Source organism: Mytilus californianus, unplaced genomic scaffold, assembly GCF_021869535.1.
Source record: "Mytilus californianus isolate M0D057914Y unplaced genomic scaffold, xbMytCali1.0.p SCAF_3, whole genome shotgun sequence".
NCBI classification, from domain to species: domain Eukaryota; kingdom Metazoa; phylum Mollusca; class Bivalvia; order Mytilida; family Mytilidae; genus Mytilus; species Mytilus californianus.
In genome coordinates this window covers 99,544,103-99,616,191 of record NW_026262679.1, presented here as the reverse complement: position 1 = coordinate 99,616,191, position 72,089 = coordinate 99,544,103, and the positions used below count along the sequence as shown (strand labels likewise).

The 72,089-nt window shown below is 32.2% G+C and overlaps 1 protein-coding gene and 1 long non-coding RNA gene across 2 annotated transcripts; both read left to right on the top strand.

Moving 5' to 3' along the window:
* Positions 1 to 13,033: 13,033 nt before the first annotated feature.
* Positions 13,034 to 25,864, top strand: LOC127735534 (putative uncharacterized protein DDB_G0286901). Its single transcript, XM_052245744.1, has 2 exons — positions 13,034 to 14,573; positions 25,821 to 25,864. Coding segments are annotated over exons 1-2 (1,338 nt in total). The 5' UTR covers positions 13,034 to 13,237; the 3' UTR covers positions 25,823 to 25,864.
* Positions 25,865 to 50,810: 24,946 nt separating this feature from the next.
* LOC127735543 (uncharacterized) lies at positions 50,811 to 71,636 on the top strand. The gene is made up of 3 exons (XR_007998444.1): positions 50,811 to 50,853; positions 68,761 to 68,943; positions 70,990 to 71,636. It is a non-coding gene; the product is annotated as an uncharacterized LOC127735543 (long non-coding RNA).
* The last annotated feature ends 453 nt before the right edge of the window (positions 71,637 to 72,089 follow it).

Below are 72,089 nucleotides of genomic sequence, written 5' to 3'. Positions count from 1 at the left end.
GACAACATCCACCACAAATAATTATGATCAGGGCCGCTCTAGATTTTAAATTTACTGTCATACAAGTGAGAGGTTTAGCTAGCTAAAAAACCAGGTTTGATCCACCATTTCCGACATCATGAATATGACAGTTTTATTTCCATTCGTTTAAGTTTTTGATTTTGCCATTTTATAAGGGACTTTCCGTTTTGAATTTTCAAGTGAGTTCGGTATTTCTGTTATTTAACTTTTTACGTCCTTTTAAAACGCAATAATGGGGTGATTTCAACAGTTTATAATGTAAAACTTGACTGACCAGAGTGCTTGACTTGAAAATTGTTTTGTTATAAAAAAAAAGAGACGGAAACGGGCTTACAAAACGCTGAATTCATATATTCTTGAAACTGATGGATATTTTACGAACCCAAATTTCTTCAATCTGAGTTTTTTCAGTGATAAACATTAAAATTACGTATGCAGAGAGCCTTGTCTTGATATGAAAACTGCTCTTTGAACAGTCAGAAGTGTTGACTTAAACATTGGTAATTCCATCGACCGCGAGTCTGGCATTGTCAATGCTTCTGTCAAGAATTTTATTCCTTTGGCACTTTATATATCCAAACTAATGCCCTTTTGATATGTAACTATAATTTTAACAATAATGAAAGTAATGAAAATAAATCAATAATTATTAAAAACAAGTATCATCATATATTGTTATCATAAACAAAAAAAAAAGTTCAGGAAAATAAAATAAAAAAGGTTGATGTCTTCTTTTGTTTTTATGTTACTCGGTAATGTGTACTGAGATCTCTGATAGTTGTCTCATTTGCAATCGTACCACATCTCCTTGTTTTTATATTTATGTTTTTACTGCCGACCAAACATAATTTTAAATTGTTATTTGTTTTACAAAAACGAAAAAAATATTGAAAATGTGGGAATAGATATAGGAAGATGTGGTATGAGTGCCAATGAGACAACTCTCCACAAGTTACAATTTATAAAAGTAAACCATTATAGGTCAAGGTACGGACTTCAACACGGAGCATTGGCTCACACCGAACAGCAAGCTATAAAGGGCCCCAAAAATTTACTGGTGTAAAACCATTCAAACGGAAAAACCAACGGTCCAATCTATATAATAAAGAGAAACGAGAATTACGTATGAACTATATAAACAGACGACAACTACTGTAATCAGATTCCTGACTTAGGACATGTGCAAACATTTGCAGCGGGATTAAACGTTTTAACGTTACCAAACCTTCTCCCTTTTCTGAAACAATAGTATAACATCACAACATAGAAAAACACACTATAAAATATCAATTGGAAGGCTTAACTCAATCAGAAAACGTAAATAAACACACATTGAACGAATAAATTTGACCTGTGACACCTGAATGCAAATACACAGTTAATAAAAAATTACAAGGGATAAATAATTAAAGTCAAAAGTAAATAAACAGGTTTAAACAAAGTTAAAGTATGATATAACTGTGAAATTTCAAACAACTTATAGAAAATCATCACTTTTGAAGAAACCTGCGTCATATTATACATAGGTAAATGAAAATAATGAAGTCCGATTGTCCTTGTGTGTTTAGTATTATCAATATTACTTTCTTTTGATTAGTATTGTGTATGATCTAAAAAAGGTTTTCTTTACGAAAAAAAAAACCCTTTACCTCAAACTTTCGTAATTTAAAGTCGTATATTTTATCAGATTCTGTATGCACTGAATGAGTGCCAATTCCTATGATAGTTAAAGAATACTCACTGACATTTTATAAATTCGTCCAATAATTAATTTGGAGAATGTGTTAAATTAGAAAGCTTACATATATAATACTTCATATTTAATAAATGACGGCAATTTTTTAAGAAAATAAAATAAATGATGAAATAGAGCATAAAACAGACTACAGAAAACAAAAAAAAAAACCATTTCATTGAGCTTCAGAAACACCGTGTAGAAATCTGGTAATTTATTTTTATCCTTTCTTGAAAAGTACGCATTGATTTCACAAAATATGTTTACAGAAATCATTTAGTTCACAAAAAAAAAAAAAAAAAATAAAAAAATAACTACATCCACAGTGAATACAAAATTAAATTAAGACAATGATTATCAATCAGTTTGCTTGTATGAATATTGATAAGGCATAGTTCAAACAGAAAAAAAAAACTTTTTTTAAGCTTTGAACGGATGTAAGTCATTAAGAAAAGGTAAGCAATCTTCAAAGATCTTAACATACAAAAAAATGAGCAACATATAAAAATTCAGAGGGGCTCAAGGCGCTCTTACTTCTTATTCATAGATAAATCTTATACCTAAATTTCTTAATTACAAAACGGTAATTTCATACTGTAATAGGCAAAATTCAATACGATTAAAATGCAGATCCCGTGTCTATGTGTAGATTTCAAATCACGTTGGACACACTTTGAACAAATAGTTTTTCCTCAGTTCTGCTTTATTTTTAATTTGTTTTTGTTTTGTTTTTAAATTTGTTTATACTGTCCAATATATACTTCGAATCAAACTACATCAGACAGTTAATATATGGATGATTTTAATATGTGTGATATACAGTGTATGATAAAAAATCGTTAAGGGTTCCGGGGAACCATGTGTCTCGTCTGTTATTGCTGCTTTCAGTGTAAAGGTGTAATGGTGATCGTCAAAACATTTTTCTATTTATACGTAAAATACAGGAAAAATTAATAAAAAGTTTAACTTTTTTCTTCAGATGCATTGATCTTGACAAAGCCTATTTCTAAGTTTCAAAACATTCTATTTCGGCTTAACAAAGGAGGAAGTTCAGTAAGGCCCATATTTGGTCCCTAATATGAAGTCCATTGTTTCAAGATAAATAGAAAAAAACATGAAAGATAGAAAAATTGAAGTACATTTAGCAAGCTTTTCTTATAAATCGATGACATTTATATACCAAATAGGCCAAAATTAGAGATTTTGGTAAAATTTCACGAGTTGATTTCAACCAAATTTAGGCATAGGAATCATATAGCGCAGGTTTCGAGAAACTAAATATTTAATTCATGTAAATAGCTATAACAAACATAACAACAAAAGATCTCTTTTGTCTATACATGCGCACTATGCTTCAAGCCCTACAAATAAATGGCAAAGTGGAAATTCAAAATCAAATTTTCTTATTTGTGACGTCATGGAAATAACTACATATGTAAATTTTCAACAGAAAAAGCTGGCTTCTATCTAGTCATTGTTTTAACTATAATTTATTGTGAAATTGGTCAATAAATCTTTATTTTAATTTTAATTTTTAGCTAGAAAAAGAAACCATATTAAAGCCTCATCAACCCTACTCCTTTATTGAAGTCTACGAACAACGAAAAAACCAAAATCCTTTTATTTTTTCAATGCTGAAAAAAAAGAATAAAAAAATAATAAAAAAAAATTCTGTCTCTTTTTGTGAGTTCGATTTCCAGATGTCTACCAACTCGAATAAGGATCATTAGAAGTAATAATCTTTAGAGAGTGACATTTCCAAGTTTCGTAATTCCATATGTAAATTTTCCAGGGTTTACACTTTGGTGTGTGCGATATCTGAATCATGCACTTTGGTGTGCGCGATTTGTAGGGTTTACCATTTGTTGGGATGTGAGACTTTCCGAAATTTTGCAATTCAGGTCGTGATATGTCAAGTATTACCTGTGGTGTACGAGTTGTCAAAGTCTTGCAGTCAGTGCGTGATATATCATGGTTTAAATGTGGTATGGGAAATATTTATGTCTTGCAATTTGGTGTATGAGATTTGTCAGACTGCAACTTTCAATACTTCTTTTTTCTGCCCAGTTATCTTACTTTCTAATACTGTATAATAGACAATTCTCACAATAATCTGCTGATTATAATCTTTAGGAATGGCGGTCCATTATTTTGTTGATTTGCCTCTAAAACAAATTCAAAGAGGATGAGGAATGATTCATTTGAATAACTAAGCATCAATGGATAATGGATCATCAATATTTACTTAAAGAGGATATATCGACAAATTGAAATACTAGTACACAATTTACATGAAATTCCCTGCATTGTATTCTGTAAGATAACATTTCAAAACTTCCCATATATCATCTTTGATGTTCAGAATTATAATATGAAAAGTTTACTCATATGCAATTAATAAAGAGACGTCAGATGAAACACCATAAATACAGATGCAACAACGAGAGTAAAATCGATCGGATTCGAAGCGGCACGCAAAACGGATTTCGACCATATGTGTCATCAGTATAAGAATCTTCTCTAAGAATCATCTGTCCCTGTTTTTTTGTAATTCATTTTTATTTTATCTGAAAAAACACCAAGCATTGTGATACATAGATACATAAATAATTGATAATACATGTATTAATATTAAATTTTTCAATAACAGTCTAAAGTTAGGTATGTTAATTTTATGTATATATATATGATAATTATCTACTAGATCATACTCATCACTCTGGAATAGATTACATGAATATGTTGATAAAGTTAATGATGGCATCATCCTTCCCCTCTTGCCACATGCATCACTGTCAATACTATGATGTCGAACATGAGAGGTACTAGGAGAGGCCACCATAGATCATTATCAGATAAGGGTCAGACAGGACATCTTGGACAGAATCACAAAATAAATAACAACAGTAAATAACAACCAAAGTCAAGGGGAGACATTTCAAATACAATCAAACAAAAACAAGTATATCAATATATATATATAACAATATCAATAAACATCATAGATAGCAATTTTATGATGCACACAAATCACTGTCCAGTTGTGATGTGCATCAACATATTATTAAATCTACATGAATTATTTATAGAGCCTTAAGTGAGTACAAAAAAGAAAGATCTCTCCTCACATGTAAACTAAGTTTTTAATCAAGTCCCATCTACTATCAAATTTCTCTTTTGCTTTAGGGGATCTGTTAAAGGAGGTAGATATATTTTCTATTTGGTAGGAATTTTTAATCATAGCTATTGCACCTGTAAGAGTCAGTAATGAAGTGTTAAAGCGACATGTATAAATGTAAATGTAACAGTGAATAAGTTTAGGGAAACATCCCAAGACTCTGACCCAAGACCAATATTTTTCGCATTAAATATTAAAGTTAAATTATATTTAAATTGAAAAAGTGCTGAAATTTCTAACCATAAATTTCTAACTAGAGTACATTCCCAGAAAAGGTGACTTATAGTTTCTTTAGTTTCATTACAGAAGTTAGTTTCTTTTAAACCCTATTTCTGCAATAATGCATTTGTAGCGAGAGTTCTATGCAAAATATTAAACTGGAACAAACTAAATTTGTTGTTTTTAGTACAACAAAAGGGTAAACTATAAATGAAATCCCAATTTTCTAAATGAGTGCTTAGTTCTTTACACATTTTGTCTTCTTGTTTTGTAGGACGTTCTGTATACTTTGACAAGAATTTTTTATAAAAGAATTGACATGATTTTTTATTGTTTTTAATAAATTCAAATTTTTCATTAGATATGTACATTATTTTCTTAGAAGCAGTGATTAGATCTTTACAAGATTTTGGTATCATACGAAGTATAGAATGGTATTCTAGGAAATTAATATTAAGATTATATTTTCTGCAGAATTCCTTTAAAGTAAAAAAAGCACTGTTCCCATCAAGTAAATCACCAACAAAGAAAACTCCTGATTCAACCCACCTCTGGTAAAAGACAGTTTTATTATTTATTATCAAACTCTTGTTTAGCCATATGGATTGTTTCATGATCCCTTCAGCAGTGTCATTAGTGACAGTGTTTAGAATATTCCAGTTTAGTAGAATGTCTTTCCAAAAATTATCAAAATTTGTAGAAATCTTTTGGATACCATCAGGGGTCATCAACCATATTTTGTCTGCTCCAAATCTGTTGTATTGATTTATTAACAGTGTTTTCCATGGGGATATATTCAAGGGGTCTAAAAATTTATTTATCCATGTCATCTTTAGTGAATAACAAAAAGATTTTATATCTGGCATTTTCAACCCCCCTTTTTCATATAACCCTATCATAACTTTTCTTTTAATCTTATCTGGTTTTCCTGACCACAAGAAACTAAAAAAAAATATTTTGAATTTCTCTTATTTGATCAACCGGTGGGTTAGGCAAAACTGTCAATGACTGAATTAGAATAGGTAGAGCTGATGATTTAATAACAGTGATCTTTCCCATATATGTTAAATCTCTATATACCCAGGAATTAAGTAAGCTCTGTATTTTTTTATTTTTTCCAAAAAATTTACAAGCGTTTTATTTTCACTGAACAGATCAAATTTTATTCCTAAAAGTTTAAATTTTCCAGAATAATTCCAGTTGTAATTTCTTGTAGTTGTTAGTTTATCTCTCGAGTGAATCTTTGAACCAATCCATATGGCTTCAGTTTTATCAAAATTAGCCCTAAGTTCAGCACACTCAGAGAATTTTTCTAAAGTATATAAACATTTTTCTACAGTTTGCCCATTCTCATCAAATAACAGACACGAGTCATCTGCATACTGGCTTAATAGATATTTTGAATCATTTATTTCCATACCATTTATCTCTGGGTTGTTTTAAAGTGCAGCGCTCATAAGTGCTAAAGATATTATAAAGAGATAAGGAGATAACGTATCACCTTTTCTAACACCCCGACCAATATTAAAAACTTGAGAGCAGTGTCCATTGTTTATAATACAGCTCTGAGATTCTGAATATAAGGTCTTGACCCATTTACAAAAAATAGGACCAAATCATAAAAAAGACAGAGCCAAGTCTATGAATGACATTCAAGAGTATCAAAAGCTTTCTCAAAGGCTAATAAAAGTAAAAGACCTGGAAGATTTTCATCTTCTGCTATTTCCATAATACCAAAATTAGCTATTCTCAAATATACCTTCCCTTTATGAAACCTTGCTGTGTTTCACTAATTATATCCCCAAGAAAAGGTTTTATTCTATTTGCTAAAGCAGCTGATGCAATTTTTGTATCAACATTTAATAAAGTGATTGGTCTCCAGTTTTTTAATAGAAATTTTGATTTACCCTCTTTTGGGATGCAGGTTATTACTCCTTGTATCTGACTAACAGAAAAATTTCCAGTTTCTAAGCTATAATTAAAAGATTTTATAATAAATTCATGGAGGTCTATCCAAAAGAATTTATAAAATTCAGTTGTAAATCCATCCATTCCTAGAGATTTACCATTTTTCATATTTTTCAATGTATTTAAGCATTCATTAGCATTCAAATTACCCTCTGCCTGTAACCTCTGTTCACCAGAAAGTTTGCGGATAAAATGATTATTCTCATCAAAAAATATATTTTTATGTTCTTGATGAAGAACAGGATTTGTTAAGGAGTACAATTTTTCATAAAATGATTTTTGATCTTCTAAAATTTCACTTTGATTAAGAATTTCCTCTCCATCATCCTTAATTAATTTTGGAATTATTTTCTCATTATAATTCTTTTTTCCAGATCACAAAAATAGTTAGTACATTTTTTTACCTTCTGCTACCCATCTTGCCTTTGCTCTTGCCATTATACCTGTTACTATTTTCTCTCTGTGTTGAACAAGTTCATCTTTTAAAATATTAATTTCTGTATTCATTAATTCTGAGGGATCTGTTTCATAATTTTCACGTAATTTAGCTAACTTAAGTTCTAAATCAATTTCTGTTTTTGTGTTTTTCTTTTTTATATAACTGGCATATGATATTGTTTTCCCTATTATCATACATTTTAAGAGTTCCCAAAACATGTGTGAGTTTACTGATAATTCTGTTTCTGGATCATTTCCAGGCAGAGAGTATTGATTTATTGTTTCCCTAATGCAATGTTTTGCTTCAGTTACATAGACCATATCATGTAGTAAGCTATTATTAAATTTCCATGTGTCTTTACCTTTAATTTGAATGTAAAACTGTAAGGCCAGGTACCCTGGAGAATGACCAGACCTATAACTTATATCCATGTCTACATTTTTTACACATGGTTCAAGGTCAGAAGAAATCAAAAAGTAATCCAAACGGCTTTGCTTAAGCCCAGGTCCACGCCATGTTAATCTTTTAGTATCCGGATTTAAAGCTCGCCATATATCAACAAGGTCCAGTGACTCTATCATATCTTAAATTTTATCATGTGCTCTTATATTGTTTTTAGCACTATAGTTTGAGGTGTCCTTATCAAAGCCTTGCACCACATTCCAGTCTCCAGCCATAATTATGGAGCTATTTTTTAAACCAGACACTAGACCTTTTATATTTTCAAAAAAAGTCCATATTGGGACTTTATTATGCCACAAGAGACAGTCGATAATCTTGAATGGTCATATTTAGAATGATAAAATTGCCTTGCTGATCCTTTTTTTCTTGATGAATAATAAATGTAAAACTATTTTTTATCAAGACTGCTACCCCTCTTGAGTGGCTGGAGCCAGAGCTAAAGAATGCCTTATACCCCCACTCATGTACCCAATGTTTTTCTTTTTCTTTAGTACAATGCGTATCTGTTAATATAATTATATCATATTTTTTCCTATATCTTGAAAAAAACTTTTCTTTTCATCACCTCTGACAGACCCCTTCAGTTAAGTTCACCTATTTTCAAACTAGTCATTTATTAAAAATGTTCAATAGATGTATTATGTAATTCTATCCAACAGTCAAATGTTTTCATTATACTATGATGGTATGTCATTCCTAATTTTTTTAACATACTTACAAATAAATAATATCATACCTTTAGACATCTGTAAAAAATATATAAAGTATATAAGATCACACTGGGCTTGTAAGCAATTCAGGATTTTCAAAACAATGTCTCCCCACCCATTTGAATTCCCCTTTTCCGGGCCATTTTAAGTAGTAACCAAATTTGCAAGACCATGAATAAGTTGTTCAAATTTGTTGAGCTGTTTCTTTCCTTGTTATTCAAGTCATACGAAACAAACGCATCCCCAGGTATTAATGTAAAGAAAAAGAAGTTAACGTCGACATTCGACGTTTTACGCCGATAATCGAGGATATTGTCTATTCGTTGGCAATTATTTTTCTTATCAATATGGATACTTCCAAATGATTGGTTGTAATGAATATGCATGAAATAAAAAGTGATCAGGAGTCTTTCGAGTTTGAAATACGCTCGTTGCGAGGTTTGCTCGACTTCGATCTTAATTGACATGCAATTATAGCATCCCGAATCGACAACGTTCTATTAAAGTAAGAAATTCGTTGAGTGGATCAACTTGCAAGATATTGGATTTGTTAAAAACCGAAGTCGTTTAGACTACGCAAATTATCAAAAAGGTATGTAACTGTTATGTATGGTTAACGTACAATTACTGAAAAGCACTATTTTGTGTGCAGCAAATTGAAATTTTTAATAAATAACGTCGCAAATGACAGTTTACTTGTAAAAAGCGGCGAAATTCGACATTGTACATTCTTGCAAGACATTTGCCAGAAGCCGTTGCGTTTTTATTTGTGATGCTAGTGCTGTAAAAATCCGGTTTTAAAATGGTCTATGTACTTTTGTGAGCATAATTTATGAAAACGAAATTAGCTAGCTTTAACACCAGGTTCAATCCACCATTTTCTACATAAGAAAATGCCTGTACCAAGTCAGGAATATGACAGTTGTTATCCATTCGTTTGATGTGTTTGAAATTTTGATTTTGCCATTTGATTGGGGACTTTCCTTTTGGAATTTTCCACGGAGTTCAGTATTTTTGTGATTTTACTTTATATTCTAAAAACCCATAAATTATAATAATTTACCATTTTCCGAAATCTGACATTTGTGAGGACTATTTATTATTGCAAAAAAATAAAACAGCTTTGGTCGTTGCATCAACGCAAATTCAATAATGACGCAATACTTTATATATGAAGCATATCATTCATGCGAATTTTATCTGATTTTTCACTGTTGCGAAGAGCACAAACACCACCGTAAAAGTTATTATGCGAATAATTTGTTACGTCTAACATGCATATTTTGACGTTTTGCCAACATGTTTGCCCTTATTTTAAACTATTGTAAACAGTTATAAAACAATTTAATATTTTTTTTGGGAACAGTAATACCTGCCTAGTCTATGGATATACATTTTATATAGTTTAACTGTTTTGAATAAATAGAAAAGCTGTTTATCAGTGTGAACTGGTTGATTTCATGGTATTGACGCGATAACGTGCGTTACGTCTGTCACGATTTGGTTGATCGTTATAAACTAAATGTGTCCCACTCAAACATTGTTATACGGGTTACAGTAATCCTTAATCCTTAATCTAAAGTTCACTAGGATAGCATTTACAGAAATGTGGGTTATTAAGTGACAGGACATTATCAATATACTGGAAAGTTATACTAAGATCCGTGCAAAAGGCATTTTCTTTTTTTGTCTTTGAGAAAATTCTGCGTGAATTCTATGCCACATTAGTACAGGTACAGACATGGCAGTAGGGGTGCATAATTAGTACCCATTGGAATACCGATTGACTTGCTGTTGAAACATCAATCCACCAAACTTGTCGATAAAAAAGTCCAGCATTTTAATGATATCATATTGGGTGTATTGGTTGTTGGAATCAGCGAAAAGCAAAGTTTGTCATAAGCTTAGACAAGAAATTATTATCTACGAATCTGATATTTGTAGAAAACGCTATGTTCAATGAGACGATGTAGCCGATATTTCTTTGAGAATATGAATAGTACCGCAAAGCATAGATAAATCAAAAGTTGGTGCAAAATTGTAAAGATTGCGATTAAAGATTTTGGAGTAGATCTTTAGAATTTAAAGAATCCACATACGATTGACACCGCTGGTTGAATTCACGGCATCTCAATATTTCTGAAGGCCATTTTATACTGCAGAAAAAATGGTGTAAGAACTTTAAAAAGATGCAAAGTAGAACATCTTGACGACCTGGCTATATACTAAGAAAATGAAAACAACAATTCATAATTTTTCTGCGTACGAAGCGCGTTTCTGGATAAAGCCAAATATGTAAAAACCAAGGATGCATTAGAACCGAAAGATGTGAAGAGCAATATGACCAACAGAAACCTAATTTAATAGTCAAATTCATCTCAGATCAACTTTGCCTGAGAGAGCTAGAACCTTAGTTTTTCTTAATAATTTCCAGATTTATAAACAGACAATTTAAGAAGAGTAGGGTCGATATAAATCCTGTCAGTGCCGATCTGTGACTACTGAGCTGATGATACTCTCGGGAACTAATAGTCCACCTGAAGCTGATTCGACTCGGTGCTATAAAAAATGAAAGCAATGTTTTATAATTTTTCTGCGTCCGAAGATTTACCTTCATACGGAACGCTCAAAACCAAATACTAGTATTGTTCGTTATAAGGATTTTTATGAATTTTAGGTATCCAGTACAAAGACAGAAGATTTTCATCATCCTTTCTATGTTGCCTAATATTTAGATAGGAATTATTACAGCCTCATTTATTTTTATATTTTTAACGTTTTTTGAATTTAACAGACTCCAATACTCATATAGCTATTGAAGAAAAATAATGACTTTTATTTGCACGGAAGCACTGTCTGTCATGCTTTGTTAACAAATGTCATGGTTATTCTAAATGCATGTGCTATCAAGTATCGTTTCTCGACGAAAATAGACGTAAAAAAGACATAAAATGTTTCCGCTCTAATATCGGCTTTTAAATAGTTTTATGTTTGATCTGTTGGAAATTTAACAGTGTGACATTTAGAAATTAGAAAAAAAAAAAACAACTAATTAAGAAGTCCTGATACTGCTCAGTTTTTAACGTAAATTTTTAGCGATTGTAAAGGTGTATTTAATTTCATCTGATTTTTTCATTCGTCACTGAATTTTGTATTCGTGATATTATTTGTAACGCTGACATTCTAAAAGTGTTTACTTAATAAAATACTTTATCTTTACTTTTAAAGAGTACTATGTATTTTGAATTTTTTCGTCTTTCTAGGAAAATAAGACAATCATGATGATAATAGATACTAAAAAACCCAACATTTTATTCATTGAAATGAAATTTTACGTTTCAGGAAAATGAAGGCCTTTATCATTTTGTTTGCTGTTGTAACTGTAACTGCTCTGAAAACACAAAAAGGTAAATATCGGTAAGGTTCTATTGTCTATAAATCGTTTTCTATGGCAGTCATCAGTGTAGATTTTGCGCTTTAATTTATTTTTCTTCCGATTTTTATTGCATAATCAAAATATCTTAGTACAATTGAATCCGCATTAGATTTTTTGACCTTTTTTTATTTTAGAATTTCGATTTTCACGACTTAAAAAAAAAAACACATTGATTTTTATTTCGATGTGCATTTTTCTTGATTTTTGTAGTCCTTTTTTTTATTTGATTCTCTACCTTTACACATTTGCCAGTCATGTTTGTGTTAAAATACTGACATGAAATTCGCGTATATTTTTTGAGTAGGTATTTCTGGAAATTCTGTTGATTTAAAGTTGTGATGAGGTCACAATTTCAGGAAAAGGATATTTTTCACTAAATGGATGAAAACGATGATTGATAGTCATCTGACCCTATATCTACCAAAACAGCAATCAAAGGTATATTCGACCTGTATATTTAGCATATCTTAGATCCATCAGTCCTATAGACGTCAAAATTGTAAAAAGTCAAAATCACGAAACATTATAAGAAAGGATTCTACAATTTTCTTTCGTGTAGACCACATACAAACTGTACTTATTTCTTTTATATACAGAAAGAACAACCATATTTTACAAAATACATTCACAGAACTGTATATCACTTAAGCACGTGGAAAATACAATAAAGGCATCCGATAGTAAACATGTTAAATATTTCAATCGTTTATTTGTTTTAAACATTCATTTCGTATAAACAGTGCTGTATTCTACTGGGCGCAGTATCAGAATAGTTAAAAAATATATAACACCGTTACACATTAATCCATCTATATTTAACAATATTTTCCATTTGTTTATAACTCTCATTATAGATTTTGATCACTCTATTAAACCTTTCGGTCGTTCCGAAGAGGATATATCAGACTCTAGTATCTCTGAATTCAAGTGGTCAAGTGAGTGGTCAGATTTTGATTCAGGAGAACCGAGTAGTCTTGAAGATGATGGCAGTTTATTCGAAAACAACGAAGATGGGTCAACAGGTTTAACTGTGAGTGCTAACAGCTTATATCAATTTAAACAGACAGAAATGTCTAAAGCAAAGACATTGTCTGAGGAAGAGATAAATGAAGTAACCGATGACTCAATACTAAGCAGTCAGCAACAAATAAACATTTTTGAAAGTTCCGATAGCTGGCTTTCTGGTGAGAATCTATCACCTCGGGATACAAAAAAGAAATCAGATGTCGATAAAAAAGATGGTTTACACAAGGAAGTCAGCCTATCAGAAAGTCAGACACGAAGAGTTGTGAACAAGCAATCACAGTCTAATAGTAACACATTTGAGGAAATACAGATAGACACTCTGAACCAAGAACAAAAACCTAACGCTTTTGTTTTGAATAAAGCCCTTGACCGGACAATAATTGGTAAAGAAAAGATAAATAGCGATGCCAAGTTAACAATTAACAGAAACATAGGTAATGCCAATGACTGGAAGCTAAAATGGACCTCTGGTATCAAACATCAAGCCTGGGTACCAAGTGGACTGTTAGATAAGCCCACTGCAGGTTACAAAGTTAATGATATTCAAAAGAATCTACAAACTGCATCTAGGTCAAATAAATTGTCATTTGATAACGGTGCGCAAGGCAGTGGAGGAAGTAGACAAACTGTAGACAAAGATAGTCAGAAACAGACAGTAAGTACAACATTCAAACGCATCGAAAATAAAACCACCAGTAGAAAGAAAAATCTAGTTGCTGAAAGAAATAGTATATCTTCAGCTTCAGCAAACATTGGTCAGGGAGGAAATAGACAAGGTCGCACATTTGAAAGAAGGAACACCGGTAGTATACAAAGGGTGTCTAATTTAGGAACCAGACTACAAGGGTCAACGAATAGTAGTAATAGGACAAGCTTTTCTCCAAAGCACTCTAGTTTCACTAGTAGAAATACTCATCATAGACTACCGCAAACGAGTATGAGAAGCAGAAATGCAGTCAAATTCCCTGGTCAGTTTATAAACGCAAACAAAGTACGAAATGGAGCAAATATTGGCCGCCAACAACGTCGTAGAAATAATGTACGTGTACATTTATTGTCGTCATGGAACTTACAGGAGCTGCTTGATTTCATACGAAGATTTGCTTCTAAAAACACAACGAACAACCTTTCGAATCAAATACGTTCGGTGGTTTCAGAATTAAACCGTCGCTCAAGCAATAATCGACGAAATAATTGGATGAAAAGATCAAATTTGAGATCTTTATCCTCTAGAAATTATAGACAACAATCTATGGGTTTAAAACGATTAACACCAGGTACTGTGTTTACAGGTGGTCCGTTATATCATAAAATAATATTACGACAACGCACACCACCATATCTTTTAAAAGAAAGATATGTACCTGTACCAAGGACATGTAAGTATCAGTATATAATATTTACGCTATTTTGTTTATTTTTCCTTTGATTTTTTTGTGATATTCGCTTAGTATAATATATCATGTTTAAAACAAATGATGTAGAATTGACAATACAAGAATAAAATAAGCGATAGTCAATGTTGTCTTATAATTTCTATTCTATTGTCAACTTTGCAACATCTTGTTTAAACATACCAATGCATAAGTCGAATAAAGACAGACAACAACATGGCTAATAGAAAAAAAGATGAAAAGACAAACAAAATTAAAATAAGGAGATGTGGTATGATTGCTAATGAGACAATTATGCACCAAAGTTCAAATTAAATGGATGTAAATTATTATATCCAACAATTTGACTTTCAACAATGAGAAAAAACTCATACCGTATAGTCGACTCTTTAAGGCCCCGACATGAAAAACATGAAACAATTCAATTGAGAAAACTAACGGCATAATTTATAACAAAACAATTTACGAAAAACAAATATGACAGACATAATCCAACGACAACCACTGAACTACAGGCTTCTGATTTCTGACAGACACATAAAGAATGTAGCGGGGTCATAGTCCACATTAAGCAATACCGGTACTATAAAGAAAGAAATTGTATTTGTTGCACAGATTTTTCATAACGGTCAAATAATGGTGGTGTCTAATAAATATTTATGAAGAAATAACTTCAAAATGAAAACAACATTTTATCAAGTTGGTACTTCCATTTTTTTGTTTTGTTTTTTTTATCTTATCACAAACAACTTAACAAGCCAAGGGTGCAATTTTTCTATTAGAACCCTTAGTTCAATAGTTTCTTGAAAGTAGCCAACATTTGAGAAAATTATGATAGGAAACGCCACACATAGGATACCTTATCAGCTGGAAATATACTCGATATGCACGATTGCTATAACATAAACATTGAAAGTTTACAGTTGCAAAATATAGGGTGCGGATAATTAACTAAACAAAACGACATATTAAAGTAACATATTTTAATAACATCACAAGGGTCAAGTTATTTCTATTTTCAGATTCAAAATCATAAGTTTTAATTCTTTTCTGAAATATATGATATAATAACATATACGGTATCAATTTTATTGCATCATATAAATAATAATTATAATAGATATATAAGTTCCTAACGTTTTAAATATTGTTTTTTTTTATTCCGAGAAGTCAGAAAACGCAAATAAATTCATAATAAAAAAATTAACAACAAGCAATTAAACAAGAACAAATATGTGCTAAAGTTTAAATAGAAAACCATTTAAAAAACACTCGAAATGTTTCTTAGTAATACAAAAGATGAACAATCATGAGTATGGCATGGTATTGGTTGCAAAAATTTGATATTTTTCATTTAAATGCAATATTTCTTATTCAGTTGGTATATTTCTTCATTTAAATGCAATATTTTTTTATTTGAATGGTATATTTTTACATTTAAATGCAATATTTTTTATTCAGATGGTATACTTTTTCATTCAAATGGTATAATTTTTCATTCAAATGGTACAATTTTTCATTCAAATGGTATAATTTTCGTTCAAATGCAATATTTTTTATTCAATTGGTATAGTAGTTTTTTATTTATATGCAATAATTGCATTATGGGAAATTCTTTGACGTCATAAGGTCAAATTTGCAACAACGTTTGTGATTGGTCGGAAATTATTTGGATTTCTCCCCTTTCTTTCTAAACTTGAGTAACCAAGAATTAAAAAAACGCGTCAGAATATCACCCCTCTAACTAAATTTGGAGTTCGTGCGAGTTCGTGCACTGGCTGTTAATGCCAATAATGGCCAGGACGAGCAAAAAATGCGAGTGACAAGTAACAATAAATAATTTGACACACAACTTGTTCATGGATAGAAACAGATGCCTGCGTGCATGGCAAAAAACCTCCAATGAAAACCTTTTCTGAAGAAACTTTCCTACAGTCTACACATTGAAATAAAAAAAAAATACATAGCTAGCCCCCCACCCACCCCCCTTCCCCCTTCTAAGTCCAGATACATGTAATCATGACGTTCTTTAGTGCTATATCATTTTTTACTTTTCTTGATCCCCAGAGACGTTGCAGGAAGGCACACATGAAAATAGAATAAAAAGCATCCAGGACGTTACAATTATTTGGACTAAGCCCCCTCTTTTTTACTACATGTAGAAAAAAAATCACCTAATAACGACAGCAGAACCAGAAACCCATAAGTAGAGACATAAGCTGTTATACTCCGGAACTAATTCTTTAATAAAGACAATTCAGGATAAATTGGAACCAGTTACTAACCCATGTTACAACAATAGTCCTATGACATAGGACTTCACTATATGAGGCGTGAACTTCATATTTAATACTATCTATAATATGTGCTCTCATGTCCTATGCTGCAAATCATTTTACATTTAGGATTCGTTGCTGAGCTTTTTTTTTTTACTGTTCTCGTCTCCGAATACCTTAAATAGATTTTTTTCAAGCCCCACAGTAGTTCAATAATTACTATATGTCTTTGCATAAATAAGTATGCAGGACATATTTCAAAACATATTTTATCTTCAGGACTTTTAAATGATTTACTTTTCAATACTGCATTGGGAAGGGGTATACAAGTTTATTTTGTGACACATTATATAATATAATTAGGTATCCAACAAATTATATGATTGTACGTTTAGCTATTATCTAGACCCGTACAAAATGTATATAATTAGACACATTTAACAGGGGCGGATCCAAAACCTCGGTGTCTAGAGGGGGGGGGGCGGGGAGGGGGGAGTAGGTTCAAATTTAGATATTTGTATAGAGATGTATATATGCGAGTATTGGCAGTAATGGTTATGGTGTGTGTGTGAGGGTAGGGGTTTCAGATCAAAGATCGTTTCTATAATTCTATATCTTTTAGTTTTTACCATTTCACTCTATTCTTTATCCTTTGATCTCTATTATATTTGTCCTAAACATGCGTGACATATTTGCCACTGGACATAAGGCAACCAAAAGTCAATCAACGTATTCTGTATTTCATTATTTCTTTATTATGTTATCTATAGGTTTGGTCCCGCCCCTTATCTATTTTTTTGCACATTAGGGACGACATCAAAAGTTCAATGTAGGATAAAAAAAAACTTAATTCATATAGTTTTTTTCACTGACCCCCTACCCCCCCCCCCCCCCCCTCTTAACTTAATTTGGGAAAAATGATTGACCAATAAGGATATATATAAAATCGATGTTACTTAAACAAAACTTGCAGCAATTTTGACCCCCCCCCCCTCCCCCCCCCCCCAAAAAAAAAAACAAACAAAAACTATTTGAATTAAGTTTTTTATCCTTCATTGATTTTCTGATGTCGTCCCTTATCCTCTCAATTCCCAATTCATGTCCTGATAAATGGTGACTCATGCATATCATCATATGTGGTTATTAAAACAAGAAACATATTCATATTATAATAATTAATGTATGCTAGGACTTATAGATAGATGTCATTAGTCCCAGGTCATGTAATAAAGTAGGTCTTATAAAAATACAATAGCATTTTAATTTTGATGATTATATATATGTTTATATATTTAATAATGCCATTTTTTTTGGAAAAAAGGGTAGGGGCAAGGCGTTTATAAAACATTTCAATGGGGCGCGTTTTTTTTTGGTTCTTCGGAAGTGAGCCAGAAGAAGTCCATTTCTGGTTTTTTTTTTTGCATCTTCTGGCTCTCTTCCACCTCTTCTTTTTTGATAGGTTGACGGCAGAGGCACATAACAAACATGGCGTCGTTTGGTCTAAATGAAATTAATAAACTTTATGAATGCAGATATATTAGAATGTGAGCTGTTTTATAAACGTTTTTATGGTATGACGGCCTTAGTAGGACATCCCTGTAGGACGATAAGCTGGATAAATATAAGAACTACACGGACAATAACAGTTAAGGGACGATTATTTGATATTCTAGGGAAGGGATTTTGATTGATTGGTGTTTAACGCTACTTTCAACACTATTGGGCTATTCCGTGGTGGTCAGTTTGAATTTATAGAAGAAGGATCGGGAAGGGAAGAGAGGGCATTATTATTCATTTCAATCTGTCGCTAATCATGCCTATTTTTCAGCTCTTACCAGGCAACCATATTCATTTATGAAATCCTTCTGTCCCCCACCCCAACAAATAAATAAATATCAAATTGTTTTCCTCTTATTTAACACAAGTTTAGATTGATTGATTGTTTGTTGCTAAGTTTAACGCCCAGTGAAAATTATTTCATGCTTGTTCAGGAAAACACGAGTTTAGAAGTCACGTATATAATATAAAAATGAAGAGATGGAATATAATTGCTAATAAGGCAACTATCCACCGGAGTTCAAATATGAAGTGGATGTAAGCAATTATAGATAAGATAAGATAAGATAAGAAAAATTTATTTTAAGTCGGGTTACATGAAATACTACAAACATAAGCTCTGTAGAGCTTTTTGCCGTCATGTAGACAAATGCTTTTTGTAGACAATCGTAAGGCCTTCAACAATGACAAAAACCTGAAACTGTAAAGTCGTCTATAAAAGGCCCGATATGAAAAGTGTGAACAATTCAAACGAAATAACTAACAGCCTAATTATACATAACAAAACAATTTACAAAATATCAAATATGAGTCAAGACAGGAACCAACGACAACCACTAAACTACAGGCTCCATCCCTGGGACAGGCAAATAAAGAATATGGCAGGGTGGATATAAAAACGAAGATGTGGTATGATTGCAAATGAGACAACTCTCCACAAGAGATCAAATGACACAGAAATCAACAGCTATAAGTCACCGTACGGCCTTCGACAATAAGCAAAGCCTACACCGCATAGTCAGCTATAAAAGGCCCCGAAATCAAAAATGTAAAACAATTCAATCGAGAAAACTAACGGCCGAATTAATGTACAAAAAAATGAACGAAACACAAATATGTATAACAAAGCAACAAACGGCAACCACTGAATTACAGGCTCCTAACTTGGGACAAGCATATACATACAGAATGTGGCGGGGTTAAACATGTTAGCGGGATCCCAATCCTCCCCCTAATATGAGACAGCGGTGTAACAGTACAACAACATGTTTGTGAGCAACCCATCCCGAAGCTGGGACAGTGGTGTAACAGTACAATAAAATAACAACCTGCACAAATCAGCAAACGATCGGTACGAGACACACAAAACAACTAACATTAAGACAATAGACACAAAGCACCGACATAAGAGTATTTGCAATTACTGGAAGTTTGCTCAAACCTAATTACAACTTGTACTGAAATAAATCTTGTTCTCCCAGCCTGAGTTATCAATCAGTACACAACGCGCGGCAAAGGATTTATTAAAAAAAGAAAACAGTCTGAGAAACGTCTGGTTTACGTTGTATATAGATATAAGAAGATGTGGTATGAGTGCCGATGAGACAACTCTCCATCCAAGTCATAATTTGTAAATGTAAACCATTAAAAGTCAACGTGTTGTCTTCAACACGGAGCCTTGGCTCAAACCGAACAGCAAGCTATAAAGGGCCCCCAAAAAATTAGTAGTGTAAAACCATTCAAACGGGAAAACCAACGGTGTCTAATCTATTTAAAAAAAACGATATACTTGCATACAAATCCATATACAATGAAACGGTTTTTGAAAAGTGGACCGAACGTTTTGACCATCGAAATTTTGCAATAGAAATACTAGTTATGACCACAAGATTTTAACAGCCAGTGCAGGACTCGCACGAACGTTAGATTTAGTTAGAGGGGCGATATTCTGACGCGTTTTTTAATTCTTGGTCACCCATGTTTCTAAAGAAAGTGGAGAAATCGAAACAATTTCCGACCAATCACAAACGTTGTTGCAAATTTGACCTTATGACGTCAAAGAATTTCCCATAATGCAATTATTGCATATAAATAAAAAACTACTATACCAATTGAAAAAAAAAATATTGCATTCAAATGACATTTTATACCAATTGAATAAAAACTATTGCATTTGAATGAAAATTATACCATTTGAATGAAAAATTAAACCATTTGAATGAAAAATTATACCATTTGAATAAAAAATATTGCATTTAAATGAAAAAATATACCATTCAAATAAAAAAATTTGGCATTTAAATGAAGAAATATACCAACTGAATAAGAAATATTGCATTTAAATGAAAAATATCAAATTTTTGCAACCAATACCATGCCATACATGAGGTTCTGACTTAGGACAACCATATCAACATTTTGTGAGCTCTCGACAATCCTTTTATCTCGATAATATGAATTTTAATGCCCCCAATTATTGAAATCTAACTCAATTGAAGTACTTTATCTGCTGATCATGTATTCTTCCAGATAAACATCGGGCATAGTATATATATTTATTGAATGATGAATGATTTTGCCTACCGTTAAATTTTACCTTTCATTTTAAGAACAGTAGCATGTTTATTTGATATCAATATGAACCCAGTTGTGCATTTAAAAGACATTTATTCATATTCTAAGATTTTAGCTTAACCATTTTCATAGGATGACATGTAAGCATACCCAGATATTAATTAACTCCGATCCACCAGTCTGAGTTTGTTGTTTCTTTCCAGTTTGTTGTTTCGTTTCACAGATGCTTTTCTTGCTGCTTTCAAGAAACAATGCAGTTTTAGTTTGAGGCTTAATCTAAGAGTTGAACAAAATTGTTTCAGTGATCTTATGATGACCTTTTTTTAATTTCAGGGTCATCTATATAATCGATTACGATTTCAATTCAATCTTAAATATATTTTTTTTTATAATTTTAAGTGAGTTTGATAGACCTTTGTTCCATATACATTGACATTAAGTAAATAAATGCAGCATCCATTGCAACATTAATTACCATTATATTAGTATCCTAACAATTTTTTTTTTACGTCTGTCAAATGTTCGAGGAAATGGAAACGTAATTCTTAGTTCTTTACTTATATCTTACCAGCTTTCAAATAAAAAAAAACAGTAGTTTATTGATGTTCAAATTTCATAAATCGATCAAGAAAAATACAAATCAATGTAAAACAAAATCTGATTTAATCGCATGAACCAGGTGCGTCGACAGGATAAGCGTCTCCTACTGTGTATGCAAATCTACATTCAGTTAAAATGTCACAACCGGAAAAAGTACACAATCGGAAAAAGTACACAATCGGTAAAATTAAAAAAATAAAAACACTGTTCTGGTATCGAAAGATGTAGGACCACGAAAAGGTGTCGCTAGTGATTTGAGACAAAGACACATTGTATCGGTCATCCAATTCATGCCAGTGACCGTAAATCGTATGTACTAAAGTGTGCTTCCTCATAACTTATTACTTCGAGCAGTTTTAGTGTAAGGAGAACACTCCGGTTAATGAAATTCGTATAGTGTGAACATGCACAAGCATAACTTGTTAATTGAGATATGTAAACACCACACGATGAAGCAGACGGTATGAATCTGCGAACAAATGTGAAGTTGAAAATTGTAAAGTTGAAATATTCAGTTTTGTTTGTGACAATATCTAGGAAAAGATCAAGGTATGAATCAGACCTTCTAGTGTCAGTTGTATCTCTAAAATCAACTGAGATATATATTCAAAACTAGGTTTCAGAGATATTGTAAAACTACATTCTCTAGGGTGTGAATCAGATGTAGATACTTAAAAAATCCAAAAACTTGTATAGTAAATACAATATAAAGTCCCTACCCTAAAATAAAAACATCAGAATAAAGACAAGGAAACTGACGCAATCCAAGCAATATACAAACTCAAAAATTCTACTTTGCTACTTTTTGTTGATGGAACAGATGTTCCAATTGTCGTAACTTCAATCCCGTCCCCTTTTCACCGAATAAGACTTATCACCAGGTTTGTACTAACATAAGCAACATGACGGGTGCAACATGTGGAACAGGATCTGCTTACCCTTCCGGAGCACCTGAGATCACTCCCAGTTTTAAGTGCGGTTCGTCTTGATCAGTCTTTGGTTTTCTATGTTGTGTTTTGTGCACTGTTATTTGTTTGTCTTTTTTGCCATGGCGTTGTCAGTTTATTTTCGACTTGTGAGTTTTAATGTTCCTTTGGTATCCTTCGCCTCTCTTTCAAATTAGTTAAGTCTTTCCACTTTTCGTGGAAAGACCTTTTGCTTTTGTTCTGATTATTAGGTCTTTCTATTTTTCCGTGGAAAGACTTTTTGATTTTGTTCTGATTTTTAGGTCTTTCCACTTTCCTGTGGAAAGACCTATTGATTTTCTGCTGATTATTATTATTAGGTCTTTCCACTTTTCTGTGAAAAGACCTATTGTATTTGTTCTGATTATTATTTTTTTTTCTTCCGCCAAATTTTGTTTTTGCTTGTAATTTTTGTTTCGCAACATGTTGCGTAAATATTTGGTATATATTATCGTACAGTTTATGCGCTTTTAATTTCGACCCTGTTTAACCGAACAATATTTTTTGTAAGACTTATCTTCCCAAACACTGCTTTTTTGTGTATGCATCTCCTTCGCAACCGTAAAAGAAATCGACAAATATACTTTTCCAAATGGCTCGTTTAATCCTCAGTATTCTTCGGTCAATTTTAACCGAAGCGATACTGAGAGTCCATATGAGAGTTATTTCCCCTTTTGTATTTCCCATAAGTGGTATCTAAATAGAACGTATGAACCGTAAGTGATAGAGACCTACGGTATCCTGATTTGAGGTCCTTGGTCCATCAGAAAGAAAATAGTGTCAAGGTCAAAGATCAAGGTCATTTTCTAATTTTTGCCTTTTGTTTGTGTGTTCATCTTATCTTATATAAAAACTAGATACAATAGAACTAATGTTAAATGTTTGGGTTGTTTAGACAAATAAATGGTAATATAACTTCATTTTGATACATAATAAAGCCATACTGTCTTTGGCAAAGGGTTTGGTGACACATGACCTTGAAAAATATCAACCGGAAGTGACCTTGTGCTAACCGGAAGTAGCTAATTTTGCACTGATTGAAGGGAAAAATACATAGAAACTATGCATGTTTAGAATCAGCAAAAGATAACCTTTCATTGACACCGGAAGTCACCTTCTGTAAACAGGAAGTAGCAAATTTTCTCCCTTATTTGAAATAAAAGTAGATAGAAACCATATAATTTTGGAATCAGTGCGTAGCACGCTATCATTTAAGGCCGTAGTGATATTTTTTAAACTGGAAGTTGCAAAAAATTCCCTAATTTCAGACAATAGTATATATCCTCAGGACTTTTTGTCCAGTTTTGACCGAAGCGATACGAAGACTCCTTATTAGAGTTATTTCCCTTCTGTATTTGACATAAGTGATACATTAATGTATAGCATGAATGGCAAGTGATATACATCTAAGGTATATTGATTTGGGCTCCGTGGTTCGCTAAAATGAAATTGGGGTCTAGGTCAAAGGTCAAGGTCATATTCTAAATTTGGACTTTTTCTTGTTTAATGATCTCCTCAGTCACTTTTGAAGATATATAGAAAAAAAACTAGTGCAAAATGTTTGCCTCATTGTGATGAAGATATAATACATTGGTCTAAAACAATTCAACGACATCTTATAGGAGTTATTGTCCCTGAAATGATAACATTTAAGGGTTAATTGATTATCACTCCAACTTGGTACATGATAAAGCCATAGGGCCTTTGCAAAATGTTGGGTAACTTATGACCTTGAAAAATGTAAACCGGAAATGACCTTGAGTAAACCGGAAATAGCTTTTTTTGCACTTATTTCATGGAAAAATACATATAAACTATATATTTTTTAAATACGTTTATATAAACCTATCATTTCAAACCGGAAGTAACCTTCCATAAACCGGAAGTACATAATAACTCCTTTATTACATGTAAAAGTTTATAGAAACTATATATTTTTGGAATCAGTGTGAATATAGCTATCATGTGAGACCGGATGTGACTTTTTTAAAACCGGAAGTTGACAATTATCCCCCTTTTTCCAGGCAAAAATATATAGAAGCATATTTTTTTGAATCAATATGAAGAAACCTATGCTTGGACGCCAATGGAACCGTTGAGTAAACCGGGAGTAGCTTTTCATCAATAATTCAGAAAATTGATGTGGAAAGACCTTAAATTGTTCTCTGAACAATGGGTTTTTAATTTTTTTTTTTCTTTTGCCTAATTTTTTTCTTGCGCTGTATTATTGTTTCAAAAGATGTCGCTTAGATTTTTTTTGTATATGATATCGTACAGTTTATATGCTTTTGAAACTGACCCTTTTTAACCTAACACTGTTTTTCTTGTTATGACTACTCCTTTGCAACCGTAAATGAAATCGACAAATTTATTTTTCCAAATTGCTCGTTATATCCTCAGAATGTTACGTTTAATTTTGACCAAAGCGTTACGGAGATTCCATATGAGAGTTTTTCCCCCTTATGTGTTTAACATAAGTGAAATGTGATAGATACTCATAAACCAGAAGTCATACAGACCTAGGGTATTTCGATTTGAGGTCTTTGGTCCACCAAAATGAAAATTAGGTCAAGGTTAAAGGTCAAGGTCATGTCACAAATTTTGATTTTGGCTTGTTATCACTTATTATCAGAAAAAATATAAGATATCGACAAAACATTTTTACAGAACAGTTGCAACAAATCGTTACACATAAATTTTGTTTGAAAAGTTTTTTCCCCTCTTATATTTAAAATTAGCTATATGGTGACATAATTCATTAACCATATAAAGTAAAGACCTGGGGTCTTTTGATTTGAGGTCCTTGTTTTATGACCTTAAAATTGGGGTCAAGGTCAAAGTTTGATTTGACGTTCTAGATTTTGACCTTTGCTCTAACTTCTTATTGGTTCAAGTTAAAGTCAAAGGGTCTTTTACATTGGGTAACAGATATATGACCTTCAAAAAGGTCAACCGAAAGTGACCTTTTGTAAACAGGAAGTAGCTATCTTTGCATTATTTTCATGTACAAGTTACTACAACTTTATATTTTTGGAATCAGTGTAAAGTGTGGTTCCAATGTAACCGGAAGTAGCATTTTGTAACCGGAAGTAACTATTCATCTCCCTTATTTTAGCAAAAGTATATAAAAAGCATATATTTTCGGAATCAGCATAAATTAGGCCATTATTTGATACCAAATTTGACATTTTAAACCAAAATTGAATATTTTCCTGTCTAGATATGTCTATTTGGTATAGTTTTATCATTTTTACTTTCAGGAAAAAGCGGAAATCATCAAGACAACTGAAGTTTCTTCCATCTTGTTGCTGATTTAATGAGTAGCATATTTTTTTTTCATTTAAATAAATTTAATTTTTTGGTATCATATTTTGTAAAAAATATAAAAATAAGATGTGATATGACTTTCAATGAGACAATTATCAATCAGAGACTCAATGTATATATTTGTGATTATAGGATAACGAACGGCTTAACAATGAACAAAATCCATATAGAAAAATAAGCTATAAATGACCTAAACGTGACAAATGTGAAACAATTTTTTAAAATTGTACAAATTGCGTGCATTATCTGTCCAATACCTTTTCCGATTGCATCCACTTTATTTCATTATTCAATTATTACGATGATTATAAACTTTTGGCCGCTAATCATTAAACTGTTTATCAGATACGTCTGTACATTGGTTTGGATTTAATGTATAACTCACAGTTACTGAAACCACTGATTCGTAATCATGTGTTTAGGTGAATAAGCCACAGAGTACCGTTTAAAGCAGCTTAAGGCTAAATGTAGTTTCTGTTTTAACATGTCAGAGAAGACCATCAATCAATTCAAAAACAACTTTTTGCTGGGTGACAATGCACAACTTCTCATATAGAGACATAAATGCTTTCCTTATAAACCATCAGCCACTTTTAGAAATAAAAAATCATCAAATAACTGAAAGACCGAACGCAATAATTTGAAGAAAGGTACTTCAAAATTTGAAGGACAGGTATATGTCAATATGTGTTATACGAACTAGGTTAATAAGGAATATCTATCCTGTAATGTATATTTCATTGAGTTGACAATTATCACACTACAGTTTTAAGTAATTGTGTATTGGATACTACATTGAGTGTTATTGTACGATCCAAAATTGTGACTGATTGAGGCATTTCAAAAGTTATCTTTTATTTCCGTACAAAATACAACATCTATCACTGCATGTGCTTTCCGTAACAACGTTAAAACAATGTATTCAAGCAAATCTCAATTCAAGTCAAGAAAAAAAAAAACTCATTAAACAAGCATATTTATTATTTGTATTTGTTTTTTTTGCCTTTTTTTTTTTTTTTATAGTTTTGATAAACAAAAGGGTATATGTATTCTGCACCTAGCTATTTGGTCACGAATGTATCTGATGAAGGTTCCAGAAGCGTGTCGTGCGAACTAAGATCTGTTTCTTTGTAAATTATTACTAACATTTTTGTACATTATTCCATTTGTAAATTTAAAATAAACATCATATCATACAAAGTCGTGGCGTCATGGTGGATATGTTACAGAAATATTTTACAGCCGGAATCTAATAAATTACTTTAAAAGGTATGGATGAAAACTTATTAAAAAGGGAAAAGATTAATATTCATACACTTCTGGCTCTGGAAAGAGGGTTCACAGTATTTTGTCTTTTAGATAATCATCATTTCGTCATACGTGTCGAAAATCATTGGTTAATCGAAATTTCAATATTAGTTATATTAGATTTAAATGATCATATTTGACAACTTTGTAAGTTAAAGAGACAACAGCCAAACAGAACATAACATATTTTATACGACCTTAGTTATAATAATTACAGTGAACGCAAAATGTGGTGAAATAGATATAAGAAGATGTGGTATGAGTGCCAATGAAACAACTCTCCATCCAAGTCAAAATTTATAAAAGTAAACCATAATAGGTCAAAGTACGGTCTTCAACACGGAGCCTAAAAGAACATTTAATGCTTGATGATTTTTGAGGAATCTCAAATATATAAGGAATACTCAACATTTCCTCATTGATCACTGGTTGTACAATACTGTCAGATTAAGATTAACTGATCAGTCTAGATAGGCTTGGTATGCTATTCTGCAGATTCTTTAAAGCACTGACTCATGTATGTAATTACAGTCGCAATTTTGAAAAGTAAAGTAAAATTAATATTATATAATGTTGTTTGGAAGTTTGAATTGAAGAGGCAAAGCATTACTAGTAGTGTATTACATCTTACCATTTCAAAACAAAAATGAAAACAATCCATTGAACATATTTTGTCTTTGGCTACGTTATCCTCAACGTTATGATATTATCATAAAAATAATTCAATTTTCAAAGCATGTGGTTAAACTTCATAGTGGGGCAGAAGTTTAACTTGTTGATGAATTATTGATTTGTACATGCTCGACTACTTTATAAAGATACTTATAGTTTGCACTTCCGTAAATATAAACAATGTAATTTTCCATAGGAACTCCTTTTAAGGCTAAAACAGTGCCACGTTTACTATGAAGTTTCGTAAAAAAATATATTTTAGAATGGAAAGTTCATATGCACTACTAATTTTTTAAAGGTCAAAACATAGTGTTGAGCGGCATGTTTTCAACATTTATATGCCGCGAATTTCTAAGAGTTTAAACTTGTACATAAATTCTGTACTACCCCTCACTTCATATTGGGTCTTCCTCAGAATTCAATTTGGGCGCTATCCGTGTGCATTTATACTGGTAAAATTCCGAAGTTGTGTCTCTATGAGATGAAACACAAAGATCATATCCGGGAACCAGTAGGTAAATAAAACAAAATATTTATGAAAATTATATATCTCCCCAAAAGAGGCATGGTTTGTGAAACAGCTGTATTTACAAAGTGCAACATATAGAGAAAAACACTCAGACGACACTATTATATACATTATTTGAATTATGTACATTGCAAACATGAAGTAACGTTGAGGATAGGTAAATCGAGATGTGTTTCTTTCTATAAATAATTGCTTGAATTATAATTGTAATGTATAGAAAAAAAAGAGTCCGAGGTGGAGAAATCTTATGACCAAAAAGAAAAACGACGAAATGTTAAAAAAAAACAGTCTATAAAACACTATACAAAAGATATCAGGTGATCTGGAAAATCAGGTAAACAGATTTTGTTCCTTTAAATGCGCCTGCTTAGAGTTTATGTAATGAACCAATCGGCGATAAGTCTCATTCGGAGATATCATATTTTATAAAAGGGAATGGGATTGTGGCTACTTCAGTTGAAATATACCCGTGGTCACTTGTGACATAGATATCAAGATGGCCTCCGTTAAACTTTCGAAGAGATGACTGCAACTAAATCAATATGAACCCTGGATTCAACAGCTTTTGTGAAGGCAGCAACTGTTTTTAAAAAGGAAATCATGATAGGAAATGCAAGCTCAGGTACATTGTAATGACTAGTATGTTGTATTTAATCAAATCTATTGGATTAAACTTTAACAATCGTTCATTTTTGTCAATAAGGTACACGCATGATAAAAATTAAAAAGTGTTTATTTTTTACTTTTATGTTTTTTTTTGTTTTAAAGCGACCTCTCAAAATATGATACATGTTGATATACTTTATGGCTACGAATAGTATCGGAAAAAAAAGATGCTTATACAAGCCCTCTTCCTAAATAACTGCTTCCCAAGTCCCAGTTTTCTAACAATCAAATTGACCTCATTATTGTTTAAGAGTACATGCTCATTCTTATTTTATTTGCTCGGACAAGCAGAGTAGACACAGTGTTGGTAGAAGGAAAAAAATTGGATAAAAAGCATTGGAAACACTGAATAGTGTGAAGTATTCAATCAAATAAATCTATCGACAATAGCTGTTATGAAAATGCATCTAATAATACGGTTAAAACGTGTATAATACAATTGATATGTTATTTGGAATTACTTCGAAGCAAATCCTTTATGGAATCTAATTTTTTTTTTAGATTGCAAGGTTTTGATATCTACAGCTAGTTGGATATCAGTTCTTCATTAATATTTATTAAAAACAAATACGTAGTATATTGGCAAAGTAAAATGTATATGTTTTTTTTCAAGAACCGAAATTAAATCAAAAGTTGATTTACTAAAACATGTAACTACTTTTAGTAACTGTGAATGCAATCCGGCTAAACATTCACTTAGTATTTTCATTTGGCTTATTTAATCGCTGTATGTAGTCAATACATAATAAAGCTGTAGGTTGGTAAAGGAAACACTCAGACAAACTTTTAACCAGACACCCTTAGGATTATGGTGGTCTATATCCAACAAGAGATATATGTGTTGTGACTACCAATAATGCAACTGAATTTCTGCACTTTTTTGCATCTCAAGTTTGGTTCTTATTCTCCCAGTATTTACACAGGATAATCATTTGAAAATTTTACGGATAAGGAGGGAGAAACGATGGACACCAACTGTTGACTAATAGTATACTCGCTCACACTGATCATGAGCCTTTGAAACAGGTTAACAGTGAATACAGACAATAGTAGCATACCGCTGTTCAATAGTCATAAATCGATTTTACTGAAACAAATCCGGGTCACAAACCAAATCTTAGGGAAACATTTATCTATAAGAGGAAAGAAAACGGAACAACAGACACACTGAACTGCTACAAAAACACACGCCGACATACATAGAAACGAACTATGTGATAACAGCTGCCATATTCCTGACTTGGTACAGGACATTTTAAGAAAAAATGGTGGGTTGAACCTGGTTTTCTGGCTAGCAAAACCTCCCGCTTCAATGGCAATGTTAAAAATACCGCTAAAATGACAACATTACGTGACAGGAATACAGTACAAATAAATGCAAGAACATTCAGGACAGAGAAATACATAAATAAATAATATAATAGTACATTTCAACATGTAAACCACAGAATAACAACGAACACCTAAAATTTCTTTACGACAAAACACAAATACAGCACAATAGAATAATGAACTGTGCGTCACACGGCACACGCACAGGCACAGTAACAATTAAGTATACGTGTTTTGATTTAGGCAACAGTAGTTTTCCGATTTTCGAACCTGAATAATAATGAACTATGAACTATTTCATTTATCACATAACGTCATACAAGCAGTTGTGCAATCATCGCAATGTGGGTAAATGCAGGGTAATGAAGTATAGCAAACTGATTTAATAATTCAGTTTAGAGCAAGAGACATGTAGGTATTTTGCTTATTTCTATAATTTGGTATAATGCACAAAATGATTTTGAAGGTAAGATATTTTATTCCAATTAAAGTAATTTATTACAATGATTTAGATAATTGACACAATAATCAAATGTTGATAATCATATATAGATATATCCTGAAGAAGAATATAGAAATATTTTATCAAAAAAATATTTAAATATTAACAATCATCTTCGCCTCATGGGGTTTCGTGCTATTAAGAATGCATTGTGACGTCACAATTTCCATTGAAAAAGCATGCATAGTACGAATTCGTATGACGTACAAACATATATGATCTGACCATACATTTTTTGTTAATTTATATGTTTACTCACTGGGGAAATATAGAATAAAAGTAATGTCATACACAGGACAAGACAATTCGACATGCCAGTGTATTCAAAAAACCCTGTTCACATCATGTCAATAAACAAATGACGAGTAGTGAAATTTCTGTAGTGACTGGATTTGCGTGGCGGTCGTGAAATGCAGGCATATCAGAAAACCAATATCCTATCAAGACGCCTGATAACGCTTTTATGGAAAAAAAGAGATGTGATGTATGCGTCAATAAGACAGCAACGATTTTTTTTAATATTAATGAATTACAGTTCCCTCTTATCAATAGAAAACAGTTTTAATATACTGATCCTTAATCGTTTCATAAATACTATAAAAGACAATGATACATACACAGGCACTAGTTTCTGTAAAATGAAAATATTAATATACCTTCACTTAACACAAGGGTTTGTTTCGTGAAATGGAATTCGGTTGAAAATGTATGTTATTGTTTTATTCCGCGGTCGTCTATCCTAATAAAACTTAATATGTCTTAAATCTGCATTAACCTACATACACAAGGGTGTTTTACACGCCTACCTTTGGTTTCTGAATTAATTCGTGGTCGGGACTTCTAAACAGGTCAACCTTAAGCCATGTCCTCTTCTCACATTGAATTAGCAATGTTTGAATACAATTTAAAAAAAGAGTCTATGTAACATTGTTTCTCATAGACTAACTTGAATTTAAACAGCCACAATGTATCAACTGGAATAATGGAATAATCGTTTCAAACTGAATATAATTCTGTTAAAGATTACACAAGAATATAGAAAAAGAGAAGATGTCAAACTAGATACTTTGTCTGAGTGTTTTAGTCCACAAAAAACAAGTCAAGCGTTATATGGACAACTGCAAAAACTACGCAATTGATTGTAATTGTCCTCAAACCATTTTGAATAACAAGGATGCTGTTGTGCTAGTATTCTTATCACATATGATGTCCTCTCACTGAAAATTTCAAATTAGGTAACTTACTTGAATGTATTGATCCCATCAAACCTGAATGATTGATTGCTTGTTGATGTTTAATGCCACTTTCAGCACTCTAGGCTATATCGTGGTGGGCAGTTTTTATTAGTGGAGGAAGCTGTAGTGCCCGGAGTGAACCACCAGCCTTCGATAGGAAAACTGGAAATAGTGGTCAATTAAGATCGGAGTCGAACGCACCTGCCACGTACAGGTGTTGAACTCACAACTTCAGTGTTGACAGGCTAGTGATACTGTAGATGAGCTACTTAGAATACTCGGACGCCGAGGCCCATCAAGCTTGACAACTTTCCATTTTCATGTAACAACATTTCACCTGCGCCTGCATGTTGGATATATATGCCCTTGTTGATACAATATTCCAGCAGCACTTGCATATGGAATATATATCGCCTTGTTTCGATGAGGATTTACTTCGAAGAGCTATTGAACCAAGGCTTCCCATTTGTAAAATTTATGTAATCTCTGCGAAAGTTTTACGGACGCTATTATGATTTAGTTGACCTTCATGGAATATCTGTACAACGGATGATCATTGATATGTTACAATTATCCTTTATCGTTTTTCTTGCCATGGTTTCGGTTTGACATATGAATTTTATTGTCTCTTTTGTATATTCCGACTCTTTTTTTAATATTTAGACAAACACTTTGATTTCGACAACAGTGAACATCTTAACACAAAGTTCTATGACAAAGTTGACGATTGTGATGTAAAATTATTATTATCATATCCAACAAATGGAGCGCGAGTGTAACTGTAAATCAAAAATGATTAAAAGTTTGTGATGATTGAGTTCAAAATTATTGAATCATATAACTGTTTATTGGGAGCAATCAGAACTTGAATGAAAACTAATCAGTGTCTTTGATAGAGAGGTCTTAAATACAGACTATGTGTATATAATAGACATCACTGGTATTGTGCTAGGTTTTTGCTTTGGTTTTTATCCATTCAGTTTTATGGCTTCATTGTGTCGTTTTAGAGTATTTGTAAAATAATGTTGCTTTAAATATTGTTTTTTTTAAACACACACACACACGAGTCTCAAGAAAACACGTCTAAATGTGTGACAACGTATCGGACAAACCAAGATATACTGGGATAACACCACTTATAACACACACTCCATCTTCAATATATCCAAATGATGGTCTTCAGTGTGTCCAGCGAACAAGACTACTAGGCCAAATCGGATATAAAATATAGCAATAAAAAAAATATGCATGAAAATAAGGGAGAAACGACATGAGTGTAAAACCAATTTTCTTATTGGAATCAGATATGTTTGGATCCAAACCCTCTGACAAAGATTTCCTTTTACACCATGAACTTTACAAAATGATTGGCCAACTCATACCCTCTTCCCATCTGAGAGGGCGCCAAAGAGTTCGGGGTATGTGGTAGATCTACAAACAGGGCGAAGACGATCGCAGCAAGCTTCTTATATCAGGCATTGTGGTAAGAGACCGTTTGGTGAATTTTATTCACAAACCCTAGATTCGAAGTGTATGAAAACCCAGATCACAACAAAATTCGGGTAAATAAAGGCAACAGTAGTATACCGCTGTTCAGTAGTCTTAAATCGATTTAACTGAAACAAATCCGGATCACAAACCAAAACCGAGGGAAACACATCAACTATAAGAGGAAAACAACGGAATAACATAAACACTGAACTGCTACAAAAACACACGCCATCATACATAGAAACGGACTATTTGATATTAACTTTCATATTCCTGACTTGGTACATGACATTTTAAGAAGAAACGGTGGGCTGAACCTGGTTTTATGGCTAGCCAAACCTCTCGCTTATATGACAATGTTAAAAATACCGCTAAAATGACAACATTACGTGACAAGAATACATTGCAACTAAACGCAAGAGCACTCAGGACAGAGACATACATAAATAAATAATATAATAGTACATAACAACATCTAAACCACAGAATAACAACGGACACCTCCCATTTACACCACAATAGAATTATGAACTGTGCGTCACACGAATGTATCAACGCAAAAGACATCCAATGCTCGGCCGATGATGGTCAGATCATTTTTTAGAGAATGCAGGGTGTATAAATCACAGATTCTTTAGAGAGCGCATACGAGTTGATGGCTTATTAACAAACTGCAAATCAGGAGACCGAATATTCTATTTTGATCCTGTGGAACAACCTCTTCCTAGACAAATAACAATAGCAAGATACAGGGCTACAATCTTTCATAAAGGTCAGCCAACTAAAAACAGAGACAACATAATTTGTAAAAAATGCTTTAAAAAAGACCAGTTCATCAGCAAATGTCCAAATAACAGGAAATGTAACATCTGTAAAAAATCTGGACACAAGCAATTAGTATGTGAAGAGCCCTTTTCAGACAACAACAACGAGAATAAATCAACAAACACAGATGATGACAATACTGACTCAGAGACTGATAATAATGATGAGACTGAACATATTCAACAACAAGAAACTGAACAAATGCAGAAAATGCCTGACCATCAGATGCAGGAAATGCCTAACCAGCAATAGCATGGTCCGAAGGAAGTTCGTAACAAAAATTCACAAGACGTGCCTACTCAAAAATCTCAACCTCTACTTCAAGCAATCACCAATGCAGAGAATGATGAAAATACAGGACAAGCTGCAACATCAAGTCCTAAAAAATTAAAAAAAACCCAAATAAAATGAAAAACTAACAGGTCAAAACGATTCAAAAGATGAAAATCAAAGTTCAATGCAACCATTCCTAGTTGAGAAACAAGCTAGTGTTACCAATCCAGGAAATAAAGTTTCAAAAGGGTCAGCAACAACACCCACAACCGACCTATTCGATAGAGAGAATCATACCAGCAAACCAAAAACTCAAAGTTAAAAAGGAGAAATAAACATGTATAAACAATTACGTAGCTAACTCCTTTTCTTTCTGTTTATCATCTCTATATTTTTACAATGGATTGTTTGTATATGGTTTTACTATTATTCATACATATATGTATGCCAAGCATATAATTTCCAAGGTAGATAATCACCTTAAGGGTAACTCTTTTTATGTAAATGTAGAAAAAAAAGTACGAATACAAAGAGATGTAGTAATGATTGTGAAGGAATATTATATTTCATACTTTCAAGGAGTAATAGAAAGAAGAGTAAAACAGAAATGATCCGAAATGATGTTGTTATAACATAATGTCAAAGATTAATAAAAAACGAAACATTATTGATCTTTGCCGATCAAACAAAGAATACACACATAGTTAATGAATTTTCTTTAATAAACAAAACATTTATTAATAAGTACATACTTCTGTACTATACATATCTAATAATATTCCACAAATTTGCAAAATCAATTCCTTCATATATGTATTATCATGGTCTGAGAATCAGTTTGCAAAAGGGTTCCTACTTTCTACAGATTAACTGGACTAACAATATCAAAAATCCAATCATATGCAGCCGAAAAATGTTTATAATTGGATAACACAGCACTGTAAAATCTTTCGACATAACTTTTGGCTTCAATACATTAAATTAGAATACAAATGCAGACAGATTTACACGTACTTTCACCTATAATTGTTTACTTTTTACACATTGTGACTTGAATGGAGAGTTGTCTCATTGGCACTCATACCACATCTTCTTTTTATATGTACATGAATAGATACTGGGAAAGAATTTTTAGTCAAAATCAAGCAATACTAATCCTCACAAATAACTGTATTCTAGTAAAAATCTTCAGTATCGCTGAATCGAACACTTTAGTCTTCATGTTAAACAAGTAAATTCATCCTATTATCAAAGTATATTACACACGCGTGACAACTTTCATCTTCGTTCGAAACATCTCTATACAAAACGGTCGATCGTATCTATATACATAAATTTGTACCTCATGTTGTATTTGAGCTTGATATCTCATCTACCTGCAAAAATAAAAACAAAATCGTTACTATTAGAATGAATTTCATAACAGTGTGGACATGGACACCTGATATTTAAATGATATCGTGTCGGTCACTGTCTGTCAAAACAAAGACTTCACGCAATAACAGTATGTCAGGGGCCTCTCAATGGGTATATACATAATTACTATTTTACACATGTCCATGCATAAATGTTTTTTTTTTGGCATGAAAGTTTATAGGAATTTGCTTTGAATATACTTATATACTCACAGCAAAAAAATTCTTTTGAAAGAATGAGTATATTCAGAGGTGATATCACCAAGTAATCAAGAGAAAAAAGTAAGAAAATTCTTTTCTGGCAATAAGTGAAAAATTCAGTAGTGTGTCAGTTATATAGACAAGGAGTCCATAATGCATTGCAAATCATTCAATGGATTGGTCAATCGCCAAAATAAAAAAAAAGGCTTTATATTTGTAAACAAACACTAATACATGCATTGACGGGGGCATAAGTATGCTAAATAATACATGTACCTATAAGGAAATGTGCCCGACCTGTTAAATGCAGCTGTTATGTTGATTTGAAAAACGAATGGACGGATCACAGCGATTTAATTTAGAATTGTACTTATTTTTTGTTTAATAAGGGTTTCAGTATTTATCCATGAATTAAATATGTTCACAATACCTTTTATACTAGAATAATTAAACGAGTGCATCCAGTTATTATTACACTGTTGCTGTTATGTTGACATAATAATCTGTACATTATCTCGTGTTACAGTTGATCAGTTTAGTCTTTGCACATGATTTATTTAACAAAATAGATGTATCGTGAACATATCATTAAATTCATGGATATATATTGAAACCAAAAAAGAAGATAGTACAATTTCAAATTGTAAGGAGGCGACCATTCGACCATTCCTGATTCAGTTAAAATAAGGGAGGGGGTGGCTTTGCAAGAGACTTTTGAAATCAGCATGAATAAAATTGCAAATAAACGTGTATTCAGAATTGTCTCAAATATGCATCCGCAAATAACAAAAAAAATATAGTTGAGCAAGACCAAATTCATTGAAATTACTTGCTTAATTTGTAGTAAAAGAATATAGATCCCGTAACTTTTGTTAGACGTGTTCAGGTATAACAAAATCTAAAATAAATATCAATGTTTCCACAATAGCTACTCTGACTCCAATCAACGTAAATTTTACACACAAGACCGGATTCATATGCTTCTTGATATTTTCACGAGTTATTTTTTGTTAGAATGATATCTAAATGTTCACGAAAACATGATCGTTGGAGTCTTCGATGGGAATTCAAATTTGTTCCGTGCAAAAAAATATGCAAATTGATGCTTTTTAATGAAGGTCCAGGGTTCTTATTACCAACAAAAATAATATTAGTATGAAAGTTGATCGTAGGTTACTCTACATCAATTCGTAGGAATATAAATGTTTTTTATTTTTTTAAGGATCCACAGAAAGTTTGTGCAAGAAAAAACACAACGTTTTTTTCTCCCGATTTCTTGGTGATATCACCTCTGAATATACTCATTCTTTCAAAAGAAACTTTTTGTTGTGAGTATATAAATATATTCAAAACAAATTCCTAAAAACTTTCATGCAAAATCTTTTATTTTATAAATGGACATGTAAAAAGATAGTAATTATGTATATCCCCATTGAGAGGCCAATGACATACTATAATTGCATGAAGTCTTTGTTGTCAACAGTCAGTGATACACATAAGAACATTTAATTACCATGTGTCCATGTCCACGCTGTTATGAAATTCATTCTAAGTTCATCTAAAACAAAATATAATAATATACGCAAATTATTAAAATCAGTAAAGTTTAACGGAACAAAAACAATAATTAGAATATACCTGAGCAAGCGACTGCTATTATGTATCTGTATCTGTAATAAATCTTCACCTCCAATATAGGAGATTGAGGAAATCCTCATTTAAACCATAACACAAATAAAATCACACAATACTGTACATGTAGCTTTAAAGTATTTACAGTTAAACATAGACGTTACAATTCATCAGTGTTTCTAGTACCGTGAGAATTTTGATAAGAACCAGCCAGAAGTCTGGAGTATTTCAACCTTTATACAACTACAGAATAGGATGCATAGGACTGACAAACACGTGATACATCCTATCTTCTCTGTTTAAAAGGGGAAGAGAAAAAAATATAATAGATTAAAATTAAATGGTGGAAGAAGAAAAATATGAAAATGCTCCAATTTAAGGTTAAAACTCCATTACCAGATAGAATATTTACAGCCATATAATACACAGAATTATAAATACACTGTTGTTATGTGACCTTTTACGTTTGCACCGGGTAAAGTTTCTCTATATAGGGGTCTATTACGAATAGTAAACTTATAAAATAATATAATATAAAAAACAACAACAAAAAAAAAAAACGAAAAACAAAAAATAGAAAATAAAAAGTCGAAAATTAAAAGGACAATATGTTGAATTTAATAAATGTATTGTAAACCCCATCACTTTCTCGACCTTATTGCTGCCAACTTCTTCTATCGAGCACTATGCAGGTTGTACAAATGTCTTCTGCAGTGAAATTTCAGAATTGACAGTTTGTTTACTGAGAGCTTCTCATAAGTTCCTTTTTGTGTGTAAGTAGAACTGAGCAGTCCAATATAATTTGTATTAAATCTTCATCTGAAATCTGAGCTAGTTTTAATTTGCATGTTTTTATAGTTCTGTTTCTATATCTTGGGTTGTTGCATGCCGTGTTTATTCTAATAAAGTACAGTTGAGTAGAAAATGTTTCATATCTTCGTCATCTTCTCCACATAGAAGGCATTTACTTGGTTCTGATTGAATCTTGAACAATTTGCTTGAAATATGTAAGATCCACTTACTGGTTTTAGCTTAATAGGTATTCTATTTGTGTCTCGAGGTGATTGCTTTGGAATAAATATCAGGGGGTGTTGCTTTCCCGGATTATACGATTCTAAATGTAAGTATACCAAATGTTTGTTAAGTTTAGCTAAAGTTGTCATTTGATCTTTCCAATATTTAAATACCTCTTGATAGATCAACTGTTTCCATTGCATTTTTATGTATGGTGTTTCCAAAAGTAAATAAATGTCTAGTAGATTATATCTCCAGAATATCTTTTTGACCATGTTGAACCAAGAGTTACCCTGCACTGATTTTAAGTATAACTGCCTCCTAGCAATTTGTTTCTCTGTGGATGTTTCGGGTAGTAGAAATAGATTGTATACAAATTTCAATATTCTAAGATGGATCTGTCCTTCTATAGAATCAGTCAAAATATTATATATGGTACAACATTTGGAGTGTTTTGTGGGAGAGATAGAATTTGCTTGATCATTCGTTTGTGAAATTTCTCTAGTTTTTCCATATTGGTTTTATCCGGAACTATAATTTCTAGTCCATATATTAAGGTTGGTATGATATATGTTTTCAGTATATGTATACAGGTGCTGGGGTCTAATCCATAATTTCCATGAAATCCGGCAGACATTAGACTGTAAGCTGTTCTTCTTGCCTTTGTGATGTTGTTATTTACAGTGCTCTCGATTGTTTCCTTATCTGTTTTCAATCTCTGTATGCCTAAATGTACTGCTTTATCTACATTTGGAAGTATTGAATCGTTGAGTTGTTATTCAATGCTAGAGTTGTTATGTCTAGCTTTTCGATCTTTCATTTCAACAACTACACTCTTTTGTGGTTTTGGGTTAAAAGTGTTCTTGGTAACTGAATTCATATGCAATATTGATGAGAATCTAAGCTTCTTCAGGACTTGTACAGTTGATAGCTATGTCGACCGCACAGGCAGTTGCGGAGCAATGTTTTTGCCCAATTTTCATGCCTAATCCACTATGTTCAAGATATGTAGGAGTGGGTCTACATAAATAAAGGCAACAGTAGTATACTGCTGTTCGAAATTCACAAATCGATTGAGAAAAAAAAAACAAATCCGGTTTACAAACTAACACTGAGGGAAACATATCAAATATAAGAGGAGAAATACGACACAACAGAAACACAACATTAAAATGTAACACACACAGAAACGAACTATAATATAGCAATGGCCATTTTCCTGACTTGATACAGGACATTTTAAGAAAAAAATGGTGGATTTAACCTGGTTTTGTGGCTAGCCAAACCTCCCGCTTTTATGGCAATGTTGAATATAACATTAAAATGACAACATTACATAACAGGACTACAATACAAATAAATGGGAGAACATATAGGACAGAGAAACATAAGAATAATGGCTAACAAAAGGTACCAGGTTTAAAATTTAATACGCAAGACGCGCGTTTCGTCCACACAAGACTAACCAGTGACGCTCAGATAAAAAAAGTTCGAAAGCCAAAACAAGTACAAAGTTGAAGAGCATTGAGGACCAAAAGTTCCAAAAAGTTGTGCCAAATACGACTGCCTGGGATAAGAAAACCCTTAGTTTTTAGAATAATTCATACTTTTGCAAACAGTAAATTTATAAAAATGACTATATAATAGATAACACCGAAGTGGTGACCAACTACAGAATAAAAACGAATACATAATACAACATAAACCAGCACAGAAAAATTCACAGCCGAGTTAGCCAAAGAGATCAACGCACAAAGTGACGTCACATTTGAATTTCTAAAAATTTCCCCAAAATAGGATAGAATTAGTATAGAATTCAAGATTAGGTTTGTAATACTCATATAACATTCTGTAAGTTTTATAGAGATCCGCACTCCTTGGCGTATTCATTGTTTAATGTTAAATACTTCAAATACCTGTCCTCCAAATTTTACAGATGATGAAGCATTTGTGTTTAGGCTGTTAATCAAGGTCAAATGACGGTCTTGTATTCCCAGGTGATACAATCTGCGCATAATATTGTGGTGCACTACAACATCAAATGCAGATTTAGCATCTAGTAGTATAATGATAAAGAGTAGTCTTAGATCTAAAGCTTCTCTCCTGACCTCTTCCATAATAAAACCAGCATTTATTGGAGCACAGCTTTTTGTAAATCCTTCTTGTAGGTTACTTTGGTGTGCATTGGTATCTGGTGTAATTCTGTTTTTGAGGATCGATTCGATAATTTTTCCAAGTACGAGGAGAACAGTTATCTCTCTGTGGTTATTTATATCGAGGATTAGAACCTTTGTTTTTGTACACAGGAGCTAATAGGCCTTCCTTGAGTATATCTGGTACCATTCCTGATTCCAATATTGCTAGGAATATTTTTGTGTGTACAGTCAATGACTTCATCTCCGTAAAGGAAGTGTACAATCGTCAGGCTGTTTTTCCTTTATCTATGTTAATCAAAGCTTCGTAAACTTCCTTTTTAGAAGGTAGTTGAATGTCTACACATTTGACAAGTTCTGTTATGATATCTGTTTCCTGTTCGATATTTGGTTGGTAATTATAGGTATTGTCATGCTTTGGTATAGCCAGGTTTTCAAAATGTGATTTAAAACCATGTAAGATGTTTTCTTTGCCAGTAAGTATCTCATTTTCAACATGTAAATCTTGAAGACATCCTTTTAATGAGCGTCTCTGCTTGTTGATCAACATGTTAAAGGTTTTACTGTCTTTAGTTCTTGTTGTCATGATCTTGTCTTTAAAACTTAGTTCTCTTATGGCGCTTTCTATTCTATTGACGCTCCTAACTTTTTGCTTACACTTCTTTCTCTCTGTGAGAGTATGATGATCAAAGTTCGGTTTGCCTTCCTTGTACCATTCAAGGTTTGCTAATTTCATTTCACTATATGCTTCGGATATGTATGGGTTGCACACCTGTGGGTTTCCTTTTTTTTTCTTTTTTGTTTCAGCAGGTATACACTTTATAGCAGCGTTCCTCAAGGTATCTGATATATTTGTGACCGCATTTATCACGTTATAGTTTGTATTTAGATCGTCCAAAGATTTAATAAAGTTCCTTTAATTGTTTCCTAACATATGACCTTATCAATTCGGTCCTAGTTAATTCTGATTTTACTGTTAGCTGGTACTGCATTATTTCTCTTCTCATAGTCAATTGAAAATGATATATTGATGGGATAGTAATCAGATGTGTTTGGATCTAGATTTTTCAATATCTTCTTACTTGAGAAGTTTCTTTGTGAGTTTTCGGTAAATAGAAAATAGTCAATTTCACTACACTCTAGTCCTTTTGGACAAATATAGGTATTCCCTGCTTTACAAACAGATAAGTGGCATTCCTTTATAAATTGATGTATATGCCCTTTTGGCCTTGTTGTTTTTGGTCAGATCTTCATTAATGTCACCACCAATTAAGATATATTTATAGGAAAAATTCCTACATAGATTATTAAAAAAATGTACACCATTTCCGAACCAGTGTCCAATTTTACGGGTAGATAAAATACGCCCAATAGGCATGATAGGGAGTGTATTTATTACATTTATAGTTAATATAATCATGTTAAATTCAATGTTGTTCTTATGTATATATATTTTTTTAAACCATGCATGCTATTGTTCTTGTATATGTTTGTCTATGTATTCAGTATTGTACAACAATCTAAAGAGTCAAATGCTAACAATTATGTATTGTGTTTTTTATATGTGTTCTATTCATATTAAGGATGGTTGTCTACATCAAATTATAAAAAAAATGTTCAAACAAAAATACAATACAGTAGTGGAAGTTTAGGTTTAAATTCACTTGCTTTAAGCTACAAAAAAAAATATAAGATTCGTGAATAAAGCTTTACACATTTGTTCCTTAAATTGTCAAGGACTAGGTCAAAAATAAAAAAGAAACAGACTTTATACATGGTTAAATATAAAAAAAAACGATATACTTTTTACCCAAGAAATCCATTTTGTTGTAGAAATAGAAAATAAAGAAAGAAATGAATATGCCGCAGATATTTTCCACAGTTTTGGCACCACTCAATGAAGAGGTGTAGCTATATTTATAAAAGAAAAACTACTAAATTAAAAAATAATTGATACTTATACTGATCAAGAAGGTCGCATAATTTTGGTAAATGTTGAAATGAACAACAATATATTTTCTTTGATTAATCTATATGCACCAAATGAGAAGAAAAAGAGAAATGTCTTCTTTAAAAATGTAAATAAAGTAAATGAAGAGCAGTCTTGGAACTTTAGTAGTAGGAGGAGATATGAATGAAACATTGAGTAGTGCAGATAGAAGGAATAATAAAAAAGTTAGAGAACAAAAAATTACAAATTGTTTGAAAACATTAATAAAAACGAATAAGCTAAAGGATATATGGAGACAATTACATCCAAAACTAAATCAGTATACATGGAAACGTAAAAATAAGGATGTTGAGGCAAATAGAACGATTATTTTATGACCGATCAGGAATTGAGAACTATGGTAAAGTCTACAGATATAAGACCAGCCCTGATTTCTAGTACAGACCATCAGGCTATTTCACTGAAAATAAACATGTCCAATGATAATAAGGGTAAAGGTTTCTTTAAAATAAACAATAGTGTACTTACTGATAAATCTTATAAAGAAAAAATAGAACATGTACTCAAAAACAATTTCACTGATAATTTATCACAATTATGGGATTTGTTAAAAAATGAGGTAAGAGAATTAACCAGACAGTTTTGTTAAAATAGAGCTAAGCTAAGAAAATATAAAATTGAAGATTTAGAAAAAACTTCAAACACTACAGGAAAAAAATGATAACAAAACATTAAGTGAAGTGGAAAAAATGAAATCAAGTTGATAGAAAGTAAGATAGAATGTCTTCAAAGTTTTAAAAGCAAAAGGTGCACAGATACGTTCCAGGATAAAATGGATAGAAGGAGAAAGAACACTAAATTTTTTCTAGGATTAAAGAATAGTTTCTCTGCTCTAAAGATGAAATTACTCAATCGCTTAATATAATTGAAGTATTTAGTTCTTTATCAGGACTTACTTTAAATCGAACTAAAACAGAAGGATTAGCTTTCGGTAAATTAAAACACATTCAGGACAATTTTGAAAATATTAACTGCAGCAAAGATTCTGTTAAAAGCTAAGGTATTTATTTTGGACATAAAAATCTCAATGTATGAATTTAAATATAGAAAAACAACTTCAAACATCTGAAAAAATTCTAAACTCATAAAAGAAAAGAAAGTTTCTAACATTAACAAAGATTCATTATGTAAGTTTAAAAAAAAAATTTATGACTTCATTTTGGACCATTAACAAGAAAAAGTTAAAAGAAATACAATAAATATGAAAAAAACTGAAGGAGGACTTGGAATGATAGATATTGACAAGTTTATTGATGCAATAAAAATTAACTGGGTGCAAAGATTAATGGAAGGTGAACAGCCTAATTTGAAAACGTGGATAAGATATGGCGGCGGTCAAACTAAAAAACCAGAAAACTTTAGAACCATTAGACAACATATAATTTGGGGTAATAAATATATAAAGATAAAAGGGCATAAATTGGTCTTTAATCATTGGATAAAAGACAATATAATTTATGTAAATGACATAATTGTTGACAACGGTAGAATATCAAAAGAAAAAATCTTAAATAAATTAAAATGTAAAAGGAATTGGATTGCTGAAATAATACAAATAAGAAAGAGTATACCAAATCATTGGAAAGACATATTACAAAAAGAAGACTCAACAAAAACTATTGTTATGTGTAAAAAACAACTCTCCTTACAGCAAGGTGCAACTATATATATGATTTACAAAAAAAATAATAATATAGATATTTATATAGTTCTATCAAATGTTAGTAAAGATAGACCTATAGGGTTTACAAGATGGCGGAAAGAACTAAATACAGATAAAAATCAACCAAATATCCAGTACACATTAAAATTATTTTTTTTAATTACTTAGAGGACAATAAATTAAAAATGATTCGACGGAAATTATTATTACATTATATATTACCTGTAGGTACACATCTTTTTACATGGAAAATCAAGAACACAAATTTGAGTTCAATGTGTGGGGTACCGGATACTTATCAACACAATTTCATAGAATGTACTTATTTGAAAGATTTTTATAATAAAATTTGTATTCTATTAAATAAACTTCATATTGATAAACATATAATAAATTTAAAACATTTGGTGGTGGTATAAAATGCAAGATGACTCATTAAATGATATTAATTAATTCTTGGCAGTTATTTTATTCACTCTGCACAAATGTAATTGCATTTCAAATGATAAGACAAATCAGGTTAAAGTTTATGAAATATTTAAACAAGAATATAAATACAGATATTATCGGATGGAGTATAGAAATAAAAACATAAGTCACATGTTAAAAAATATTCAAAACTATATGTATGAATAATGTCTCAGCTAGATAAAGGTTATTGAAGTTAATATACCTTTGTTGATTTGTTTTGTTGTTGTTGTTGTTGCTGTTATTTTTCTTTTTTCTTTGTATAAACAAACAAAACAAAAACACTTATTTATTATATTTTGAGACTAAAATGAACATAATCCAGCACTGTTTTGTTTTACATCATGTAATTTTTAGTATGTTGGTATCAAATCACATGTTGATTTTTTTTCCTACTAGGTTTATATTTTCTTTTATTTAAACATTTTATTTCTATTAAAATTTGTTTCTGTGACATAATTACTAATTAATAGTAAATAAAACTTACCAAATTAGTTAAATCTAATCCAACAATTTGTTAACTACAAACATGTGCGTTTTTGCTCTAGTTTTCGGACAATGAATTAGTAAACAGATAAACCGATCCGGCACAAAAGTACAAAATAACGGTGTCAATGATTAAAATAAATATGGGAAAATGAGCATAATTTCGGAATGCAAATTGATGTTCCGTAAATAAAGGCAACAGTAGTATAACGCTGTTCAATAGTCAAAAACACGTAATTTACACCATGGAATTCTATACTTTATATGTATAAACTGTATTTAAAAGAATGTATATTTTATTACCTATAATAGTCGATTACTTTTTACTGAGCTTTTTCCCTGGAAATTCAGTAACTAATAACAGGGACACTCGGACTAACGCTGCAATCCGAGTAAATTGTTAAAACAGCAGATATGCAACAAAAGTTATTTACTTTCGAAAAAAAAAAGAAAAAAAAAAAGAAAGTATAAGCAAAAAATCCGTACTCAAAGGTAAATTTCAAAAGAGGTAAGTCCGTAAAACATGACAAAATCAAACGTTAGACTATATTAACCAACGGAACGAAAGGAACACAACTGTCACATATCTGACTTTGTTCAGGCATTTTCCCAAGAAAATGTTGGATTAAACCTGGTTTTAAAGCTAGCTTAATCTCTCACTTTGGAAATGTACACTAGTCTTGGTTTTTTACCATTTTATATTTATAATATCAAGCGATAGTGGATGCTAAGTTATGATACTTGCGGTTCAGTAATGGCTCTAAATTTTCTGGAATGATGCATTTTTGTTGATGAAATTTGTTTTGCTTGGGGGGGGGGGGGGGGGTGATGTATCTTTCATGCCTTTACGGTTTATGGTTCATATTGACATGAAATGTCAACTGAAATTTTATTCGTTATGTTGTATAAGAAATCATGTTTTGATTGAGAGATGTCTTTTAAAGGTGATTGTGTTAGTTGCGCCTCATTATTATTTTGTTTTGATATCAAGTTTGTTTTTGTATATCATTTCTGATGGATACATTTTCTTTCTTTCAGCGTCAATACATTTTTTTCCTATTAGTATTACAGAAAATGATGTTCTACTACAAGTTTGTTGGTATTTTTATTAGTTTGATTTTGTGTTCACAACCCTCTTCTTATATGTGACACAAATCAGCACCAGCTATCGAAGTGATTTAATAGAGAATGTACATTACTAGATTACCTTCAATATGACACGAATTACCATACAGCTATTCTTGCTAATGGTAGTCCATTAAGCTGTAGATACGAGGTTGCGTCACGTCTGATATGAGGTGTTAAATTAAAAGAAAAATATGACACTGTATAAGTTTCTCAGAATTTACCTTTATCAGAAACACTCAAACCTAAACATTTGAAAACTAGCGATGTTTAAAACATAAAAACGTTAGGAGATAATTACATGTGTGTATGTCTGACTCTGGACGCTGTAGAGTACTTGTGACTACTCTTACTTGGAGTCTTTTGCGAGATTTAAAAACACAACAACGTCCGATTAGAGACGTTAACTTTTAATGATACCGTGTTTCAATTCTTAAATATGTGCCTGGTCGAAGCCGGGATAGTATACTCGAATTTACTATCCCTGTTTACACTTATTACAAATATACAACAAAAATAGACACGCATGCGCCGAATTGTAAACAGCTTTTATATAAGCAAATGCATGAATAATCCGTATGACGCATTGAAGCTCCTCCTGTATCTTGCTTTCCTTTAAAAATAAAAAGGTTCTAGTTTCCTCCTCGATCCATGTCAGACCGGGTTTATTTGGTGTTGTTTCCTACAACAGATTCCGATATGAGTACTTAATCCACGATCTGGTTTCTCTGATTTCAGCAGACAGCAACAAACGTGACATGTCTCGATTTAAGACAGTTGGAAAACAAATCAAATACGAAGTTAAAGAGTATGAAAACCGAAAATTCCGAAAAGTTGTACCAAAAAAGACATTTTTTTTTTTAAATAATTCAACAAATTTATTAAGGATGTTCGCTCCTCTTGTTTTTGAATTTTTGCCAGATATTCGGAATCCTCTGGTTTTATCCATGTAGTGTCATTAAAATATTTTCCCTGCTAACCCCTACTTTTCTTTTTATAATTTTATTACTAATAGTTCAAAAAGCCATATTTGAAAATCCCATAAAATCCTTGTTATTTTTCATAATTTTTGAAAGAAAAAGGGTGCCAATGTTAAATGTAAGAAAAGTCTAGAGAGAATTATTTCCCGCTTAATTTTCAATGGCTTATATCTCTAAAACAAGCACACGTACCCTACAGTTTTTTCTGCTTTTTCGGTTTCTTTATTTATATACTATCAATTTGTAATAGTCTTTTAAAAAGCTTATTATTTTGAAAAAGAGCAGCGAACATCCTTAACAGTAAATTACAGAAACCGAACATATCAATTATATTTCATGTAAACGAAAAAGTGTTGAGCACTGCGCTAGTGGCAGAATTTCAAAGTCAATTCCAATCAATAACTTAAAAAAATGCCTATACCAAGTCAAGAATATGACAATTGTTTGTCATTCATTCTGTTGGTTGACAAAATACCCCCTTGAACGCCTTATGTATACTGATGTCTCATTATACATGTTGTTTACAAATGCACTTTTCAATAGGAACAAAGCTTCTATATGTATTGATTTTATAACGCTTCTTACACTTCATCTTAAATTCTATAAGAATACATTGTTCTATTGAAAAAAACAAATAATAAACTGATGCTTTTGTGCTCTGATAAATTGAATGCAAAGAACATTTTTCTTTAGGAAACGCTTTATTTCAATGATACTTAAACTAAGTGTAAGTAAATTAAGGAGACGATATATTACCGATGTTCAAGACTCGCAAGTCGATTATGAAGAGAGAAATCAAGGTGACAAAAAGAAACAGAGGGAATTGGATAAACTCTAAAAAGGAAGGAGACCGGATGCATTGTTAGAGTTAGAGTCTCCTGCTATGAATGCTAAACCCGCCATGCGAATTCACACTCATTTAATATGTCACAATTGAGAATTGGACACAATCGGTAAAGTTACATATCAGACGACTTTACTAGTATCTATAGATCTAAGATCCAGAAAACATGTCGCTAGTGAGTTGACACAGACACATCGATATGGTGATTCAATTTGTGACCGTAAAACTTATGTAGGGTCGATATCAGTCTCTCTTCCTCATAACTTATTGGAGCAGTTTTCGTGCAAGGAAAGCACTACTGTTAATGAAGTCCGTATAGTGCAAACATGCGTGAGTTAGTATTAGTTGAGATATGTAAAGACCATACAATGGAACAGAAAGTATGTTAGAAAGTTGCAATCATCTCGTTTGTCATAGATTCTAGATTGAAGTCGTCCATCTGTGTCAATATCGAGGAAAAAATGAAGATATAAGAAGACCTTATACTTTCAGTAGTATCCTTTATCTCAAATTCTTTAGAAAATATGAGATGTATAACTTTGGACCTACTTGTATTTAAATCACCGTACAACTAACTGAACTGAAGAAAAAACCCCACTTGTGCCCACTAGAGAGCGGTTAAAAATCTGCTCGGTCAACAGAGATAACAAATGTTATCATGACAAACCCATTTAAAAAAATTCACATACTGTATATAAGAGTTATCATGATAAGAGATCCTGACGTACGAAATGAGAAACTTAATGAACATTTGGATGCCTTTGGTCGTGAACAATGTAAGGTAGTTAAATTGTATAAAATGTCAGACAAAAAATAATCAAGACACTTTCGAAAGACATGTTTTTTGTTTGATTGAAAAGCAATTTTTTGTGTATAAACTAAAAAAATAAACTCTGTTTACCTCACAGATTGATAAAATGAATTGAAGAGTTGATGATTATTTTTGGAAGTCGATCGGTTGCTTCGATAAAAATGTATTTAGGTTTCAAAAGAAAGTACCTTTATACTATCCCATTGTAAGTAGGATATATAATTGTATATGTCGATATTCTAAATTAAATATCGTTTCTGAAACATAATAAAATGTTGATCTATTAATAAATCTTATTATTTTTTTGTGTTGTTTGGTTTCTTTTGCATTGAAGTGTATCCAACATTTCTTTATATACATACTTTAAAGTAACAAATTCATCGGTTTTGAAAATAAGATCCTTCCAGACGATGAAAATTATACTTTATAAATTTGGTGCGACTGCGATGCTTTTCTCAGTTTATCTTTATGAGGAACGTTCAAATAATAAATAATAAAAAACAAGAATATATAAATACTCGAATATATTGATATTTCCCGTATATATTCTCGGATATACTAGTTTTCTTGATACTAACCATTATAACTCATAAACTAGTATTACTATCAAATCTTTACTGTGGGGAGACGGTATGATAGAGCCACTGTTTGGGCCCCTACATTCAAAATTTAACAAAGCACTTGAAATATATATATATATATAAACATCCTTTGTATGTTCACAGCTTTGTTAATAAGATAAAAATTAAGATTTGCAAAAGAGCCTCACTTTAAGATATTGTCATTAACACTATAACATGAGCAACAACCTTACCGGAAATAATATCTAACTAAAAATTGTCATTTTGTTTTCATCGTTTAAGGCCGTATGATGACATATAGTTTCTGACATCTACGTAATTTGGTCTCTGGTGGATAGTTATTTCATTAGCGATCATACTTAATCTTCTTATTTTTATATTATACAAAAATGTTGATGGGGTTAAGGCTTTTGCTCATATTTAATTTTACAAAATAAACCGGTTTTTATAACAAAGTTGCCATAATTTTGACATGTATATGACATTCAATATGACATGCCTGTAATAAAGTTACCAGACTTGATCAACTTATTCATTTTGCAATCAAATTATAATTTTGAAAAGATTACATAATTTTCACTTATTTTGCAATCACAATTGCATGCCAAATAATGGCTCTTATCCCACATCAAAGACAAGTAATTAATATGTAGACGAAATGGTATCAAGTAGTACAAGTTGATAGTTCAAACCCATCACAGAAAAAAGAACGTTTGATTATCGTCAGAACTGTAGGGCTTGTCCTCCAGGTAGGTTCACTTTTCTTCTTTCTCTTGATGCTACTAATATCTTTGTATGCATTAATATAATGTTTCTATACATTATAATTTGGTTATGAAAATAAAGATGCTATTGTCACAACTTAAAAATTATGGGAAATATTAAGCTGGCCCTACAATGTGACCTCGGCAGTTAGATTGGAAGCTAGTAGCATAATCTGCTACTTGTATTTTTTTCTGCATATAATACTGGTTCAAAAATAAAGGCCGAGCTAATACAATTGTTCAGTGATCAATTACTAACATTTTCTTCGAAAAATGTCTGTACCAAGTCAAGAACATGACAGTTATTTCCAGTTTCTTCCGTTGGTAAATATAGTCTAACGTTTGATTTTGTGAGGTTTTATGGAATTCCCACCTCTTTTAATTCACCTTTGAGTTAGGTATTTTTGTTAATACTTAGCCACATTAAGTTTAAATTGACACTTGCCACACTCATTAGTTTACATCAACAAAAATTACATTACAAGTCAAATAAAATAAAATAATAAAAATAATAAATAAATAGAATGCCAAATTCAACCAATTTAAACAGACTTTGCTCAAGTGTTTTCCTATTTAGGCTATATAAACTATAGCTTTCGTTAATCGAGTAATGCCTTCGTAATCGGCTTTAACTAGGTTTGTTAAACATTACATGATGCATAGAGAAGTAGATGGGGGTACCTTTTAGATCAGCTACTAGTATCTGTTGTCTGTTATAAAGAATGATAATGTTACTTACCATGCCTACACATCAAACTTTAAATTTTCAAGTTTATACCCATAAACGTTCAATGAATACTGGTCATTCCAAAGATCATATTATTATAAATCAAATAGTTACTCTTTTTAGGTCATTTTTTTAGTAACAACAAACAAAAAACTATGTCAATTGGACCTGCTTTGGTACTATAACTGCCCTTGAATTTTTACTAGATAACATTTTTGTTCGCTATGGATATTCCGTATATCGTCAGGTTATCGGAATTCCCATGGGGACTAACTGTGCACCACTTATTGCGGACTTGTTTCTGTATTGTTATGAGTTACAATTTATGACTAAAATCAATAAAGACCCATCGAAACAACATCTGATTCAAAAATTTAATAACACTTTTAGATATTTAGATGATATATTGGCTCTCAATAATGACGACTTCAGTATGAACACTAAAGAGATTTATCCCGCCGAACTGACTTTAAATAAATATAATACTAACAATGAACACTGCCCTTTCCTGGATCTTGATATCTTTATCTTTAACGGGAAGCTTTATACCAAAATTTATGATAAAAGAGATGATTTTTCATTTCCTATTGTTAATTATCCATTTTTAGATGGTGACGTTCCTTTGTCGTCATCTTATGGTGTTTATATATCTCAACTTGTTCGATTCGCTCGTGTATGTAAAAACGTATTTGATTTCAACGAAAGAAATCTCTGTATTACTGAAAAATTATTACACCAGGGTTTTCGATATCACAAACTAGTCAAAACATTTACTAAATTTTAGCATCGGTACAAGGACATCATTCGTAAATATAAATCAACATGCAGACATCTTATACGTTCATGTATTTCACATCAAATATTTTATGGTTATATTCTTTACGAAGCACCAAAATGTCGGCATTCACCTCAAAAGCTAACCAAACCTTTAAACAGACTTATTTGGAAAGGATATAGTTACGATACTGTTGTCAAGTCATTAAGGATTGCATAATTTGGTATTAATATTGATTCACTCATAGGATCTTTGCATCGGAAATAAACACATTAATTCTAAAACCAGTTGCTGGCATGATACGGGTTTTGTTCTTCTCATATATTTTATGATGGTATGATACTTAACCCCTTACGGGAGGGATTGTACTTGATTTTCATATGATGAAGACATAATCTTTCAATCAGTTTAATTGAGGAATGGAGCTGTCATGTCAGTAACTGCTAGCAGTCCTTTGTTCATTTATGTATCATTGTCATTTTGCTTAGTTTCTTTGTTACCTATTCTGACATCGGACTCGGACTTCTTTTAAACTGAGTTTTACTGTGCGTATTGCTATGTGTTTCTTTATTCTACATTGGCTAGAGGTATAGGGGAGGGTTGAGATCTCACAAAACATTTTTTAACCCCGCCGCATTTTTGCGCTTGTCCCAAGTCAGGGGCCTCTGGCCTTTGTTAGTCTTGTATGTTTTTTAATTTTAGTTCATTTATATGTTTTGGAGTTTAGTGTGACGTCCATTTTCACTGAACTAGTACACAATTTTATTTAGGGGTTAGCTGAGGACCACCTCCGGGTACGGGATTTTCTCGCTGTATTGAAGACCCATTGGTGGCCTTCGGCTGTTGTCAGCTCTTTGGTCGGGTTGTTGTCTCTTTGACATATTTCCCTTTTCCATTCTCAATTTTATTAGTTCACAAGCAGACTATCAACAGAAAATATTTTCCTCCAATAATGATTGAATACCACAGATTGTATTCTTCAAAGATAGTAACTATGTTCAATGAAGAATATATCCAATCCATAAGGTAAAAGCACAGAATAATATAAACAAACTGGAATGATTTCTGTTCTCTGTCTCTCTTTATATACTGGCCAAAACAACATGTTCTAGAATTATTATTTTAGATAATCTTGAAAGTTCTAATGTGATGTAAATAAAATCTTTTTATAAACTTCTGCATCTTTTCCATTGTTCATAATAATATTTTGTCAACAGTACCTTATATCTGTCATGTAGCCAATTTACATTTAATGACATTAAGGTGTAATTTAAGATATAGCAGGCGCGTCAATTCATTAAGCCCCTTCCTATCAGTATCTGTAGAGAAATCAAAATAAGGTTATGAATTTCAAATTTGCATCAAGAAGCGTATTTCCGCGTTTATTTTGTGTCAATAGTATTTCTATCATAACACAATCCATCTCTCCTTCCACTCATGGTTATATAAATATTTTGGTACAAAAAGTAGACAACTATCTCCAATCTCCATTTTTATGTCGTTCCATCTGTGCGTTTCTTTTCATATAGTCTGCGAATTTTCAAAGAGAAATTAATATAGAATGGTTGTGGAAACCGTTATATTTCACAGCCGAAAATAGTGATATTTGCATTTTTTCCCTACAACTTCATACTTATAACAAATAACTAAACAGAAGTACGTTCTTTTTAGTCGTCTTCCGGTGGTACATTCCCATATTGGAAATCGGAAATGAACCTGTCGAAATTTTTTTTTGTCTGTGGTAGTTTTTGGTAGTTTTTCTGGGACACAGCTTATATGCCGAAGGAACATTCCAGTTTTGATGCCTCTTTATCAACATATTGCATTTTCTATCATGTCAATATGGTAGTGATTTGATTGGCTGCCAAAACAGTCAATGATAGCACTTGTCAAATGCAAAATTATAAGGATTCATTCAAACTACCAGTCCATGACAATATTATCGTTTGCGAAAATGGTTATGTGCATTCGATATATCCGTTTTGATAGAACTTGTAAATGCAAAAATGGCAAGGCGTGGTTGATCTGTCGAGTAAAAAAAAATCAAAATGCATGTTTGGTATGATTTGTCAATTTAAAAAAATGGAAGAATGGATTCTTATATGAATGAAAGATTTCGATAAGTAAAAAAAATGCACCGTACCTTCCCCCTAGTCTATGATGGAGTTTTGAAAGGTGGTCGTCTTTTTGATATTTTTATAGTTTGGATTGGTGTCTCATTGGTGTTTACCCAAGTTTCTTTTTAGCCATAAACATCAAATAACATCAATTTGCCTTACCAATAAAAATGGCAGCTGTGAATTTTGACTTTCCTACTTTCTGTGGAAATACCTTTTGATTTTGTTCTTCTGTTTTCTTCCACCATTTTTTTCTCTCTCTGAAATTTCACTTTTATTTTGCAACATGTCGATAAGATATTTGGTATATGATATCGGACAATTATTTCGCTTTTGAAACTCAACCTATTTAAGCACTTACTTTTCGATATGGGAGTAACAACATGTTTTTCTTGTTATCTGTTCTCCTCAGAAATCGGGAAAGATATCGCCAAAAGATTTTTCCTAGATGATCGTTACTTCCTTAGGATGATCAGTTAAATTTAGACAGAAGGGTCTGTAATAGAGTTATTTCCCTTTTCGTGTTTGGTATGAGTGATATGTTTGTGTAATTAACCACAAGTCGAAGAGACATAGATGGACTGGGATTTTCCCGCCATTTTTTTCTTTCGTTAAACCTCGGTTGTGTAGGTAAAGCATATCTTTCTCGGGTAATCAGAAAATCGGCCATATTTCAGAGGAAAGCTTGATAAACGCAGGATATCCAATTACATTTACAATGGTGTAATAATAGATACAACAGTTTTGAATATTTAGTGAACTTATATTATGGGGAGTTAAGATTCCAAAGAAAGGCGTATTTACAAGTCCGTCCTCTTTTATTGTAAATATTGTTTGTTTTAAAGCATCTCTGCTTAAATGTTTTAAACTTATTCATTTTGATTATGATCAGTAAGCCTTGACTTATGATACATTGTTTTTGTGTGTTTTTGTGCCGTTCTCCCGGTATACATAGCTGCAGGCGATTGTACACTTTGTTATTTAAGTGTTTATTTATAACATTGGATGTACAATAAAACATCTTATACATTAATCATTGTATCACAAAATATATTTTGTTTTTCAAAATTTTTAAAGTCCGAAGGATACGATCGTGCAGCGCTGCATACTTGAAGAGCGTGTCATGTATAAGAATAAATTTCATTATATTTTCTCTTAAATTATATATGTTTTTGTTAACCAGAGTTCCAGTGTATAGTTTTGACCAACGAGACAGCTGTAGCGGTTCAGATTAACATTTTTTAAACTAAATTTTCAAAATGGCATGATCTGTTGTAAAAATGAAAAACAACACATTATAAATTCCATGCGTCCGAAGCAACTTTCTTGATTTACTTCACCAGGAACGCCAACAGCCAAGTATTTGAAAGCCAAGGATGTATAAGAATCGAAACAGTTGAATAGCTGTTGTAAAATAAGCTTTTATGAAGTTATTTGAATATAATTATGATTTATTTTTGTTTTCATGGAGTTAAATTTAACAGGCCATGATCTAGCCCAGTTTGAAATAACATCAAAGCCATCAGTCAAAAAAGCAGCTGCTACAACTTGATTATCGACTACTGTACCAAATAAAGAAGTGTCATCTGCAAAAAGTCTACTGTCATTTTCAATATCATTTATATATATGAGTAACAGAAAAGGTCACAAAACTGATATTTTGTGTGCAGTTGGAGTAGCATTGGCATATCTCATTTCCATGGCGATTATTGATCCAAGCCCCTCAGTCATGTTCTATTGAAACTTTTGCATAATTTAAATGTTAAAAAGTTTCTAAATAAGACAGTTTGAGCGGAACCACTAATGAATGATTGATTGTTGGTTGTTTGACGTCCAGTGGCAAATATTTATGCATGTTCAGGACGAAAACAAACTCACAATTTATACAATAGGTAGATCCTGTAGTAATAAATAAATGAGGGTAGATTGGATAGGGACAGAAAATTTGCCTGGTAACTGGTCACCTATGGAACCCTTAAAGAGTTGTTGCAAGGGTTCTTAACGTACAATTATATACCTATGTAGAGTTATTTTCTTTCAGAACGACAGGTCTTTCTTTTGAAGAATCAACCGGGACGATACCAAGTTTCAATGAAATTTGCTTCAAGGCATAAAATAAAGTGTAAGAAGGTCATTATTTTCCTTGATTGAAATGCAAACTATAATTTACTTAATCATTAAATTCGTTTAGTAGTTATCCTGTGCTGTGGATTAGGCGTAAAAAATACTGTCCTCGGTTTTTAAGACTGAATTTCAAAATAATCGTCGTGGACGCACATTTCAACTTTATAAACAAAAAATGTGAAATGTTGTTTATTTATCGCTACAGTAAAGGGACACCATTTGAGATGAATTTGATAATGCAAAACTCTTCATACCACTTTTAAAACAAAATTAGCCAGAATTAACACATTCGTGTGTAGAATTTTGAAAATCTTATTGAGTCACACTGTATTGGTAAACATACATTCACCTATGGATATTCGTTTTTCGTTTTATATGTACATGTATCACGATTTCGTGTTCTATTCATATCAGTTCTGAATTTATTACATCTATATATTTTACTCTATCAAATGATCAAATGGCCAAATATTTTAATTCCTATAGAATAACAGCCCACGTACTTTATGATAGGGTCGGGTTGGGGGTATAATATTTAATTCTGACTAAGTTCTTGTTTAAAAAAATGTTTTGCCATTCAAAAGTGAAGAAAAACCAATAATTATGAACAGCCTGTTAAAAACTGTTGAAAAAATAATCTGCTTTACCGCGATGAAAGTGTCACGAGAAAAAAAAGCATTCACTTTCATAAACTAAGTTGATAATAAATTACTTACAAAGTGACTTGTATTTTTCATACAAACAATTCATTTGTGCCTTGCTTCATACAATTGATTGATGTTGGGTTTTATCGTCCGGCTATCTTGATAGATATTGCGGACTACAATAACCTATTCTTGCAGTGTTGGATCTGCTGTTCTTTTCCCTTTCATCTTGCTCCGACCTGGTGGTTGAGGTTGATACGGAGTGTCTGGCCGTTCTTGTAAGGCAAAGGCAGTTTGAATGGTCTCTGGATCTGGCATGGATATTGGTGAGGTATGTGATGGTGTGCAAAGTAGGTCGGGGCCATCGATGTCAAAACCCTCCGTGAAGTCTTTCCTACTACGCTTACTTCTAGGTTTTGATGGAGTATAGAAGTAACGGCGATGGCATGCCTTCTGGGAGTTGTACGGACTAGTGACAATGTCCGTCTTGATGTTGATTCCCTCTGGTTCTCCACGATATTTTGTTGGTGTAAGTGGTATACCAATAACTGTATCCCTGGCTTGCGTCTGACAGATGTTATCTACGCTTGTATTGGTGGAAGTTACAGGGGTAGCAGCGGAAGCAACGGCTTTTTTGGAGTCCATCCACTGGGTGAAACGCTCGGCATTTCGTCTCCTGGTAGATGGAGGCTTGTGTTTCTTTTGCAGGGCCGGCTTAGGGTTTCTGGATGTAGTGTCTGAGTCCTTGGCCTTGATCCAGGTGAGTTGGACTGTAACCTGGTTAGAACTAGCAGTAAATTTCCACTCAGGTTTTCTTTCTAACTTCATGGTGGCTAAAAGCGCTTTCAACTCATTCGGTAATTCCATAATAATTGTTCACGAGGTTGACGGTTCAGAATACAGCTCACTGCTTCATACAATTACAGTGATATTTCTATTATAACTGGATAATGATTGCTAATGCTTATATCTAGATTGATTAGTGAGTTTTATTTCACGTTACAAATGAGCCGAAGGGCGTATTAAAATCAGAACGAATCAGAAAAGAATATCCCACTTTAATGTGGTCGGTGAAATAGGATGGAAATCCTGCAAATCTTTGCAGAAAATAATATTTTTTGACGGTATATAAGTTAGATAATGCAGTATCTATAACAGAGCGTGACACTCTATCTACACGAGACATCGGATTTAACGTCTCCATTCTGATCGGACGTAGGTGTGTATTTATACATCCCACACAGCCAAACGGACTCCCCACTTTATCAAGGATTTCACTGACGGTCGAAAGAAGACCAAGAGTGACCATATTTCTATCCCCCAGTAACCCTTAGGATGTCCAATGATGATAAGTCAATGATATTTGGTGGGTAGTTGTACTAGCACTAGCAAACCTTATATCCATGGAGATTATTTGTCCCCTCCCAAATCATCTTATGTCAAGTTCTCACTCTGTTGACTTTGAAACTTAGCATAGTTTACGTGTTAAAGTTTAAAATAAGGTCAGTATAAGGGGACCCACAAATGGTAAGTCAATGATATTTGGTATGAAGTTTTATTGATTTGCATATCTCCTTTCCATATAAATTAAAAGCTCCAACAGTCAGACATAGTTCATTGACTTTGGATGTTTTACTGGTTAAAGTTTGGGATCAGGTCAGTTTTATTTAAACAATGATATTTGCTTTACAGTTGTATTATGGTTGGTATAGGACATTTCCTCGGAGATTTTTTTGCCCTGGTTTATTGACTTTGGATTGCAATTTAAATATCAAAATTCGCATTGTAATATCAAAATAAAATACAGACAAGACAGATCTTTTTGTCAACAGTTTATTTCATTAAAAATTCTGTAATCATGTTCGAAGTTTTTTAACTGTTTAGCGCAAACAGATATGATTTAATTATCTACTAAACGTGGAGACTTCTAATTTTAAAAGAAAAATGAGGATTCTCCTGTTAGATCTGGTGTGTTGGCAGTCTGACTTTCGTTTATTTATTATGATTTTCGTTGTGACTAGATTTTGAATAATCAATTACGATTAAAGGGGCATTCCAGGTGACTGATGCACAGCAATTGATTCCTTACCTGCCAAAAATCATGGATCACACTGTATTAGTAGCTCATGGGATTAAAATTTTGGGCAAACCTGTCTTGATAAAAATACCCTTTCATGAACATTATGTACCAAACAACATTGATAAAAATACATCCATCTACTTTTATTCATTTGTATGCATATTTTTGGCTTGAACCCCATTTACATTAATATGTCTTTTTGTGATTATATTTTTCTATGCAGTGTACGTGTATGTAACATTTGCGTTTTCCGATTGGCAATCATTAACACAAACATTAACATGAAATTACAAATGTAAAAATGAAAATATTTATGATATGTTAATATATGAAAATTCAAATTGATTAAATGCAAATATTAATGACTGATCCCTCAACAGCTTTCTTTTCATTTCAATTTAATCAAAAATTTGATAGACGCCATGGCTAAAAAAGAAAATGACCAACAGACAAACAACAGTACACAAAACACAATATAGAAAACTAAAGACTGAGCAACACAAACCCCACCAAAAGCTGAGGGTGATCTCAGGTGCTCTGGAAGGGTAAGCAGATCCTGCTCCACATGTCAGTCATAATTGACATTGTCATAGTATTATGACACAGATTTATCAACCTCGAAAGGTAATGTACTTTATTGTGAAAACTGTGGACCACTGGTTCCAAATAATGTTGATTATGACAAAGTGTTTTATAAACAGTGAGACGAAGTGCAGTATATATTGTACAGATATTCTTTAATAAAACATGTGGAATTCGTTTCTGAATTGATAATCAAACTCCCTTCTTCTAGTACGATTAAGTTATAAGGTCTGTGTCTGTGTCAAGACGTGTTCTAATAATAGTAATAACATTAATTGAGAAACCTTGAACAAGATGGAATGAAACAATTTGTTTAATTTGATGAATTGACAATTTAGTAACTTATATAAATAATTATTTTTAGAAAGGTTAAAGGCAATACGTGCGTTCTTAGACTGTTATTTACAATATGTTACATAGGAATATACTATTTTCGTATATTTATTATACGTAGTCATATATTTGTACGAATTGATCTTTCTCAGAACAACATTTTATTTCAAAAATTAAATGTTCAATGTTAAACCACTGAAACTGCAGTAAACATGTGTTAATCCACTGACTATGCAAATACTAGCGTAATATTAAGCATATCATCTCTACACCAACGTGTTATTTACGAAATCTTTCTTCAATTGTAAGGTTGTGTGATAAAATTTCTATATTTACGGTCGGTTTGGCAACTATTTTACATGCAAGTAAAATTAACTTACTCCTATCATCATCCCCTGCTATATTGCAAACATGACGACGTATTTGAACTGTTTTGTTATCTTAAATTTTTCTGGACTTTTTTCTCGTCCTCAAATCATAATTTTCAATAGATGTTAATATAGTTGTCCAAGTTTAGCATACTGCTTATTTTCAGTTGAGCATATTCTCTTCATTCGCAATGCCTGACTGAAAGGGATACCACGGGAGCAGTATTTGGGATGGCAACTTTTTGGAGAGAGAAATTGATGTTTGTCTGTTTTCTTCATATGAAGATCCGTTATCATGGTTCCGTTCTGGATGTAGAAGTTGATTTTCTCAATCGATGTTACAATAGAGGCAAGACACATCTTGAAGAAACCGGATTAACAGATTCAGATACGTTCGTGTTGCTCAGTCTTTAGTTTTCTATGTACTGTTTTGTATACTGTTGTTTGCTTTTTTGCCATTTTTCTTCTTTTTTTTTGTCATGGCGTTGTCAGTTTGTTGTTGACTGATGTGTTTGAATGTCCCTTTGGTATCTTTCGCCTCTCTTTTAAAGGACTTGAATGCTTATGTTTTTTCTCACTGTATTTTCCTAAATCTCTACATATTGAATTCCTTTACCCTCTATTTTTACTTTTTAATGAAATTAACACTACTTGAATTGCACGTGTCCGTAGCTTATTCCTGATTTTAACTTCATCATGAATATTTGAAAGCCAGGAATGTATAAATACGTAGAGAAACGTAACAAGATAATGATTAAAAAAACCTAAAAAGTATAGCCAAATTCATTATTGAAATTATTCATGTTTTTGTATTCAGTTTATTTCTTGCATTTATTATTCGACGCTAACAATGTCTAGTAGTATCTTTTCAACAAAAAGCCAGTTTGTCTAAATAGCTTTTATAATTCCTTGCGTTACATATTTTCCTGCGAGTCTGAAGTGTTATTATGTAATGTGATAAAAATATAAACTGGTTTTTTTTTACGCGAATTTCACCATTGACTTTTTAAAATTCTTTCTTATGTGTTATTATTTCAAATTGTTAGTATATATAATTAAATGATTGCTTTATAATGCTTCTTTATTCAATTAATTTCATTCCAAAATTCCATATTACTTTTACTTTTCTGTTACCTGGCATTTCAAAACAAGTGTTGATAATCAAATAAATTTTAGTCTATAGAGTTATTTTTATCTAAAAAACGCATTATTTTAAAAAGTTTGTCTTGTATTTGGTTTTGGACTTATAAGAGTCGTTGTCTTTATTGGTATCTTCCTTACCAACCTGACATAGAGTACACAAGTTTTTCATTCTTTAGTTGTTTCAAGATCGAGTGAAAGTATATGTTGCTAGATTTCATATTGAAAATTAAGCGAATTTGATTGAACCTTCCTAAAGCGCAATGTTTAAAAATGGCTTGTAATTCTTAATCACTTCACTTAGACAAAATGACCACTAACAGTTATATAACAAACATACTTCGTTTCAGTGAGACAGTAAATTATTTGTGTTGTATTAAGTCGGCAGTCTCTATTTTCTACCCTTGAACTACAGTCAAATACTGACTTCTTTCCAAATGCAAATTAACTTATAATAGATCAAACCGGCTAATGTTCCAAATCCTTATTTAATTTGTCTATTGATATGCGCCCAAAATTTTAAAATCATTCATCATTTTTAAAGCGTTGCAACTTTCTGTTGTTATGCCCCCGCCGTCATCGGAGGGGGCATTAAGAGTTACCCTTGTCCATCCGTCCTTTCGTACGTCCAAACATTAGTTTCCGTTCTCTTACTTTAGTTTGTCTCGACCAATTGTTATGACTTTTATACACAATGCTTATTACCACAAAAAAAGATCAAGTTCGAATTTGGGTGGCGTCACTTTTACCGTTCTCGAGTTCTGCCACTTTATAACGTTATATACAAGCGACTGAATTTCAGGACCCAAAAGACACAATATCAGTAACAAGTGTGTGATTTTATTTAAACAGTTCAGTTGATGGCTTTCAACGGAAAATAATAAAACTACTAGGAAAAATTATTAAATACGAGATTTCGATTGAAGATTGAATTTTAAACGCTAGAGCTTCATGATCCAAAATAACTCCCGTGAGAAATCCTGGCTACGGGCAAGAATGGACTCTAAAAGATGACTTTGTAAAAATATTTACTGAAGTTTATCAACGAGTCTTCAACAGTAGTTACTTTGATAACTGAATTAAATATTTGAGAATCAGTCTTAAAGTCTGGCTAATTGCTATCGAATTGGTTTTTTAATACACGCGTCATAATGGACTTTCCGTTTTGAATTTTCCTTGGAGTTCGGTATTTTTGTTATTTTACTTTTTGATATTGGTCCTGCATCAGCATCAACTGTTAAAGTTTTAATAAATTCCTTAATTAGAGTTTGCAGTGAGAAGCCAGATGGTCTACCCGATAAAATTCTGATTCTGTAGTTAAATATGTCCAATGAGGAATCAGGAAATGACAGTGCGACTAAATATTCTACTATGATCTGATTTTAATAAAAATGATGGTAAATTTTAATGTTCTCTTAAGAATAAATAATTTAATTATTGTTGTTCACTTTAGCACGTGAACTTTCGTAAATCAATGTGGTTAGGGCCTTAATTAACTAGGTAAAAGAAAGCCCTGTAGACGGGTCTACATGATTTTGCATAAAGTAAGACATGAATTAAGAAGGTTATTAGTTTAGATTTTGTGTTTTAGACTGAGTGGCAATGTTTTCGATAAGCTGAGAGTCCCTCAAATATTTGATTGTTGAATAAATTTTACACTATTTACTTTCACATGGAAGGGAATATCCGCCATAATTATACATTTCTTAATTTGTAAAATGCAATTTCTTAATTTGTAAAATGCAATTTCTTAATTTGTAACATGCAATTTTTTAATTTGTAAAATGTAATTTCTCAATTTATAACATGTATATTTTCTAAGTACGAGTTGGTTAGTACGAGTTGGCTAAGGTATACGAGTTGACATGGATCCACAGCGACTTCGTGCGGAATATTGTGGAACTATTTCATTCTTGATTTGTAAAACTTCTTGATTTGTAACTTGTAATTTTTCTTGAGAAACGGAACTTTTCGTTGGCTGGCAGCGGTAACAATTACACTAACACATTCTCCCAAAAAGTGACTCAAACAAAGCAAATTAAGAAATGTAGAATTTCATGTAACGAACGAAGATAACACGTTTACACATTAAGAAGTTACATTTCACAAATCAAGAAATGTAGAAATTCATGTAACGGATGGAAAAAATACATGTTACAAATTAAGAAAGTACATTTTACAAATTAAGAAATTGCATGTTACAAATTAAGAAACGTATAATTACGGCGGATATTCCCTTCCATACTTTCAAATAAAATTGAGAATGGAAATGGGGAATACGTCAAAGAGACAACAACCCGACCAAAGAGCAGACAACAGCCGAAGGCAAACCAATGGGTCTTCAACGCAGCGAGAAAATCCCGCACCCGGAGGTGGTCCTCAGCTGGCCCCTAAATAAAATTGTGTACTAGTTCAGTGAAAATGGACGTCACACTTAACTCCAAAACATATAAATGAACTAAAATTAAAAAACATACAAGACTTACAAAGGCCAGAGGCTCCTGCCTTGGGACAGGCGCAAAAATGCGGCGGGGTTAAACATGTTTTGTGAGATCTCAACCCTCCCCCTATACCTCTAGCCAATGTAGAATAAAGAAACACATAGCAATACGCACAGTAAAACTCAGTTCAAAAGAAGTCCGAGTCCGATGTCAGAATATGTAACAAAGAAACTAAGCAAAATGACAATGATACATAAATGAACAAAGGACTACTAGCAGTTACTGACATGCCAGCCCCAGACCTCAATTAAACTGAGCTCCTTTGTTTCATATACAATGTATTTAATATGTAATTTCCACACTGACAACGAAATTTGTTTTCGATTTACATAAACTTTTTTTTCAATTTCCATTTTGTAACAAACCTGCATCGTTTGTAGTATTTTTTGGTTTAGGCATAATTCTAATACTCAGGAAGTTTCCTAAAATACATGAAACGCATTTCAAGTTATTTTTTAGGCATATCTATCTGACTATTGACTCTATCTTATTTTTATTGTCCTGCTCTAGGCTTTACATTATGGACTTAGAGCTCCTTTTGTAATGTTTGTTAGTTCTGGGCTCCAATGATATGTCACCAAAGGTACTGGCTCTGGACTTCAAAGGAACTGGTGGAGCCAATGTTATCACCACAAATTATAGCCCTTTAATACAACAGCAGATTACTTGAATTTTATCAGAGTGTCACCATATTACACTTTTTCCCTGAATTCCTCTGGCGAAAAGGGTGTACTGATGTATGAAATAGGGATTGCAGCACTTATTTTATGGTAATAATGATTTGTGGAATACAACATATTAGAATTGAAATAATTTTTGATGACACTAACGTGTAATTCCACAGGAATTAACCATGTTACTCGAGTGTAATACACATAAAATCGGGAAATTTCAATATGATTATGAATGATGAATGAAATATAATTCACGATACCACGTTTCTTTTGATTATCAAGCGTACAAGGATCATTGTTTTTGATATTTTTTTAGGTGAACAAGTGTTTTAACATAACTGATAATTGTGATATTTGATATGAAAATATTTCGTAACTTGTGATAACGGAACTAATATTGTACTTGTTCTAAAAGGGGAACAATTTCATGCATGTATATTTCTTAGTATACGACAAATGCCTTTTTCCAATACTTTCGCGCTTTGATTTCGTCATATTTTTTGTTTTCTGTTTCTGATGAGTTTTTTTAGAGAGTAAAGATAACATTTAGCTCCACAAAGACATAATTTTCATGGAGATGCTGAAATATGCACAATGATTGCCACTCGTTGAAAAGAAAATATGTAAAACGTTTGAAAACTAGCACACACCAACAATGGCCTAAGCACAAAATAACCCGAAGGGAGGAAGCATTAGTTGTTGCAGAGTCACATAGTTTGATGAACTGTTCGATACTTCACACTTTTAACTTGTATTTAAATAATGTACATTATTGATGCTGAAAAGTTTACTTCTGTCGTAATGAAATTGTCTAAATTAAGGGATGGTTATTAACTACACCCAACATCATGACAGTGGTTACAAAGCAACTTGTCGAAATCAATTTTATTTTGAACCAGTAGTCCACAGCTTCCACAATAAAGTACATTACCTTTTGATGTTGATGTAACTGTGTCCTACAACTATTACAATGTCATTATTTAAATTACATTGTTTCGACTACAATCGCACGCTAATCTTTAACATAAAGGACAGTTGATTGAATAAAAGTGATGGATTGCCACGCTTATATTAAACTGAGGTCCTATGAACTTAGCCTGGCGTCCTGACCGAATCTAATAATTCGTCTATTGTCGAGCAGTGGGCCAGGATCCCAGGCTACTATGAACTGACTTCAGATTGCTGTCAATATGAGGGAAAATATTCCAGATATATTTAGACAATTAGTTGGGAACCAGTATTCGATATTTAAAAATATTGATATCTTTAATTGTTTTAGTATTAAAAGTGTTGAGTAACGTACATGAATTGTAGATTAAGTTTGGGAAGTCGTATACACACCCTTTTTGTAGTCATTCCACATAAAGACATACAAATAATCTGCAGGTTTTGTGATTTTATAAGAATTGCAAATATTTAACAAATTCAAATTCTCATACGGAATGATTTTCTTTTTTTTCCTCAACACTGCCTGCTGAAGAGAGCGAGAGAAGGTAGGAGGGGTGTCATCCCGAATTTCTGGAGAAAAAAAAGAAGCTGAATATCGAAATCCCGAAAAAATAAAGCATTTCATGCCGAATCCCGAAAAATTAATCATTGATTCCCGAGTCCCAATAAGTGTAAATTCCGATTTCACACAAAAATGTAGGACCAACCCGACGTCCCGAAAAGATCTGTTCAAGAGTTCAGTTTATCTAAATTTTCAGAGATTAATATCAAACAAAAAAATTTTACAAAAATTAGTCTTCAGACACGTTAATTGATAAAAGGTATAGTCTGGATTTTGCTAGAAAATAGCCAATGAAATGCATACAATATCGTATGTCATGGGTCACGCACGAACTGTCTTACTTTATAGGGATGCTAATGTGGCACATCAAAGATAAGATATACTTTAACCAGACATGTACCCATTGTACCACAAAACTTAAATTAACCTGAATACATTGACATCTTATCCTGTCGACTTTGAAACCCGTCAGACAGTTCCACAGAAGAGACCTTGATGAATTTTGAAATTTAAACAACTCTTTACTTCCACGGGAACGATGATTTTGCTAGTACTTTGTAGTGATAAGTTCATCAACGAAGTAATTTTAAAAATTTGAACCTTCTTAAAGCAAGAAGGTCTCCTTGTGTACCCGAAGTTTTGTTTTGTGGACATATGTTGTTGTGGATAAAGTCGCACCGACTTAAACAATGTAGGGTCTACATAGAAATGACGATTTAGGGGTTCGAGGTACAATGTATTTATAATTTGAATAAAAATGTTATCTATGTAGAATTTTGCTGTCATTTCAATTTGATTCAAACTCAATTATGTATATTTAATTGGTTAAAAAAAAATTTCACTCCACCCCTAGTCCTATAATATAAGACTTCGTAGGTTCATATCGTTTGCATTCAACGTAAAAATATCCGTAGATGTTATAGCAACTATAGGTCATCGTACGGCCTTCGTCAATAAGCAAAACCCATACCGCAATAAGCAAGCCATAAAAGGCCCAGACATAACAAAATGTAAGCAATCCAAACGAGAAAACAAAAGCCTGAATTATGCACAAAACAACAAACGAGTAACAAATATGATACACAGCAACGAACGATAACCACTAAATTACAATCTCCTGATTTGGGACAGGCACATAGATAATGCGAGTCAAACATATTTTTGTGCGTTGTAAATTACACCACAGACTTTCTTTATTCAAAGAATAAATTCGAAAGTACATAATTATTACCAATTCTCCATGATAAAGAAGGTTTATAATGTAATGTCTTTTGGATTCAAACTAATTAAATTTGGGTTAGCGATGCAAAATTTTAGATATTTAGCTTGCAAGTAAAAAAAAATACAGTGGAAATTGTCCGCATCTTCTTGGTGAGTTTTTAGTAAAGATTAACATTTAAGACTAGTGTGTGAAATGCATTGCCTCTTTTACAAAAGTATATTCACGCACGTAGCGAAAATGTATAAATTTCAATTGACAATGAGAGACACGTTTTCACTGACTTTTTGGCAAAAGAGAACTTTCCCTTCATACGCAATATTTTCAAGCAAGTACTATGTAATCTTACTTTCATACAACAGGTCACTCTACTCCTCTTCATATTTATATGAAATCTATGGATCTCGTAAAATTTACGACTCCAGAATATCTTTCACAGTTGATTAGTATTTGAAACATCGGTACTAAATATATCATGCTGAAATTTTTTTTCTTATGCACCGATTTTTTCATTTTTAGGAAGAGGATGCATTCTTAAAAAAATAAAATGTTTGACTAAATGTCTTGAAAAATGCACTGCTTGTTTTGAAATGGAATGGAAAAAAGTAGTTTATTTGGATTGTCTACTGAAATTTTTAATTTAATAGATTTATTTTGAATCCATGTAAAGTTTCCCGATATGACGTTCAAAATACGGTTATCAATCAATTTAAGAAGGCGGGATAAACGGTCATTGGTATCCAATGTACAAAGTGTTGAAGAGCGGTGATGCTCAAACACATCGAATGACATTGTCATAAATAAATGACAATGTTATATAAACAACAAAAGCATAATCAGATTGTTTAATCATAATTCAAAACAAAATAAAGTTGAAATTGACAAGCAGCTTTGTAACCACTGTCATGATGTTGGGTGTAATTTGATTTGTTTGTTTACTTTTTTATTTTTTTCAATATGAAAAGTATGGAAAGTAGACATCCTTTTCCACCAAAAATGCTAGTTGCGTTCCTTTAAATATTTTGTCTGCCCTTATTTTTTTATATTAATACTAACACATAGGCTACTATAATGTGGTTTATTCTTGTATACTTGTAGAATGTTGTTTGTGAAGGTATTGTGTGTAATCGCTGTTACTATTGCCTGTAATGAATGCGATCTTGATTTTCGTGTCATAGATTTGACTCATACTATTGGACCGATGGAGGTTAAATTTCCAGATCAGCCTCCATGGAACTTTACAATATTGACAAGAGGGTTCAGTCGAAGTGCACAAATTTGGTATGTATAATTAATTTGCATATAACTGTTATCAATAATTAAAACTGTACATACAACATGTCCTTATTAATTGAACTTCCTACATGCGTCAACTTTTCCATATGTGTGATCCCTCTTGCTCTAGGCTATGTATTAAACTTTTTGCCAACCAATACATATGGATTGATCTTGTTTTGAATACAGATTTCTAAATACTCATTTATTAGCTCTAAAGAAATGTATAATTTTGGCGAATGTATTCAATGTTTTCAAGAACTAAAACAATGCTGGTCATATGTTGCGGTGTTACTTGTCCAATAGTGCAAAATCAGTGTTATTAGGGATCATTCGAGTTACAAAATGAAAAAAAAGGTATTGATTTTAACCCTCTTGCTGCCGGAGGGACACATATGAATGTATGAAAGCATTTGTTCATCATTGTATCTCTTTCAAATAAAATATCGAAGATATTTCAGCGTAATATTTTTCTTCAATGGGTCATCAAGGGAATGTAATTAGGGCGTAACGTCATATATTGAATGACGTCGTAGTTGGGTATGTGACGTCACAGACGTCAAGCTGTCGTATTTTCTGTCACATGGAATGCAATCGTTTAAAAGCAGAGGCAGCAAGAGGGTTAAGGCATATTCCATTTCTACTTCTAATTACGAACATATTGATATATACATTAATATAGTTATCAATTCTGAAACATCGAACAAATACAATGAAGGCAAACTGGAAAGCAAAATTCGTATTATCACCAACACCGTAAACGACGTCTCTGTATTTGCTGTTTTTTTTGTTGTTGTATAATTTTGCATATCGTTTTACCGTCTTATGGAATGATTTCCCTTTCTAATGTCATTTATGTGTAAACAAAATTTCACTGCAGCACAGTATTTTTTTCATCGATTTGGTCTACAAACAATTCTTGACTTGAAGTAGGAACAAATAATTACATTTGTATCTACATTCTGAGTAACCTCCTTTTGAGTGGATTGATCTTTGATGTTTGTAACAATTCCGTAATATCTGTGAAATATTTTGTCTCCTTTGCAATGGATTGAATACATTTGTTCTGCTTTGAAATTATTCATCATGTGTATAGATATAAGAAGATGTGGTATGAGCGCCAATGAGACAACTCTCCATCCAAGTCAAAATTTATAAAAGTAAACCATTATAGGTCAAAGTACGGTCTTAAACACGGAGCCTAGGCTCACATCGAACAGCAAGCTCTAAACGGCCCCAAAAATTACTAGTGTAAAACCATTCAAACGGGAAAACCAACGGTCTAATCTATATAAACTACGAGAAACGAGAAACACTTATGAACCACATCAACAAACGACAACTACTGAACATCAGATTCCTGCCTTAGGACAGGTGCAAACAATTGGTTTCCCAGTAATTATTGTGTACGATGAACTACTTTGGATCCGTTTTGCAACAATATACATGCAGCAAAAGACATCGGAAAATAACGGGTATTAGGATTTTACGTCAGGAACAGTAGCCGACGATACATTAAATAATCTATTAATGAGACAATTTTGTATGCTGGCTTCTCAATTTTTAAAATCATAACTAGGTAGCCTACTATTGTCATTATACACAAACACTTTTTTTTTTTAGAAATCCCTTTACTTATACCACTAATTAATCGGACAATGTGGGTTATACAAAATAGAGAACATGTCTGGTTATTTGGGATAACAGGGATTCTGTAGCAGAACTCAATCAATTCATGATCGCGACTGTAGAACCTGTGAAGTTATTTCAGTCCTACATCGTTGTCTCGCTGGCAATCTTTTTAAAACCGGAGGATTGTAGAAAGATTGCTAATGATTGATTTAATTGGAAAGGGGAGGGGCTTAACCTAATCAGCAGACTTTTCATAATTTGTTGAGATGACACAATATTTCATTACTCGAATATTGGCTCTTGAAAGACTTTGATAATCTTTTTTGAATCGAAAGATTAGAGGTAGTTTGATCAATGAAGAACATTAATATAATTCCTTGTTCTCAGTGTTTTAATTTTTTTTGTCGTTTCACATTGTAGGCTAGAGTACAACTACTTTGGTTTGTCTGAACATACACTTACACATGTTGACGCACCTGGACATATGAATAGAAACAGAGAGCGCATGCATGAAGTTCTTATAGAAAGTTTGATAGGCCCAGCTGTCATAATAAATGTGAAAAGAAAAGTTGCAATCAACCCTGGATATGGACTAACAATACAAGATTTGCTAGAGTGGGAAGCTCGATTTGGTAGAATACCTTGTGGTGCCTTTGTCATAATGAACAACGGGTGGTCAAGGAGATATCCATTCGCTAATAGAGTATTTAATACTAATAATATTTCAGATCCAACAAGCTTCCTATTCCCAGCGTGGACTGTTGAGGCAGCGGATTGGCTTCTTTCAAACAGACGCGTCAAAGCTATTGGTACAGATACACCATCCCCTGATCTAAGAAGTCAGCCGCAAAGATTTCCGGTTCATGAACGTATATTCCGCGATTCTGTATTATCACTGGAAGCTGTGGCAAACTTAGATAATGTTCCATATCGTGGTGCAACTATTTTTGTACCCGCTCTGAAATTATTTGACGGAAGTGGTGCGCCAGCTAGAATGTTTGCAACAGTTCCGAGACGTAAATGTACTTAAATCCAAAATATATCATATAATTAAAAATATTCTTTAATTTGTTTTGATTTTAATTTCAATGAAATTTTTTAACAAAGTATCATCCTCTCAGATTCATCAGCTAAATCATCAAATAGTAATCAATCTTAACAATATGAAAATAAGGAAATGTGGTGTGATTCCTAATACATACGCAGTCTTCATATTGCCTTAAAAATTAGTAAGTCCCAGCTTTGTTTCATAAGAATAGCAAAAGTAGATTCAATTTTTTTGATTAAGGAACTCTGATTCAAACAAGAGTATAGAACTGTGCAATTGACACAATACTTTATTTTTTATTGTGTTTGGTGGACGTGGTTTTCAAGAGAAACAGCTAACCATGTTCGTATGGAAATAAACTGTGCTCCACCTCCCATGCACTGACATGTATCTTGATTTATATGTGCCAAACTTTATAGTTCGACTAGCTATATTATATCCATGCATCATGTAAACGTATAACGTAACATCT

What these genes read in the sequence shown, in the direction of transcription:
- LOC127735534 (XM_052245744.1), top strand. Translation starts at nt 13,238, where the DNA reads ATGTCTAAAGCAAAGACATTGTCTGAGGAAGAGATAAATGAAGTAACC.